This window comes from Halichoerus grypus, chromosome X (assembly GCF_964656455.1).
Source record: "Halichoerus grypus chromosome X, mHalGry1.hap1.1, whole genome shotgun sequence".
NCBI classification, from domain to species: Eukaryota; Metazoa; Chordata; class Mammalia; order Carnivora; family Phocidae; genus Halichoerus; species Halichoerus grypus.
In genome coordinates this window covers 112,975,215-113,047,303 of record NC_135727.1, presented here as the reverse complement: position 1 = coordinate 113,047,303, position 72,089 = coordinate 112,975,215, and the positions used below count along the sequence as shown (strand labels likewise).

The 72,089-nt window shown below is 44.4% G+C and overlaps 1 protein-coding gene across 1 annotated transcript; it reads left to right on the top strand.

Annotated features, from left to right (window-relative positions):
• The first annotated feature begins 14,273 nt into the window (after positions 1–14,273).
• PTCHD1 (patched domain containing 1) lies at positions 14,274–70,845 on the top strand. Its single transcript, XM_036084697.2, has 3 exons — positions 14,274–14,675; positions 51,565–52,225; positions 63,823–70,845. The coding sequence occupies exons 1-3, from the start codon at positions 14,325–14,327 to the stop codon at positions 65,475–65,477; spliced, it is 2,667 nt and encodes an 888-aa protein (XP_035940590.1). The 5' UTR covers positions 14,274–14,324; the 3' UTR covers positions 65,478–70,845.
• The last annotated feature ends 1,244 nt before the right edge of the window (positions 70,846–72,089 follow it).

Sequence of the window (72,089 nt, the reverse complement as noted above, 5' to 3'; positions counted from 1 at the left end):
CCAAGGCACTGCTGGAGATGTTCTCAGGAAAGAGAGAGCCTTGCAAACCACAACCCATCACTACGCCAAGGGCTGACCTCTCAGACATGATGGTTCTAACCAAGGTGTTTAGGATATTTAAGAGGATGCTCACCATCCCCCTTCTTCCAGATGGAAAACGCTAGCCAAGTAATTCTTCCAAATTCAAGGAGAAAGCCCCACAATGGTGAAGATGGGGTGGAGCCGGCCATGGTGTTGGCTGGCGGAGGGGATGCGGCAGGGAAACTGGGGCACCTGTTTTCAAATAAAGTAGAAGGAAGGACTCTGAGAGCCCCTGTTAGGTTAAGAATATTAAAATTCTTGGGGAGAATACCTCCTGTGGGAGAGAGTAATTTTATAAAAAGTAAAAAAAGAAAATACCTATGAATCTTCAAAATTTCAAGCTTGGCTGGAAAACATATGAAACATGCTAAGGAAGAATATTGGATTATGATCTTCAAGCCAAGGGGAGACCTGAAGCACCCTCAGAAAATGTGAGAGATTCGCCAAGTTCAAGCTTCTCTTGGACCTCAAATCTTAAAGCAACTTTTAGTCCCAGTCCTCTCAAATGTGGAGAGGAAGTATAGAAGGGCATTAAGTGGGAAAAAAAAAAGGATTAAATGATCCTAGTATCCAGATGACAGTAGATTTCTACTTTGCCCTTATCTTTATCCAAAAGCATCCAATCAGAGATGACCCTTGACGAGCTGACAGAGACCCCTGGGCCTCTGTGGAGGTGCTATTAATCGCGTACCAGATGTTATAGCCTGAATTGTATCCCCCCCTCCAAAATTCATATGTTGAAGTCCTAACCCCCAGGACCTTCTTTAGAAGTAGGGTCATTGCAGATGTTATTAGTTAACATGAGATCATACTGGAGAAGAATGGGCCACTAACTAACTCAATATAACTGATGTCCTCATAAAAGAGGAGAAATTTAAAGACAGACAGACACAGGAGAACACCATGTGAACATGATTAGTCTCCACTAAGGAAAGCCAAACGTTGCCAGCAAATGACCAGAAGCTAGAAGAGAGGCCTGGATCATATTCCCCCTCACAGCCCTCAAAAGGAATCAACCCCGCTGACATGTTGATCTCGGACTTCTAGCCTCCCAAACTATGAGACCATAAATTTCTGTTCTTTAAGCCCCCCAGTCTTGGGAATTTCGTTAAGGAAGCCCTTGGAAACTAATACACCAGATTAATCCTTGCAGCCTCCAATGTTCAAATTGCCAAGTGCCATCTCCTCCACAGATGATCTTACCACCACTAAAGAATTACCACCGCCTCAGTTTTCAGACTTATCTTTAGGTTGCCTTCTGCCTCTGGGCCCTTCTTACGTGTTTACTTCCTTTCTACAGTTAGAAAAATCTGTGTTTACTAATTTCTAAGATGGGATTGATGCAAAGCCATCTGCTTAATGAGAAAAATTCCTGTATATATGAGATAATCAACAAATATGGCTCCAATTAATCATTTTTCAAATTGCTATTTAAATATTGACTTGGACTGTGCCCATATGATGTCAAAATAACTGATTTGCATGTGAATATTTCAGTCAAACAACTAGCTGTTTTGTCTACATAGCTCCGAATAATGTGGTTGATTGTTGTTCTATTACCAAATTGGATTGACCGGTAATTTTTGGCATCATAAAACATAGCCTAGATTCCTTTATGAGTACCAGGAGATCAAGCCAGAGAAATAAAAAGGTATTTCTTTTCTTTAAACTTCCTAGGACTGTTAATAATGAAATATTACAGTGGAGGGAATTTTCACTAAGAAGTATCACCTAATAACATTAGTTAATAGTCCTTCCTGTGGGATTTTGTCACCACCTTATTTCACCTTTATTGTTCTATAGGGCAGTTCATTACCATGGCTTAGGTGATTCTACTGCTTTATAGAGATCAAAGTGTTATTGCTTCAGGTGAGGCAAATTAAACAGAACACCTACCAGACTGATAATAAATAGGGAGGTGAATAAGTGGGGGAAGTGTCATGAACACATATGTTCTCACTTTTGTTTTTCCCATTCCCCAGTTTTCCTCACCACCCACTGGCCAGAGTGATGGGGAATGGATGGATAAATGTAGGGTGGAACTGGAAGAAGTAGACTGCGGAGAGTGGTCTGAACTGGAGAAAGGGGAAGAAGTGAAATGAGCAAGCTTCCAAGGTCCAAAAAAGACCCACTATTGTACCTTGGGCACTGGCCCTCCGCTAAGGTCAAAGCTATAACAAGAGTCAGCACATTACATCTTCATGGCCTTACCCAACTCCCTCTCAGTCTTTCACCTCCTTTGGCCCTCCTTCCGTTCTTTCCTCTTTTCAGTGTAAAATAAGAGACCATCATAGTGGTCCCCATATTCCATCTTTGCTGTTCCACAGGTTAAATGAATCTCCCTTTGGGGTGGGGGGAGCGGGTGCCTGGGTGGCTCAGTTGGTTAAGCATCTGACTCTTGATCTCAGCTCAGGTCCCGATCTCAGGGTCATGACTTCAAGCCCCATGTTGGGCTCCACACTGGGTGTGGAGCCTACTTAAAAAAGAAAAAATCCCCCCAAGCTGGAGACTCTATGGAAGATTTGGGTTTCCACAGCAAGATGTGGACATCACAATCTGAAATTCAGAATCCCCAAACAATGAGCTAAGTAATACACTGGTCCAATCTAGTATAATTTCTAGATAATCTCATTATCCTAATTCTTACTAAGTTAATATGGGGATTTTCAAGTAACATTCTAAGATATTAAAAAACAGTATTTCACCAAAAAGAATTTAAAAGGAAGACAAATCAAGAAAGAGGGGCGGCTGGGTGGCTCAGTCGTTGAGCATCTGCCTTCAGCTCAGGTCATAATCCCAGGGTCCTGGGATCGAGCCCCGCATCAGGCTCCCTGCTCAGCGGGAAGCCTGCTTCTCCCTCTCCCACTCCTCCTGCTTGTGCTCTCTCTCTCGCTGTGTCTCTCTCTGTCAAATAAATAAATAAAATCTTTTAAAAAAATCAAGAAAGAGATTGCGAAGGCTTTGTGAAACTAACATCTAACAATAAGTAGAGAAAAAACGATTACATATAATGATTAAAACAAACAAGCAAACAAACAGAAAACATTGCTGGTAAGAATGTAAAATGGGTCAGGCCCTTTGTAAAACAGTTCAGCAGTTCTTCAAAACGTGAAGCATAGAGTTACCACGGGACCCAGCTCTTCCAGCAGTAGTTACATAGCCAAGAGAAACAAAAACATATATCCACACAAAAACTTGTGATAAATGTTAATAGCAGCATAATTTATAATAGGACTAAAAATATTTCATTAAAATGGTCTCCCATTTACAGTGCCCCACACAGGTGTCAGTTAAAGAATGAGTGTCTAATACTGTAAAATATCGGTGCCTATTTTCTTCAATGTGATTGCTAATTGTGTCAGTTAAATCACACACATGTGAAATGTGTGTGTGTGACCTAACAATGTATAAGCTGCCTCCAGAAATGGGGCCTTACGTATAGAGTATGCTCTTCGGTCACCTTCAGGGATGGGTCCTAGAGAGTCAGCAGAGGGGAAATCGCAGGTATGCATTATAAAGATGAAGCAAATTGAGATGAAACAAAGAGGGAGGTTTCTGGGGAATCTCACCCATGAAAGCCACACATTTCATTTTCCCAACCCCCGCTTCTCATTGATCTCCTTTCCTTCCCCTCTAGATGAAACTGCCTTATGTAAGCAAAAGCCCTAAGGTATAACTCAATTCCCTTTGAAGAATGACATTCATCAATCCATGTGAATCACCATATTATGGATTTGACCTGATCAGTTTTCACCTCCACCTTGTAAACTCCTCCAGGCCACTGACCTCTCTTGTCCAGCTCTCATGTCCAAACCTTTACATTCAACCCCCATTTGTTGTAGCTTGGAGCTTGACACAGTCTCCCCATTCCTTCTTCCTCACCCTGACAAGAGGCTCTGATCTCCAATGGAATTTGGTAAAAATGCACTAATATCTCTAGGGTTGCGTATGGTTTAGCGTAGCTCTTTGGAACAACACTGTGTCTTCAGAAATCTTGAGGCAGTATCTTAGCTCCATTCTTTTTTTTTTTTTTTAAAGATTTTATTTATTTATTTGAGAGAGCGAGAATGAGAGAGAGAGAGAGAGCATATGAGAGGGAGGAGTGTCAGAGGGAGAAGCAGACTCCCTGCTGAGCAGGAAGCCCGATGCGGGACTCGATCCTGGGACTCCAGGATCATGACCTGAGCCGAAGGCAGTCGCTTAACCAACTGAGCCACCCAGGCGCCCTTAGCTCCATTCTGCAATCATCTAAGTCCTGCTAGTTCTATCTTCTGAAAAACCTATCAACCCTTCCCTTTCTATCACACTGGCCTCTACCTTGCTTCAGGCCCTAATCTCTTCTCGTCCTAATTATTATCATGACCTCCTAATTGGTCTCTTTGTCTCTAGTCTTGCCCTTCCTTTATCCACCTTCCATGTGGCCACTAGAGTAACTTTATAGAACATAAGCCTGGCCATAAACCGCCTCCCCCCCCCCGCCCCCCGATTCAAAGCCCTGAAATGGCTTCCCGTCACCTTCAGAATGAACACCCAGCTCCTTATCTAGGCCTGTAAGTCCCTTTTTAACCCAGTTCCTGTCTTCTTTTCCCAACTATTGCCTATCCATCCTGAACTATTCATAGTTCCCAAAACAAGCTAAGCTCTCTATCTATCCCATCCTTAGAATTTCAAATGATATTTCCTTTGCCTTGAATACTCCAAGTAGCCTTGAATATTCTTTCCCTCCATGGGGGTTAGCTAATTCTCTTCTTTTTCAAACAGCTTTACTGATGCATAATTTACACACCATTAAATTCACTAGGCTAGACTAACTACTAACCTTTGAGACTCCATTTGGATGTCATCTCTTGTTTTTGATTGAGCTCCCTCAAAAACAGATCTTGAAACAAAGGTGTGGGTGCAAGTGGTTTATGTAGGAGGGGATTCCCAGAGAGCAAAGTGAGGGCATAGAGATGGGAGACGGAGAGGAGAGAAAAGCCAACAAAGGGTGTGTTCAAGAATGGGTTACTGCTGTGGGCAACTAGGGCAGTCAACTCTGCTGGGAAATCTTTGAGAGTCTGCGTGAAACACATCTCTGAGTTGTCCCACAGAGAGGCAAAGAAATTTGGGTACTTATTTTCCTGTTCCTCATTAATTGAGAGTCACTCCCAGGGCTGCTAGCCCACTGGCACTTCCAGCCTACCCCACGGCCAAAGAATATCTCAAACAGAGAAAGGCAGGAAGCCGTTAATGTATATAGGAACAACCTAGAGTGAACTTCTAAGCCAAGACAGTGAGGATGGACACCAGACAGCATCTCCATGCATTCTCTCCAAAGCTTTTCCAAACCCTACCTCTACATTTCAGGTTGGGTTAGGGAAACATTCTCACTGGTCCCATAGCACCAATGTCCTTTCCACACTCCGCAATTCTGTGGTTTCATCCGTTGGCCTCAGTCCACTACACTGTGGACTCCTCAAAGGCAAGGACTTTATATGCCTTCATGCGCCACATTTAACAAAGTGCCTTGGACCTTCTACCTAGCCCAATAATGTGTGAGGTTGTTTCAAAGCACTTTACATTCATTATTGTATTTCACATCTGAAAATCTCCTTACCAGGGAGATAGCATCATCATCTTTAATCATTCTGATTTTATGGACAGAAAGCTAAAATACAGTGATGAGACAGAGCTAGATGAAGGACCACATTTGCTGATGGCTAGGCCAGTGGCCAAACTAGTTTCTGCTCCTTGGCACACTACAGGAGGTAATAGCATTCACCTGAGGCTAAATCTTTCAACCCATAGCAGAACAGACTATTCCATATCTAGAATAATCCGCTTTACAATATTCAGAAGATGCCTGAAGGTGGAAGCAAAGCAGGCCTAGAAATGCCAAGTCCTATGCTATATCTGAAAAAGGAACCTTTGATTTTTTTTTCTCCTCTCACTTAACCTCTCCAAGGAACTGCCTCCCAATGTAATTTTTCTACAATTCTAATATCTGTGAATATGTAAATCAGATTTTACTATTAATTAATTCACCAACATAACGCCATTCACTGGAAGGAAGTGATCAGCCATGGGGAACACAATGCCTTGTAGCTCTGTCATTTTTAAAAGTCAAAGCAAGAAGTACACAGTTCTAATAACAGAAGGGATGAAGTGCTTTGTTCTTGGGTTATGCTCTGGAGTACAATTTTTAAAGGGATTAAATACATAAACATCAAAGAAAGACTGCCCTGAAGCTAAGAGTTGTATCAGGAAACCCCCTGCTTTTTTACGTCCCCTATGTTCAAACATAAGACAATGGATCTGGTGATTATAATAGTCTCTACTCACTTTACACAGGAAAGTAAAGGAAGAGAATTAAAGAATTTTTCCCTCTGCAGTATAATGACTGTTGGTGAACCACTAAAAAATGGAAGAATTTCAACAGGCATAAGGTCAGTCTATTTGGTTGCTTTTTTCATTATGTATTTTTTAACCACTCGACAGTTTTCCATTTTAACATTCTGAGGGATTTTTCTTGGTAGAAAAATCTAGACAAGGACTGCAGAAGTTTTACCATCTGCAAAAAGAGTGGGTTGTATTAGATCAGCAAACACTGTGGGCTCCATAACAATATTTTTGTTTGTCCACAGAACTCCTCTGAGGAATACCAACATCAGAAATGAATCCAAACACTGAAAAACTGATTAATGGACAGGAGGTCACAAAATTGCCGCTTTACAACACTATTATATGAACAGCAAATACAGAAATAGCATTAAATTGTTTATAATATTCATAGCATATTATGTTATCTGATTAAGATGTTTTTGACGTATTATGATACCCAGTCAAGGCATTTTAGAAAAGGAATTAAGTCAATTGTGCTGAGAAGAAGAATGAGTGAACAGAAAAACATAGATTTTGATATCAGATAGGCCTAGATTCTATTTATACTTCCATTGCAGTGTAACCCTGCATAAGATATTTAATCTCCTTAATCCTCAGTCTCCTCTCTCTTTAAAATGGGTATGACAATTCTTAATAGCCCATGGTAATTTTGCAAATTACAAAGGTAAGATATGGGAAAGTGCCTAGGGCTAAACTTAGCACATAAAATGCATTAAAATATTCTTTCCCCCATGTTCTATTATTTCTGTAAGTTGTCTGCACAATTACTCCTAAAATTCAAGAGATTATTTTTTAGAGTCAGTTCTAATGTATCCCTGTAAATGTCCCCCTCCCCATACAAACACATCACAAAGGCATAAAAGTATTGGGCACAATTTTAAATATGATTCTATTGGATTTAGTGTTCCACCAATTTAAATATATTTCCAGTTTAATTGGCCTGGCTTAGAAAAAAAATTGTCGACCCCCTGGATTATATTATTCTAAAGAATCTCTTTAGCTCTAATTTTTCTCTAAAAACGGTTTAGAAGTGATGGGGGCTAGAAGGGGGAGGAGTACCTAGGTTTAAGTGGATCTGTCCCTGGTGCTGAAAGTGAAAAATGTACCTAAACTCTCCTCATTTAGGTGTGGTGGACGGAAAGCTAGTTTAACTTAATGAAAAAACCCGAGCTGCACTTAGTTTGATATCAAGAAAGTGGCATTACTCAGAACGTCCCAAAACTTTAAGATGATCCCAAGGGAAGAGAGAAGGGGTCCTCTAGCAGCTCAGCCAAGTGATCAAAGGGCTATAAAAAAAACCTGACACATAATATCATTAACATGTAGATATCTATAACATTAGATAACAGAGACACTCAAATCAGCAAGATGCTAATTCTAGACTAAAGGCATTCTAAAACTAGAGACTAACCAGATATCATTTATGCCTTTTTTGAGACCCACACCATTGTTGTGAGCTCTCCTCTGACATTTCCCTTACTCAGGTTCATATTTTAGTCTTCGGTAGATGTATCAATAACTCTATTAAACTAAAAATTCATTGAGAGCAGGGAATCCCTTGCTCTATTTCTCCTAGTTGTTGAATACAGTAGAAACTTACTGCTAATTAGAATAAAATTACCCAATCGAGTTAAATTAATCAATGTTGGTGTGCCAGTCAAAGAAAGCTTATTAGATATGTGAGCTAGGATTTTAAGAGAACCTTGAAGTATGGAAAGGTTTTGGAATGTGAAGAGAAGGTAAGGCCATGCTTTATGTTAGGAGAAAAAAGTAAAGCACAGATTTGGACCTGGGTGAGCACAGACACCCAGCTAGTGTGTTCCAAAATGTCTCTTCCTGAGAGGGAACTAAGCCATAAGAGACTCTTAACGATAGAGAACAAACTGAGGGTTGCTGGAGGGGAGGTGGGTGGGGGATAGGCTAGATGGGTGATGGGTATTAAGGAGGGCACCTGTTGTGATGAGCACTGGGTGTTGTATGTAAGTCATGAGTCACTGAATTCTACTCCTGAAACCAATATTGCACTGTATTTTAACTACCTAAAATTTAAATAAATAAATAAAAAGAAAGAAAGAAGGAAAGAGAGAGAAAGAAAGAAATTTTTTAAATCCCATTTACAAAAAACAAAAACAAAACAAAAACCCAAAAATGTCTCTCCCTGAATCAGTGCATGAAATATCCCTCTCTCTTAGCCCTGAGTCCTATGTTTATTCAGGAAAATGATTCTGCATGACTTTTTTCCGTATGTCATGATAGATCACTTTTTTAAAAGACTCATGATGATACTGACTGAGTTGGCAAAATACCCTGAAAAACACAGATATCCAATTAGCACACTTTCCTTTAGGATGGCAGAAACACCCAACACTTAAAAAATATGAGTGTTACTGAGATTGGAATAGTATAAAGGAGTGATAAGCACACTATCCTAGGTACTACCCTAAATTGTAGCTGCCCAAATATCCTTTGCATGATCCTGCTATGCATAGTGACTTCATGGTTGACATCAAACTGTTTAGATTTAACATATATGCATGAAAATATTTTGTTGTCTCTCTGGCAGAAAATGGTGGTATGATTATTGAAAGCTAGTGAGTGACACACTTGTTACACAAGAGTAGACCCCTGTTTCTAACCTTATCAAACCAAATACGCTTTTCTTTTGAGTCCACACTCCCTCCACACCATGATTAATCCCTCTGGCATCCCTGAGAAGACTGAGCCAAGAGACTTACTCCAAATGTAACAGATGATAGGGATCCCCTCCCAAGTGAGAATACTTCATTAATTTTATCAACAAATTTAATTCCCATGAAGTAATGCCCTTGTCCCTTCCAATTTAACAATAATTAGAAAGTCATCTGTAAGGAGCAGTCTACTTAAAAAGTAGTGATGGATATTTGACCCTAATAGAGATGTAGTCACAGATTTATGTAAAGGATGTTCATCTCAGTGTTATTTATAACAGTAAAAATTTATTTATTTGTTTGTTTGTTTTTAGAGGGGCGGAGGGGCAGATAGAAAGAGAGAATCTTAGGCAGGTTCCTTGTCCAGCACACAGCCCAGATGTGGGGCTAGACCTCACAACCCTGAGATCATAACCTGAGCCAAAATCAGGAGTCAGATGCTTAACCAACTGAGCTACCCAGGCGCCCCAACAGTAAAAATTAAAAAAAAAAAACCTAAATGCCCAAAAATAGAATATAAGTTAAATAAATCCAGTTTTAGCCATTTGATGGAATCCTATGCAGCCATTAAAATGTTTTATAGCAATATTAATCAACATGAGAAAAAGCTTACGATCTATTTAACGGGAAAAAAAAATGTTTACCAAACAGAATCTTTACTATGGCTTTCAATTTCAGAAAAAGTGTATAAACATTTCATATACATTGCCTAAGCCCTCCTGCCAAAGACCACCAGGAACACACCAGTAGTTGAATGAGCTGGGTTTATTTTTTGTTGCAGTGAAGGAGAACATGCACCATGGGGAACTGAGGGGCATCTCAATAAGAAGGGTTTGTGTTTGTGTTAAGTAATTTAGGGGAAAGTTTAAGGCAGCGGGGCTTACTGTAGATTGGGTGCCGTCAGGAAGTAGGGGTAGTTTTATGATTGGGTGTTTTAACAAATCTTTATCTAAGAGAGAAGACTAGACTGAAGCTAAAGCTGGAATTTGTTTAAAAATAAAAAACACAATAATCACTCCTATTAGCCAGGATAGGGACTTGTTTGGTCATTTTTGGGATTTGGACAACGCTCATGCTTCTTCATCTGTGTTCAGACATGATTATGGAGTGGTCCTTATTTTGTCTGGATCCATCACAGTTACCGAATGACCTTATCTGACATTAGTGTTTTAGAGAATAGTTTTTATTCAAAAGGAGAACACGGAAGCTTAGTTGTGAGTACCAGGGCAGCTCCCAGCAATACCAAGTCCCAAATGATAATACCAGGCCAGCTCCTGGATGGCAGGGGCTGATGTTCTTTTCCACACACACATATTCAAGAAAGACTAGAGTTATGACAGATAATCGTTAACTAGATGTTTGTGATATTCCAGGCACTGTTTTAAGTGCCTTACATCTTTTAACCAATTTACTCCCCACAGCGACTCTATGAGATAGGTACTATTAATTATTCCCATTTTCCAGAACAGGAAAGTATGGCATAAGGAGGTGAAGTTACTCACCCAACTTATCACAGTAAGTAGTGGAGCATGGATTCAACTTAGTGGCTATGGAACCAGCAGCCCAAACCTCTGCATTATATTGTCTATGTGTGCAATAAATTATCACCGGTGGCTACCTTTGAAAGGCAGTGCGAGTAACAGGGCTACGGAGTCGTTCCGTTTCCTTCTTTTTCTAGTTATTTTCTAAATTTTCTACAATTAAAATGTATCAATTTTTAATCAGAAAAAGGAATAATTTACAAATGTACTGATGGAAGCTCTATTCCCAAGGTCATTGTCCCAAATGCAAACCCAGGTCTTTGGTGGTGGTAACGCTCCCCTGAACATCTGAATCAAGAGAAGAAAAATCACATCGGGAGGAGGCGACACCCCCCACGCTCTTGCTCCAACTCAATTTAGGTAATACTAACGGAATTTCCCGCAATACAAAGTGGCAGCAAGATCCACTCTGAGGCCATTCAGTGTCTCTGAATTAAAGGAGGCAGGGTGGAAGCTGCCCCACATATACATCGAGACGATTAGGAATAGAGTTGGAAGGACTAGAAGCAAAATGCCTGGGTCTCAAATGAAAGGCCTTTCCGTGTAGGAGGACAACAGTCCCACCCGGGCCAGCTGACCAACGCTGGGTTTCTCCAGCTCTCAGATTCAGCCCAGGCGCTGAGAAAGGGGATGCCTACTCTTCAGCCTGCGTGAGGGCTCACATTAAGAGGCCGGACATTCTCGGGTCGCGAGTGAACCAAGGTTAGGAGGGAACCATTTCGAGGGACAAAGACTTCAGAATGAAAAGAGCTTCGCCAAAATGTTAAAGGCTCCCAAGGAGACCTGTCGGTTGGTTTGCCTTCTCTTACTTTTGTCGCTGCGCTGGCGTCAGGGCATACGAAACATCTCTGTTCGCTCCGCGCGCAAAGACCGACTTTAGTTAGGCCTCCTGAGAAGTGCCCACCCACCAGCTGCCGCCAGCTCAGCGGCAAAGAACTGGGCTCACAGTATTTCCCACTGCCACCGCACACACACCCCCCGCCCTTTCCGCCTTTCCTTCTGCCCCGGCTGAGAGCCACGCAGGGCATCCACCCTGCCATTTAGCACCTCGGCTGCACAGTGGTGGGTGGTTTCCCAAAGCGTGTGCCCTCGCAGCCACTTGCGCTTGCCTCGCCAGTTGCAGGGGCACAAGTCAAAGAGGCTTTTCCCTCCGCGATCATCGTGAATCAGCAAAGCGCTGCAGAGCAGCGGCGTCTCCTCGAGCAGATATTACGATGCTGGGGGAAGGGCACAAGTGGAGTGTTGCAGGGGAATTTCTAGCCCCTCCCAACGTGGCCCTCCCGGGGACGACGATACTGGGGTGGGGGTGGGGGAGGTGTTGGCTGGAAGCTGCTGTTTGAACCTAGGCGCCCGGGGGGAGCCTTTGGAAACAGAGATCGGTGTGGGGGAATAGCAAGGGTGAGCCGGGAAAGTGGACTAGAGTGGATGGGTAGAAGGACCTAGGGAGCAGGCAGAGCAGAGCGGGTGCGCCCCCGGGGTGGGCAGCGCAGCAGTTGCAGGTGCTGCTGAAGGAATGTAGGAAGTAGGGTCTGGTGTGGGGGAAGGGAAGAGAGAAACCAAAAAAGGAGGATTTCCCAGCCCAGGACTTCCTGTTTCTAACGTGCAAGTTCCCAAGTTCAGTTTGAGAAGTGAAGGGCCGTTTGGCATTGGGGAGTCTGGAATGGGAACGTTAGGGGAATACCTCCCTGAATCGCGTTCTCCCACCCATTTCTCTCTCCCTCTCCTCTTGTCCTCTCCTCCTCCTCCCCTCAGTCCTCCTCCTCTTCCTCTCCCTATTCCGTCTCCCTTCAGCTTGAGTATGCTTGTCCATGCTCTGTAGTGCGGACTACACTCCAGGGACCGCGCCTCCAGTCGCCACCGCCTCTCCTTTGACCCTGGGCACTGGGAGGCCAAGCGGGAGCGACAGGAGACATGGAACGGAAAAACCGAGCGCTCGGAGCGCAAAACCTTGCGACCCCTCACCGCGCACCAGTCCCCACCCCCTTAGCCGGACCGAGCGCCTCAGTGGCCCAGACTCCGAGATCTGGCTCGGTTTGAGTTGCAATGGATGGACCCCGGGACTTAGAGCGCACAACGAAACGCGCTAAATTGTACCTGTGCGTGGCCGTTCCCGCCGCCGCCGCAGGTCTATCCCGGGCCGGAAGCCGGCGCCCGCCTTCTCGGGAAATTCTCTGGAGGGGGAGTGCGAGGGGAACCACAGTGGCTGCCTGGTAGCTCAAGGCTGGCGCGCACACGCACACGCCCAACTTTGCCGAGACGTCGGAGCCCCCCGGGCTCCCCCGCGCCCCCTGCGGCTCGGCAGGCTCGAAGACCAGTATCTCTCCAGGTCTGAGATAAGGTGTCCCCCACTCCCACACTTGCGTCTTTGAGAATGAGAAGGCGGGTGTTGGAGAGAAGGGGAGTAACGCTACGGATTCCCGGTTCACAAACACTCTACGCCCGCCCGCAGGGGCGCCGGCTCCAGCCCCGCCGCACCAGGTCCCCCAGACCCGCCTGTGACGACAGAGGGAGGAGGAGGAGGCAGGGCGGAGAGCCGGGAGTCCGGGAGCTCCACCGACTGACCACCAGTACCAGCACTTTTGCTACTGGGGGACGGGGTGGGCGCGCAGATTGAGGGGCGCGCAGAACTGCCCAACCCCAATACACTCTGGAGCGACCCTAAATAAGGGCGAGAAGAAATATTCTCCACAGACGCCTTTTGGGTGGACGTGCCCCAGACGCACACTTGGACCCTGTGGTCCCGCGGCAGCTGCAGTGTTGGGGATAATTTAAATGGCTCTTACTTGAGAGGAGGCGTGATTTCCACGTTCGAGCGTCTTCGCTCCCCACCCCCTCTCCGCACCAGCCAGTGCGCGCCACCACCTGAGCCTGGCGAGAGCCCGGGCGCACGCAGTCTTCAGCCTCCTCCTTTCCGCCTCTGGGGGTACTTGGCTCTGAGCGGGTCCACCCGACGCCCCCAGGGAGAACTCTTTACTTTTTGTTTGGAAAATAGGGGCCATTTCTTTATTCATCTCTGGGTCTCCCCGGAGGAGGACAGGGGAGGGGACGGCGTTCGAGGCGGGCCGGGCCGGGGGAGGGGAGCGCGGGGAGGGGAGGGGACTGGGTGTAGCCTGGAATTCTCCGTCCTCGTGTTCCTAGGCTGGCGCGCAGAGTCTCCCCGAGATAGCGCCGCCGCCGCTCCCCGCGCCACCCCGTCGTTGGCCTTGGGGGTCGGGTGAGTGGGGTCATGACGCGCCGCGGGGGCTGCTCCGGGCCCCTCCCGCGTTGAGCCGGGACGCGGCCCCGCCGCGCGGAGCCCCTCGGGCTGGGAGGCGGCGGGGGGTGGGGAGGGCGCACGGGGTAGGGCGGGGTGGGGGCGGCGCGGAGGCCGCCAGGCTGGGGGGCTCTCTGGGCCGGCGCGGCCGCGGGCAGGAGGGCGTGTCTCCGGCCCGAGGGGACCCTCCCGAGGCGCGGCGCGGGACTCCCCGATGGTGGTGCCGCGGCTCCGGGAGAGCTCCGGGTCTCGCCTCCGCCGCCGCCGCCGCCGCCGCCGTCGCCACCGCGGGCGCCACCACCGCCGCCGCCGCCGCCGCCGCCGCCCGAGCCCGCGCCGAGCGTGCGCCTCGCCCTCCTCCCGCGCCCGCTCTGCTCTAGGATGCTGCGGCAGGTTCTGCACAGGGGCTTGAGGACGTGTTTCTCCCGGCTCGGCCACTTCATTGCCAGTCACCCGGTCTTCTTCGCCTCGGCGCCCGTGCTCATCTCCATCCTGCTCGGCGCCAGCTTCAGCCGCTACCAGGTCGAGGAGAGCGTGGAGCACCTGCTGGCGCCCCAGCACAGCCTCGCCAAGATCGAGCGCAACCTCGTCAACAGCCTCTTCCCGGTCAACCGCTCCAAGCACCGACTCTACTCGGACCTGCAGACCCCCGGGCGCTACGGTCGGGTCATCGTCACCTCCTTCCAGAAAGCCAACATGCTGGACCAGCATCACACCGACCTGATCTTAAAGGTGAGAGGGGGGCGGGCGCGGGCAGCCTCCGCCGGCGCCGCTGCCGCGGCTGGGCTGGCTCTGCGCGGGGGTCCGGGCTGAGAGCGCCGCCTCTCCCATCCCAGGCGGCTGCCGCAGGGGCTCCCCTGCACCGCGCGCCCCTCGGAGGCCGCCCGGAGCCTCCTAGCCTCCTGGGCGGGGAGCGTCCGGGTCCGGGCCCGGCCCTGCCCTCGCCGCTGTCGCCGCCACCCCGGCAGCTGCTGCAACAGTTGGGGCGGCGGCAGCCACGGTGCTGTGGTCCGTGCGCTTGTTTTGGTCGCAGTGGTCTTGGGGGTGGGGAGGCTTGGGGGGTAACTGGGCCAAGAAGGAGCAGAACAAGAGGAGACATTGTAGAAAGTCCTGGTACTTGAAAACAAAATATTACGCTTGGGAGGGGGGAAGGATTCAGAGACCCCTCTTCCCTGTCCCCATTCTTTACCCCCTTCCTCTGACCTTTGGAGTGATTTCAGAAAGGCTGCTCGGAAGGGCTGGGGCCGTGAGGGGGCAAAGGAATGTGAGGCGGGATGGTGAGGAAAATGTCTCCTACCCACCCAGAAAGAAGTGTGGTCCCTGGCGAGGACGCGGGGCTGCCCTGATGCCCTCTTCCCAGAGCGAGGTGGCCATCTCTGTCTTTTGGGGTAGGAAATGGTGTCTGTCGTTCGCAGTTATTTTGTCTTGCACGAGTAGCTCCCCTCTTCCGAAATGCAAAAACTTCTTTGGGAAAACAGTGATTCGACTAATCCACTTTTGTTTGGGTGCATTTGGGCGTGAGGGTGAGGGGCAGAGCCAGAAGGGTGAGGACAGAAGCCCGGCTGTGTGGCCCTAAGAAGAGCACAGGAAACCAAGCAGCTGGTTAGAGGGGGACGCTCATGGAAACAGGTTGTGCCGTCAGCCTGAGGTGGAAATTTGATGTGAAAAGTGAGGTTAATGGTGATAACTTTCAGGAAGTTCCTAAGAAAAGCAGAGGAGTGAGGACTAGAGATGGAAAAGTGGAGACCTTCAGAGAGAAAAGCAAAAATAGGTGAAAATGTTCCATCCAAGTCCCTGGTGGGAATTGTGGGGCTTGTTTACTTAAGGGGCCCCTCTGCGGAGGGCAGGGGACAACCAGTCCCAGCTGGAGCCCTGGGGCAGAGGCATAAAAGGGGCTGGTTTTGTGAGGGTCTCCGGTCCAGATCTGGGATTAGAGGTCGGTTAGATTTCTAGTCCACTTATGCCACGGGGGGTCAGCCAGTGAACCTGGGGAACTCTCTCCTCTTTCCCTCTACAGGTAACCCTCTATATCCCTGGAGACCAGCGAATTTTCCTATGTTATTTCCCTCCCTCTCTCTGTTGATGTGTTACCTATGGGCAATTAGTAATGAGGGCAACCCGACTAGGGACTCAGTGGAATTAGGACCTTCCCACGTTGAGTGGCTTGTGATATTTTAAATGGCACACACATCATCACAGAACCTTAGTAACAGTGGTCTGGAAATACTGCTTTTCTCATGATTATGCTTCCAACATCGAAGTGAGGGGTTTTTTTGTTGTTTTTTTGTGTGTGTGTGTCAATACTCCAGTGAACATATTCTGACACACAGAAAAATACTGCCCCAAATTTCCCCAAGAAAACACATAGTAGTTTCATCACAGGCTTAAGGAAACTATAATTTAGCCAGTCCTGACAGCTGGAAAGCTGCCCCACGTTTTGATAGATGATCTACTAAATGATGTATCTCTTTGTATTTTTTTTTTCCAAGGTGATGTTTCTACTGGCTTTTTCTCCCCCTAACAAACCGTCACGCCACTGTGACGGGCACTCACCAGTTACATTCACTCTCAAGGTTAATGAGACATCAACAGGCACATCAGACCTCTTTTCAACAGGATTGTTTCTCTCCTATTTGATTTTGATCTGTTCAGGACACAAAACCATATTATCAGAGAAAGTTGGGACTGGAGAGAAAGGGAGGCTGTCTTTGCCTCCATGGCTAAAGGGCAACTTTAAAGGACAGCTGTCTTGTCAGTAAATTGTTTTCAGATTCAAGATGGTTTTTCATGTGCTAGGTATCTGGGGAAAATCAAAACCAAGTCAAATAGTGGTCAGAAGCCATTTCAAGCTGATGGCTCTCTGGTCAAATGAATTCATACAATTTATAAAAACTCAGACCTAGGAAACTGAGGGAATTGCCTCAATTTTATATATCCATTTTTTTCTTTCTACATCTAACTCTTATATCTGGACAGTTCCGAGCTGGGGGACAGAAAAATGGACCTCCAGTAGTCATGGTAATGTGAAGTAGGGAAACGAGCACTTATCATAATTTGTCTTTCTTCCCATGAGATGAAGATGTGTCCTTTACAAAACGTGTCAGGAGTCAAAGAGTCACTGTTTCTGCCCGTACTAGTGTTATTCTGATACTTTGCTGCTGGAATCAAGGATAGCCCTGACAGCTAACATTACACACAGCACCATCCAGCTCCTGCCTATTTGATGGCATCACATTTGAAACGAAGTGGACAAAACATAAGCAGGGTTTTATGAAGGCTTTCTCAGGCCCCGTTACGAAACCAGAGGAAGAACCTTGCAGGGCTGTGTCATTACTCCTCATGGTGCTCTGCGGTTGTACCCATTTTACGAAGGAGATCCTTCTTGGGATATTAGTCCAGTTATTTTTTGAGCAAAAATAGACTGGGAAGGGATGACAACAAAAAATACAAACCCAGGTTGATTTTTTTTAAATACAATTGAGAGTAACACCAAGAAAAAAAATCTACACTGGTCTCATTCGGAGAAGCTTTCTCAAATTTGTGCAGGTGACATGGTTGCCATACTCAGAGTGTACAGTGTAGATTTCCACCGCAAACTGTGAGAGGGGTGACTGTCCCTAGCAATGGTTTCCTCTGAGGTCTGCGGGGCAAAGAGGTAATTTGGGGTGAAGGGGGTGGGACCTGATGGTGCTGATAAAGGATCAACCATTAATTTCTGGACATCTTTAAAAGTCTTCGTTCCACTAGAAGATTAAATTTAGCTCATTATTATATTTTAACAGAAAATCCATGATGTTCATCTTGGAGCAAATTTCAGAGTAGCCCCTCATGAGCTTTTATAAATCTGTTTCTTCTTGATCACTGAAAATGAAGTGTAAGGAGGTCTTGTTGGTAATTGATCTGGGCTGTTACCAAGACACTACTTGATTTATCCCAGAATCATCCATGTAGAATGAAGAACCAGTTTAGCCCAGTCCTTACAAGAATGATATCACCTTTATACCACACACAGTACGTTTAAACACAGCAAACGCCTCAGGGTAAAAGTGCTGTGATCCCATTTTACAGAGGAGAAATCTGCTCCTTACAAATTCACTGACTTGTCCATGGCAAGAAGACGAGGACAGAAACAGGACAGGACCCGACAGGGTTTTGACCTCCAGTCCAGTACTCTTCACTCTAATTTACTGCCTCCCATACGATAAACTACTCGAATGACTTAAAATGTACATATTTTAAATCCAAATGAAGTATATTTGACTAAAGTCTCATTCTCGTCTCAGTGTTGTCTTGACAGTGGTAACTGGATGGTGAGGACATTTTCTTGACTGATTCTGTCTGGTGTCCGTGAAAATCCCCAGAGAGAAACTCTAAATGCCCAAAGTAAAGCATAAGATGTGTGGAATTAGCAATACACAAAGATAAAAAGATAAAATGTTTTACTGGAAAAATCTCTGGATGATTGGGTGAAGCTATTTCCTACTTGAGCAGTGTTCACTGTCCACGTGGAGTCAACCCCAGTGCCTCACACAGTCGCTGGCACATTCTAAACCCTCACTAAACCCTCACTAACTACTTGGCACATGGACCTGCCCTAGTTTATTCAGACATTTATGTGACGGGTAAAGAAAACTCCATAGAAACTACCTTGAAACGTATTTTCAAAATGACATGTTTTTATTTTTGCAGTTTCTAGGCTTCTCTTTTTCCATGATACCATTCTTCCTTCCTTGATAACCTCTGTAGTCCTATTAAAACATATTTCAGTTTTCAAATTGTGTAGGGGCATTTCCTTTGTACAACTTCTTCTTCTTCTTTGAAGGAACCCCCTAGGATATTTTATTCCAAACCAATGGGAAGACACATCCTCACTATGCAGACATTCTTCCACTTAGGGGGAATCTCATTTTGTTCAAATAAATACTGACTTTCAATTTTTAAAAAAAAAACTTTTTATGCTTAAATACGTTAAATAGAACTAAGTTGCAAAACAAGAGTAACAGCGTTTAACTTGGAGTTCATTAATTCAGGCTTTCCAAGAAGGGCAGCCGAACTGCTGGCTCAGGGTCATGAAGACCTCGTAGCTGGATCCAGATGCCAGTTGTTTCCAAATACTGTCCCAGCACTTGTAGCCACTGCAGGAAGAGTCATCGTTCCTCTCTCTGCAGTCTAAGGGTGGGCCAATTCCAGCCGACTTTTGAGCTCAGAAGGTGTTTTTGTATTTTTAAAATATTGTAACAAAACAAAAACAAAGAATATGAGGCAGAGATGGCATGTGGCTCTCAAAGCCTAAAACTATTTACTCTTTGGTCCTTTACATCAAGAAGTTCCTGTACTGTCTTCCAAACCCCTTTACTGGAGCAATTTCCGGAAGTGAGCACTGTTAAGTCACGTGGAAGGCAGCGGTTCTCGCCGAGGGGTGGTTTTGCCCCCAAGGGGACACTTGGCGACGGCTGGACACGTTTTTCACTGTCAGTACTCGGGGGTGGCTGCTGGCATCTGGTGGGTGGAGGTCATGGATGCTGTTAAACATCCTGCAGGCACAGGACAGCGCCCCATAGCAGAGAATTATCTGGCCCCAAACCCTGCTTCAAGGGGTTCCTTTGTGTTTCTCTGGCTTTGTTAGGGCATTTTTTTTTCAGCTGCACTGATTACATAAAATGAAAAAATGCCAAAGAGAAGTTCACATCTTACAGAACTTTGGCTGGAGACAAATACTATGACCTCTTGAGATGTTTTTGAGGGCAGCTGGGCAGAGATCAGATTCTCCAGCGTAATCTTCCCTCTCCCTCACACCTCTGTCCTTTATAGTCTACCCCACTGTAGAGGAACCCAAGAAACCCAATGCAGTGTAGCTGCCTGGATGGCAAAGCTGCTCCGTTGCCGCTGGCCTTGAGACCTGTTGGGATGGCCGTAGCCAGCAGGCCGGACCCACAGCTCTAACAGTCGTCTGCTGGGCCAGGCTCCTCCCGACAGCGTGTAAGGCCCCACTGGGAGCCGTGAGCTGCTGAGGAGGCGGGAAGCTGTGCTTTGTTGCCTGGTCCAACTGCTTGGCTTTTCAGAACACAAAACGAAAAAAGAGCTTGCATCCAAGGAACAGTGGGCCAAAGACCCCTGGGTTTGGAGGCCACCTTAAAGGTCATCTTTGCAGATGCTAACACTGGAATCTGCTCTTAGCATCTCAGGGTGCTTTTTCTGGTGACAGGTGCTGTGGCCACTGGAGCAGCCCAGTCCCTTCGGTGAGCTACATGAGTGGCAGGTACTCTTAGAAAAGATGGAGCCCGAGCCTGAAAGGGCAGCGTTTATGCATCTCCTGGGCCAGCCACAGGCCTTTTGCATTTCATCTGTGCACTAGGGGAAAATTAAGGAGAGACTGAGATCACTATTCATTCTCCTTACATTTCATAGACGGTGCATCCCAGTAATCCAAGCACGGTATCATGCTAGGGTTGTCTGCCTTCACTGCACATTTCAGTGGTGTGAGTGGTATCCTCGAATGGCCACCCTGCTTGTCTCCTTTAGATTTGGGGAGCAATCTCTTACTTCCCCATGCAGATGACCACTGGGGGCAAATTTGGGTAAGCTGTTCATTTAAACTGAAATGTAAAAATAAAGCCATAGCGGGATAGGAAGCTCACCTTTTTAATGATGCATAGTATCTTGATAGATGCTCTATTAGAGTAAGAGAAGCCTGATCTTAAAAAATTAACACAAAAACTGAACCTCTCAGGACTCACCAGACTTACAAACCTCGCAAAAAGAACAGATGAGCATTTAACGGGTGACTCCTTCCGCTAAGAGAAGGAGAAGGAAGCTAAAAGAAGTTCTTTGATTCCTGCCTGAGAGGGTGCAGCATCCCTTGGCACAGGAGCTAGGGAGGTGCAAGGTGCTGGGGAATCTGATCGACTTTGACTTTGTGAGATGTTCCATCTGGTACCTGACTTTGGGGCTCAGTGTGAGCCCCAAATGATACTTGAGATAGGCTTGACGCAGACCTTTGAAGTCACCTGCTTGGTAGCACATCACAGCAAGCAGGCCTGTCTGCGGGGCTGCCTGTGCCGCTGCCACATGCCCGGAAGGCCGCAGAACTTCCGAGGACTCCTGCCAGACTGATTTAATGACCAGCAGGGGAGGTGAGTAATCGCTAACCTTTAGAAGACAAAAAAAAAAAAAAAAAAAGGAAATCAACACCAGTTGTTACTTTATACGGAAAGCCCTAAATAATATGTCGTGCCTTCAACTTCAGAATTCATATTTTGAACAAAAGGAAGCAATGAGGGAAGAAGGAAGCTCTTTTTATCTTCTTGCTCTCTAAGAAATCCTCCTGAGAATATTGTTTCTGGTATTTTGAAAGATCCCCATTGTTAGGTCTTCCACTTTAAGTTTAACTTGTGGGTTCCAAGTAGAGTCGAGATGAGGATTTTCATGCAAGCAGATACCTTGGGAGGTGATATCCAAAAATCCCGGTAAGAATGTGGGGACATGAAACAGGGGGTGGCGGGCAGCCAGTCAGGGGATCCAGGTGTCCACTGCGGGCACCCGGGGCTCAGTGTGGCTGGGGAGCTCTGAGACATACTGGGGCACACACGTCCAAGTTTCCCACCTGTGGGTGAAGACGCCAGCTATTTATTCCCCAACTCTCCAGCCACTATCAGTCAATCGAGCTGCATCTGGGGCACTAAATAAGCCTCTGACAATTCCAGACGCTCTATGTGCCCCCTTGAATCAGAACTGTCCTTGTTGCATTATGAAAGCCTTAGGCGAAGAGCTGCAGGTGTTTCTAGTAAGAGGACTTGGCATGCGGAGGGGAGGGGGCCCTGAGAGCGTCCGCCCCACAGGTCTGACCCCCATCTAGGGTTACACGTCTCGGAGCTTAGGGCTCACATTCCTAGGCCATGTTCCTCCCTTCACTCAACAAAATGGCCATGACTGCATCTCCATGAAGCTACAGGCAAGAATGATCCAGCAGAGCTGTTTCGTTACTCTTGAATTCGAAAACCCGTTTTCATTTTCAGGTCCTCCACTGGATGGTGGTAAAGATGATTCCCAACAGGGCTTGGACACCACCAGGACTGGGGGTTTTCTGTGCCAAACCCCCAGGTCTGAGGGGCCCCGATCCAGCCCCTCTTCATGAATACAAGTCCGCAGGCTGCTTCTCATAGCTCCATCTGCACACAGGGACTCTTGTTGCTCTCTTCCCTAGAAATGCGTTCACTCCTTACTTCGGGTCCAACTCACATGCTTCCTACTTTGTAAGGCCTTCCCACATTCATGGCTCCTTCCGTCCCTTAAGTCTATCTGGCTTTCAGTCATGTCCACATTCCTTAATGCTTAACTATACATTATTATATAATCCACTGTATTGTCGCCTGATATTCTCTCTTAAATAAGACCATAAGCTCTTCAAGGGCAGGAACAATGTCTCATATTCCCAGATTTCTCCCAGAACCTAGCATAATGTGGAGTGTGCAGCAGGTAGTTAATAAATTATTGCCAGTTGATGGTTTATAGGATGGAAAATGTGCTCTCCCTTCCCTATTGATTTATTTTGGTCACACTAGAACTGCTAATTTCTCAGCATTGAAGGTGAGATTCCTTTGCCCATTTTTCCATGGGCACCACGACTTTGCCAAATACCACAGCTGCACCAAATCCTAATTGTCTCAAGGAAAAAAAATGCATCTCGGCTATAGGATGATCACTATAAGCACTCAAAAAAAAATCTTTGTGATACTCAATACACCTTACTTTTGTGAGGTTCGCCTTATAACCTCTTGTTTTTGTTCTTGTTTTGGTTTGGCATCTAGGCGAGTGGTCATACTGAGTAAAAGAGGAATTGCTCTTGGACTCTTTTTAAGAGTCCAGTCACCTGGACACCTTGTGAAAATACAGGTTCTGCTTCAGCCCGGGGTGGGGCCCGCAAGTCTGCATTTCTAACAAGCTCTCAGGCCACGCTACTGGGCAGTAGAGCGCATGCTGAGTAGCAAGGCTCAGACTTACCTGTTGTGAACAGAACGCTGGATTTGGAGTCAGGGAAACCAAGCTCAAGTCCCAATTTCCAGAACTCCGTGACTTTGAGTAAGTTGCCGACCCTCCCTGAGAAACAGGTTCTTCACCCACACTGAGTGTAATAGCGTCCTCTGCACCCACTTATGGTAAGGACGCACTGAGATAAGGTACGTGACGGCTCTGTGTAACCACAGCCTTCTGTAGGGTATGTGATTGATCATTATTGCTCTTGGCCTTGAAAATGACTGTCATTCCTTCCTAAGTGTCAACTCCCCCAGAGCCATTGTCGCCTGTTGAGTAAATAACACATCTAAGTTTTTTTTTTCCCCTTTGATCCAGCAGGCCATAGTGGGTACTCAATCTCCATTCTTAATACTCAGATTGGTAATTTGTTGGTTTTTAATGACTCCATTTGGGTCGTAACAGATGACTGGATTCATCCTACTGCTGAACATGCAGCTCCTAAGTTCTTAGGCAGGCAGAGCTGTCAATTGGGTGGACTGCATTTTGCCTCCTCGAGGTGGTTTCTTGGGGTTCAGAACCTCATCTTCATGCTTGACAGGGCTTCACACACAAAGGAAGCCTTCACTTCCTGCCCAGGGAAGTGTCTTTGGAATTAAAAGCTCTGGGAGGCTGTGGGCTCCTGCTTCAAGGTTCCCTTCACCACTCCTCACAGCATGCCAGACAGGGATTCTCCAGCTATTTAGGTGAGAGAGTTGATAACTCTCCTCTCTCACTTAATTTACATGACTACAGTGTTTCCCTGAGAAATCTTGCCGACATAAGTAGATCTGCAAGCACTTCAAAGGGAAAGTGCCCTCAGAATTGCCAGAGATCAGGAAAACCAGGCAAAGTGATAATTGTAAAGCCCTTTGAAACTGTGAAATGTAAAATTTTGCTGACTGGGGGTTTTAATCATTTAGGTCAGTGCATTTCCCCACCTTCCCCTTTCTAAAATTTCTTTTTATGGGGTTATAAAAGAAATCTATAATTATTTAGGATCAAAATCAAATCCACCAAAGAAAATCCCCCCTGCCTACCTGGTTCTCTTTGCCAGAACTCTTCAAATGGATCTAACCTCAGTATAAGTGAGGATTAGCACTTCTTCTCAAATTTGAATATGCTTTCGAATTCCCTGGGAATTTTATTAACATGCATATTCTGATTCAGAGTAGGTCTGAGACAGCAGGCCTAAGATCCTACACTTCTAACAAGCTCCCAGGGCTGCTGCTGCTGGTTTGAGAACCACGCTGACTACAGCAGTGGCTTAGTGGACCCGAGGAACCTTTGTGTATCCTAATTACTCAGTGCCATTGAATTGCTTCCATACTGTAAGGGAGTGGCTCTCCAGCTTGAGCGGGTATCCCCTGGAGGGCTTGTTCCAACACAGATTCTGGGTCTCACCCGAGTTTCTGATTCTGTAGGTCTGAGGTGGGGCCTGAGAATTTGCATTTCTAACAAGTTCCCAAGGTGATGCTGTTCCCATTGGCCCAGGGAACACATTCCGAGAGCCACTTCTATAAAGCATCTTGGTAATTAGCTGCCAGGTCTAATTCCAGAAATACAGTCTCCCTCTCTGTGGAACCCGGCCCACAGGTATAAGCAGGGTGCAAGATATATTTGCTCAGCAGTTAATTCTGAATGATGCTGCAACAGCTATTGTGCAAATGCTACTTCGTAAGTGTGAACCTTTTAAGTTTGCAATTTCAGGCAAGCGTATTGGACAGAGGGGCCTGCTCTGCTGCCTGTTTGGGGTTTTTGGAAAAGGGACTGAGAAGAAGAAAGGACAGTCTGAGATGGAGTGGGGGCAGGGGAGACATAAGCCCCCTACCCACACATACGCTGTAGATGTTGTTGCTACCATCACCGTGTGATTGCCGAAGTTTCCTTTTTCCAGAGACTTCCCACACAGGGTCACCTGCCATTTGCTTTTGCAGAAACTTTCTTTTACATCAAACCAGAAGGCACAGTGGGTACAAACAGGAGCTGCATGTTGTGTTTTTGAGGCAAGGACCCAGCTCTGTGGTTGCCAGAGGCGAGGTGTCCCCAGGAAGGGCCCGACAGCTACTGTTCAGTTTCAGCTACTGTCTGATGTCAGTGCTGTTAAAGAGACGGAAAATAGAGCTGGAGTGAACTTCAGTAAGTACTGGTTTGGGCATAGTGGAATAAGCACTGCAGAGCCCCCAGGTTCTGTGTTTGAGGCTATGAACCGTTAATGTGTCCTTGATCAAGTCGCTTAACCTCTCTGGGGTCTCAATTTTCTCACCCATGAAATGGGATCAGCAACATCATCATCACAGGGTTGGAAGATAAAAGGAGATATGTGTGTGAACAAAATTCATCAAGTGAAATATGCCTAAGGCCACACTAATCTCACAATTCCTGCACTGAATACACATGTTTGTCCAGGGCAAGAGAACAAGCCTCTGGGGATTCCTAAGGGAAAAGAGTAAGTGCCTTAGTTGGTTGACATGTTTCATACCACCATTTCCTTTTGTAAAAAGTTCCTGTAGAGTCAGTGGCTACCTTTTATGAAGCAGAAGCTTTGCTGACATGGCCTCATACTCTTAGATAGTGTAATACTGCACCGGTCTATATTTTTACTTTGAAAGACCCAAGGAGAATAAAAAATAGCCTATCTGTTCATCCACTGTTGACACTTCTAAAGCCTTAGACCTGCACTGTCCAATTCAGAAGCTACTGGCCACATGTGGCTACTTGACTTAAATTTAAGTTAATATAATTAGAAATTCATTCCCTCAGTTGCAGTAGCCACTTTCCAAATGCCCCATAGCCACATGTGCCTGTAGTGGACAGAACAGGTAAAGCACATTTTCACCATCAGAGAACGTTCTATCCAACACTGCTGCTTTTCACAGATAAAATAACTGATACATCCTATGGCTTAACTAACAAGCAGGGGAATCAGGATTCAAACACAGGACTGGCTTGTAAAACATCATTTAAAAACAACTATACCAGATTGCCTCCATGAAATACAGAAATAGATGAGTGAGGCATGACCTCGGTGTCTGATGGCCTCGAGGCAGTATTTCAAACAGTAACAGAGTAAGGGGGAGAACCTTCAGTTTCCGCTTCAACATGTTAAGAGTTTGGAAGTTGTCGCTCCCATCTATACACTGAGAAAAACATAGACAAACTGAAAATCAATGACTTCTCTTGGACACATCAGAGAACTGAGGTCACAGGGAAACTGTCATCCCAAAATCTGTAGAGGCAGGCACATCCATACAGACATAGACATAATCTGCTTACCTGAAGCAGAAGGCTCCGGTAGAAACACTTAAATGGTAATTTTGATAAATTGATGGAGCCTGAGTGTGGACTAGCATGAGAGTGAGAGACTCCTGGGAGCTGCAGTCACTGTCTTTATAGGGGAAGGAATCAGGAGACTCACATCTTCTTGGGCTTCATCTCCAGAAACCCCACCAGATTCCCAAGGTGAAGATCTGGCAGGGAGAGGTGGAAGAATAATCACTGTGAAATCCACCCAGTCTTCTCCATAACAAAGGCCTACTCTCTAAAGAAGAGGATTTTGCTAGAGTGCAATTCTTAAACTTTGTCCTAGGTTCCTCCCCACTGAAGCCCCCTTCAGCCTTCCTGTCTCACCTAAGTGGGGGGAAAAGAGTCCACAGATGTCAAGACTTCAAGGAAATAGACTAGAAGTGCTACGTCCAGGGACGGAAGTGGGGGCGGGGGCTATACCACTGGAGAAATATTTGTGGAAGTCATAGCCCCAAAACACAGGCCCACTTAAAGACTGAGATTTCATCAGGAGATTATTATATAGCATTTCCCCTCCCTAAATCTTACCACCATATCAATAAGGTTCCAGTATAATAATACTGGATTACAGCTGCAAGATATAAACTCTCTCTGAGAAGGAGTACTTAGGGAAGCCCAAAGTCAAGAGGATAAACAAAAACAATGACAATGGAGGAATTTGAAGCTTCTGGTACATATAGCCCCAACAAACATTAAATACACCCCAACTCCTAAAGTGACGTAAGTCCTCACTGTAAAGGCCCATTCACCTCAGTTACCATTAACTGATAAAACATGCCCAGCTTTGGAAAAGAAAATTACAAGGATGCCAAAAGAAAATAAATACAGTCTGAAGAGACAAAGGAGCACTGGTACCATACTCAGATATGACATAGATGTTAGAATTATCAGACAAGAAATTTAAAATAGCTATGATTAATGTGTTATGGGCTTTAATGGAAAAAGTAGACATTAAGAACAAATAGATGATATAAGTAGAGAGATAGAAACCCTCAGGATGAATCAAAAGGAAATGCTAGAAATTGAAACTGTAGCAGAAATGAAGAATGGTTTTGATGGAATTATCAGTAGATTCAACACAGTCCAGGAAGGAATCAGTGAGCTTGAGTATAAGGTAATAGAAACTTCACAAACTGAAGGACAGAGATACAAGAGTGAAAACACCCCAGAACATACAAGAATTGTAGGATAATATCAAAAGGTATAATATACACACAATTAGACTGTCAAAAGGAGAAGAGAGAATGCAGCAGAAAAAATATTTGAAGTAATAATGACCAAGAACTTCCCAAAATTAATGATGGACACTAAATTACAGATCCAAGTAGCTCAGAGAACACTAAGGAGGATAAGTACCCATAAAGCCACACTTAGGCATATCATATTCAAACTAGAAAAGAACAAAAACAAAGAGGAAATCTTGAAAGAAGCCTGGTGTGGGGGGCAGGGGAGGAGACACTGTACATATAGAGAAACAAAAATAAGAATTATATCAGACTTCTCATCAGAAACCACACAAGCAGGAAGACAGTGGGGTGAAATAAAGAGTTGAAAGAAAAAAATCTCACCAACCTAAAATTCTGTATCCAGCAAAACTATGCTTCAAAGTGCAGGAGATGCGAAAAATTTCTCAGATAAACAAAAACTGAAAGAATTCACTGCCTGCAGACCTGTCCTGCAAGAAATGTTCTTCAGGCAGAAGAAAAATTACATGGGTCCAAAACTCCTATCTACTAAAGAAGAGTGTTAGAGAAGGAATAAAAGGTGGAATAAAGTCTTTTTAGTTTTCTTTTTCTTAATCTAAAAGGTAACTATTTAAAGCAATAATAGTAATAACATTATGTGATTAGAACATATAGATTAAGTGGAATGAATGTCAGCCATGTCACCAGGGACAGGAGGGAGGAATTGGAAATACTCTATTATAACCCAACTGTACTACACATAAAGCATTACAGTATTATTTGAAGATGAACTTAGATTAGGTATAAATATATAGTGTTAAGGACTAGAGCAACCACTAAAATTTTTTTTGAAAGAAGTAAGGTTGATATACCAAGGGAAGAGATAATACGGAATAACTTAAAATTCTCAGTTAAAACCAGATAAGGCAGAAAAAGAAAGGGAAAAATAAAGAACAAATGCAACAAATAGAGAACAGCTACAACCACGGTAGATATTAATCCAATTGTATCAGTAGTTACTTTAAATGTGAATGGTGTTAAATATGCCAATTAAAAGACAGTGACCCAGAGGGGACCAAGAAAAAACAAGACCCAACTCTATCTTGCCTATAAGAAACCCACTTTAAATAGAAAGACTGAGACAGGTTAAGAATAAATGGATAGACGAAGCTATACCATGTTAACGCTAATCAAAACAAAGCTGGAATAGCTATATTAATTTCAGATGTGGCTGACTTTGGAGCAAGGAAAATTATCAGGAATAAAGAGGGCATTACATAATGATAAAAGGATCAATTCTCCAAGAAGATATTAAATCCTAAACATGTATGCACCTAACAACAGAGCATTAAAATACATGAAGCAAGAACCCATAGAACTGAAAGGAGAAAGAGACCCACTCTTATAGTTGGAGCCTTCAACGTTCCTCTGTCAGTAATTGACAGGGCAAACAGGCAGAAAGTCAGTAAGTATACAGATGACTTGGACAGAAGGAAGGGGCAGGATGTTTAATAATCTGGGGAGAGTCATGATTTAATTTTTATAAGGATAGCTCTTATAGAAGTGTAGGGGTTAAGTTGGAGAAGCAAGACATTGGAGACAGGTAGATCCCCTCCTCCACCCAGAGAACTTTCACTTCAAGTCTGTAAGCAAGAGGCTTTGAATAGGATAGCTATAGGAGCAAAAAGGAGATAGATTAGACCACCATTTTCCAAAATGTGTTTTAGGAAAGTTTCCTTTGATGTTGCAAAAAAAATTTGGGTTCTGTGACAAAATAACATTGGGAAACAATGTTTATGGTATCTACATATCAGAGCCCCCATAGTGAGTGCACATTAACATATCAAAGGCTTTCAAAGGAAATCTATTTAACTCTGTCCTGCTCAGCATTTCTCAAGTTTATTTGGTCATGGATACTTTTTACTTTTTTGGTGACCCCTATTAACATCCCAGGGAACTAATATGCTTCAAAACACATGGAAAATACTATCCCTAAAATAGGGAGGTGGAATTAATAGGACTTGAGGTTCATTGGATGTGTGAGTAAACAAAGGGGAAAATGTGACATTGGCCTAGAGGTTTCCCACCTGGGTGAGTAGAAAAAGGACGCTGTAAACCATAATAAGAAGCGGGTGGGAGAAAAATCTGGAAGAAAAGATTCTCCTGTTGGATATATACCAGTTGGAGAGGTGAGGCACTGATGTGAACCAGTGATTGGACAGCATAAATGTGACAAGCCAAACCATGGCAGTGGAATTCATTGCCTAAGAAGAGTGCATTTGAATGTGAAAAAAATCAGAAGTGCCAGAGACAGAATCTTGAGTAATATCAGATGTACAAGGTAGGCAAAGGTAGAGGAGTCAGACAGATGCTGGATAGCCGGGTTAAGAGGTAGGAGGAGAGGAGAAAGTCCTGTCATGGAATTCATCATGGCAGAGAGGTAGAGTTTAGGTCAAACCACACATATTTATTGAGCACCTTTGTTTGCCAGGCATATAGTACAGGATGCAGCAGTGAAGAAAGCACACCCATGCTTTAATGGAGCCGACTGGATTCCCCTTGAAAAGCTCAACATGCTTAACCATCTTAGATATTTTTAAAGTATTACTTTGACCCCACATTATTGCCTTAACTGTATCTGCTGGGAGTTTAGGTAAGTGAGGACTGAAAAGTAGCCATTGGATGTACATGCTTAGAAGTCATTGTTGAGTTTTGGTTGAGTGCTGGGCTAGAGTCTAGTCTGGAGTGGTTTGAGAAGTGAGTGGGAGGTGAGGAAATGAAGTTAGCAAGCATGAATCACTCTCTGAAGTGTAGTTGGAGACAAAAAATGTAAAGAACTCTTTACAAAAGGGGAGATGTGGCAGAAGCTGGAAGTGAAGTGGGGTCACCGAGGCCTTTTTTGTTTTTTTTTTTAACATGGGAAAGACATGAGTGTATTTCAAAGCTCATGTGAAGGAACTAGTAGAAACAGAGGGCATGTTAGAGGAGATTAACAAGACTGGGAAGAAGGAAAGGAAAGCCAGAACCCAATGGAAGAAATGGATCTTAGAGGGAGGGTCATGGCCTTGATTTCCACAGGGTGAGAGAATAGAAACAGATAGATGTGGATATTTGTATGTGGTGACAGCAAGTTGAAGGTAATTTCTAAATGATGGCTTGGGGTTTTCTCAGCAAGACAGAAAACAAGGTCGGTAGCCGAAAGTGCATCTTGTCAAATGCTAAAGAAAGTGAGCATTTGTCTAATATCCATGGGCTTGGAGGGCAATTGACAAGGCAATGAGGTAGTAACTGGTAGTAAATTGGAAGCCATCTCTTTAGCAGAATTTGGGTTTGAAAACAGAAGAGTCTCACCTTCCCTTTTGTCTCAAGATGGGCAAAGTATAGAGAAGAAATTGAAGTGAAAGGCAAGTTGAGACAGTTCACACTGGATACTTCTAAATTTCAGAAAAACAAAGTGGGTTATGTGGAAAGAAGGGTTTCTTTTTTAAGAAAAGATTTTTATTTATTTGAGAGAGAGAGAGAGATTGAGAGAATGAGTGGGAGGAGGGGCAGAGGGAGAAGCAGACACCCTGCAGAGCAGGGAGCCCAATGCAGGACTCAATCCCAGGACCCTGGGATCATGACCTGAGCCGAAGGCAGACGCCTAACTGACCGAGCCATCCAGGTGCCTGAAAGAAGGATTTCTTAACTCCAAGAGTTGGTTGGCATTTGGATGACTCATCAGAGGAGACTGACATGACCTAGAATGGTTCAAATATGGGTTGGGACTGTGAACTCCAAGGGTGACATAGTCTTCAAATTCTATCACATACCTAAGTGGTTGTCAAGCCTAACTCCATGGTAGAATCACTGTAGGGATTCACATATACCATGCCTCGGTCTCACTCCCATAGGCTCTCATTCTATGTGTCTCGTAACAGGGTGGCCTCCTCCACATGTGGTCCACAGACTGGCAGCAACAGCAGCTGCATCCCCTGGCAGAATCCCAGGCTCCACCGAGACCTACTAGATCAGGGTCTGCATTTTTATAAGATCCCCAATTGATTTGTGTACACATGAAAATCTGATAAATGCCAGACTAAAGCATGGTCTGAGTGGGGCCAGACATGGGCACTTTTTTAAAGGTCCCCCAGGAACTTCTGTGCAACCACAGTTGAGAACTGCTGCTACATAGAAAAAGAGATATTTTTAAACTGTATTTAGCCCATGTGATAAACGTCATAACATTCTGTGTGCGTGCCCACACATACAAACCTGGAGAAATCCAAATAAGACCTGTAGTTAATAGTATTGTGCCAAAGTCAGTTTCATGGTTTTGATCATATGCTATGGTTATTTAAGAAATTATCATTAGGGGAAGCTGGGTGATGGATACATGGGAACTCTGATCTATATTGGCATCTTCTTGTGAGTCTTAAATTATTTTAAAATATAAAGTTAAAAAGAAAGCATTTTAAGCTAAGAGAGAGCCTGCCTAGGATGAGGAACAGCTGTTCTCCATCATCATCTAAGAAATAAACAGGCTCCGTCATTCATTCGGAAGGGAGCCATTGGAGGATTTAAAGCAGAGGGATGACAGGTTTGAATTTGTGTTTTGGAAAAATAAATCTGGTGGCAGTTTGGAGGACTGACTAAAAGCAAAAAAAAAAAAAAAAAATGAGTTAGGAAGCCATGTCTGTTGTCCAGATAGATTATCAGGGCCAGAACCAAATCAGGAGCAATGGAAATGGAACACAAGAGGATGGATCTGCGAGCTTTGGGAGGTGAAATCAACAGGATTTGTTGAGCGACTCAAGGATTGTCAACGTTGGCTGCGTGTATAGGCCCCTGGGAAGCTCTTTACAATACAGATGCCTGAGCCCTGGCCAAGAGATTCTCGGATTCCAAGGGGTGAGGCTGGGCCCAGGCTTCTGAGTTCCTAGTGCTCCACAGGTGGTCCCCACTGAGCAGGGTTGAGAGCAGCCGGCTCCGGCTGAGGAGGCGGGAAGCGCAGGGGAAACCTCACAGGTTTTCCATCCAGTCCTGCCGCTCACCAGCAGAGAGGGGGAGGAGGCAGCCAAGAGACAGCAGGATAAATCAGGGAGGTAGCCCTTCCTCTTCCACTTGCTCTATGTTGAGTAAAATTGTAAAACTTGCGAATTAAAGTGTATAAATCCATAATCCTTGCAACCTAGCTATCTTCTCGTCTCGTGGCTTATCTAAACAAATCTGTTTTTAAATGAAAATAAAACCTTATTTCAGTTGTTTGTGTCATCTAAACATCACCTCAGCTTATTAAAAACAACTTTCTGTTAACGCGAAATTTTGAAACATTTATATTATATAAGCAAAGAAATCTTCAGGAGGCTGGGGCTAAATGCTTTGGGAACAAGGTGAAATTCCTTGTTTTTACTGCTCCTGGTCCCCCTGCAGATTCTGGAAAGCCCCTCCCAACCTCTCTCCTTCATCCACCCAGATACTCTTTCCATCTTCCTCCACCCAAGTCTTTCATGTTGGGTTGGTTGGTTTTTGCTCCTGGGACGCCGTGTTTTGGAATCCATCCTAACTCTGCAACAGATGCGGAGTGTGGTCCTTGGCCCCGCTCTCCTGGGGCAGCAGGCACACGGGGCCTCTGAAGTCAGCACACTCTGCTAATAAAGCCCCAGATGGCATGGAAGGTGTTCTGGGAGCCTGCACCACGCTTTCAGAGCCGCAAGTGGGAAGCAGCCGATGGCTAATGGATTGTCTTTTACAGGGTGACCTGCCAAAGCCACCAGTCTCCGCTCATAAAAACAATCTGGGGTTTCCCTACTGAGAGTTGCTTGCTGCCTATTGGGAGCTGTCTTTATAAAGTTGTGTGCAAAGCACCGTGAAAATGCTTCCATTTCAAAATGGTCTGCTCTTTAGCATTTCAATTTTCCCCTTTAAGGGCAGTTTTGCCTATTTTTTAACTTAAAAAGAGAAGTTACAAAACCTGATCGTAACCATTATAAAAACACATAAGCACATCACAGAGTTTAACGATTCTTTTAAATGGTTAATGTGAAAAAAAATGTTAAGGTGGGGGCGCCTGGGTGGCTCAGTCGTTAAGCGTCTGCCTTCGGCTCAGGTCATGATCCCAGGGTCCTGGGATCGAGCCCCGCATCGGGCTCCCTGCTCGGCGGGAAGCCTGCTTCTCCCTCTCCCACTCCCCCTGCTTGTGTTCCCTCTCTCGCTGTGTCTCTCTCTGTCAAATAAATAAATAAAATCTTTTTAAAAAATGTTAAGGTGGCATTTACAAGGATACTTCTCTGTTCCAGGTTCTTCTATTCCACCTCAGCTTCTACTAGCTATGTTATTTACAAGGTAACAGAGTAACACCTAAGCTCATCCACTTCTTAAATGAATCTAAACTTAGTTTGCAATCTGCAGGCTTGTTTATATTGATTCTGATAAAGCTACTAAAGCTTGGAAAAGGAGAGTGGAAATGATAGACTGAGAGTTTAAAAATCTCTTTATTCCTAATTCTAATGTCTTGTTCTTTCTGGAGCTGCATATATTAATATCTGCCTGTGTATTCCCCTGAGGGCTGGGCTGGAAAAGCATTGCTATGCTATTTGGTTTTGTGTGTAAATTGCCACAACATCTTTAACTTTCGACATAAAAGTACATATATACTCATCGTAATGGTCATCTTTTCCAACCTGTTCCGGTTCCCCTTGTTTGTCTGCCTTTTTGTTTGGGTTGCTTTTTTCCCCCGAGTCTTCGCAAACTAGCTAGTACTGCTGCTCAGTCCAGTCAGTGACAGTCTTTAAGCAGGTTTCAGGACACAGATGCATGCCGGTGATGGCAAGGTGACTGGACGAGAGTTTGTTGGCTTGTCCAGAACTCTGTCTTGAGTACTGTGTGCTACACGGTGCTGGGAGGAGGGAATGTAACAAAGAATAAGGCTCAAAGAGCTGAAAGAAGACGTCCTTATAACGTGGCAAGTGATGACAGACGTGTCCCCATACAGGGGACCAGGGAGGACCTCATCTGCTTTTCCAGGGCAGGCTTCCTGGAGGAGGTGATGTGTGAACCAGGCCCATCACTCCTTGCAAGTCCTAACTCCTGGAAAGGAGGGCTGGGGACCCGGACTGGACTGCTCACTTGGCAGCCCTTCCCAACACAGCCCGCTTCTTAGGGCTGCTGGCCTGCAGCCGCTTCTCCTCAAACAGAGGACGGGCCTCTAAAAAGTGCCCAGCAGATCCTCCCTGCCTCACATCAAATAAGGCACGGCAGAACGTCGTGATAGCAAACCTTGCTGTTGCGCCTCCCACAAAAAGACACATGCTGCTGCTCACAAAGAATGAAACCCTCACATCAAGAGACAGGCAGTTGCTCTATGACAAGAACACCACTAGTCAGCCAGGAAGAATATGGGCTTTCCAGGCATTAAATGAAAACCATCATTGTCTCATGAATAGCAACCCATGGGCGAAAGTGCCAGCTACACTTTCTGACTGAGGTGGGGAGAGGTTCCACCATTTACTAAGAACCTGTCATGTGCTCTTCTGTCAGGCGCGCTCTCTCCATTGTCTCATTCAGAACTCACCGACTCTTCTAAGTACTAATGCCATTTTGTTGAGGAGGAAACAGGCTCAAGAAGGGGAATCTGGGGGCGCCTGGGTGGCTCAGTCGTTAAGCGTCTGCCTTCGGCTCAGGTCATGATCCCAGGGTCCTGGGATCCAGCCCCGCATCGGGGTCCCTGCTCCTCAGGAAGCCTGCTTCTCCCTCTCCCACTCCCCCTGCTTGTGTTCTCTCTCTCGCTGTCTCACTCTCTGTCAAATAAATAAAATCTTTAAAAAAAAAAAAAAAGAAGGGGAATCTGCTCAACGTTACCAGGTGGTCACTAACTTAGTTCTCTATGAACACAAGTCTGTGTGACCCCAGTGTCAGGTTCTTTCTAGCATGCCAGGCTGCCTCTGGAGCGCTTCTTTCTGGAAGTCTTTCCAGTAGTCTCAATTGTCTTGATTTAGATCTTCTCCTACAAATCAACAAGGAAAAGACAAAACAAACCCACCATCCGAAGGGGCAAAAGGCTGGAAAAGAGGATAGCCACAGGGCTCATGTGCTTGTGCAAAGGGGCTTCACTTCAGGCATCGTGGAAACGCAAATCAAAACCAAAATGAGATACCGGTACACACTGGCCAAAATGGTGAAAATTTCAAAGACTGATAATACAAAGTGTTGCTGAGGATATGGGGCAACTAGGACTTTCACCCATTGCCGGTGGGAATGTAAAATGGTACAATCACTTTGGAAAACTTTAAATATATTCTTACTCTCTGATCCCCAAATTCCATTCCTGGGTCTGTCTACCCACCCAGTGGTATCCTGAGGCTGGCGCCCCCTACTGGCTCCTGGCATATCTCTTCCTAACTCACGTCCCCCAGGGAGCTTGAAATTGGCCATCAGAGCTGTTTTTGTTAGAGAATTTACTGTTAAACATGTAGCAACGCGACTATATACCTGAAAGAAACGACCGTGTATGTCCACCAAAGGATTTGCACAAGAATGTTCACAGCAGTTTTATTTATAAAAACCCCAAACTGGAAACCACCCAAAAGGTCCTCCAACAGGAAAGAACAATAAATTCTGGTATCCTTCATGTAATGAAATACTATATGGCAAAAAGAAATAACAAACTACTGATAAACATGACATGGATGAATCTCACGAGCTGTGGTTTGAGTAAAAGGCAGAAGACACAAAACAGTACCTACGGCATGGTTGCATTGATCAGAAGCTCAGGAATAAGCAAAGCTAATCAGCGTTGCTAGAAATCAGAATAATTTTGCCCTGGGGGTGGTGGGGGTATTGACTGTGAAAGGAAATGAGGGAGCCTTCAGGGGGCTGAGCAATACTTATCCAGGTATGTACATATAAAATTCATTGAGCTGTACGCTTAAGATTTGTATACTTTACTGTATAAATGTTATACCTCAATAATGAAGAGTATACACACACACATTCTATTCAGTGATCCTGCGAATAAGGTGGAAGAGTTAGACTCCCATCCCAGCAGTGCAGAGCATCCAGCGATGGTAAGGAACAACAAGAAAGACAGCCTGGATCTTGGCAGACAAGTCAGCTCAGTTTTCCTGACATTGGACACACTACCATCATGGAGCCTCTCCACACCTGTACCGGCAGCAGGGCCGACGCAGGAAGAATCTGCCTCCATCAGCACATACTCCCCAGGCACATCACTGCCTGGGAAGGAAGCCAGTGAACACATCAGCTGTCTCTCCCACACACCGACCGCCATAACAGCAGAAACCCAGAAATGTAAAGATAGGGACTCTCATCCAACTTGGGCAATGTTCCAGGATTTGCTGTCAACAGAGAACACCGAAGCCTGAGACCTTACCTGCTGACATACTCCAGAAGGATGCAAAGAGGCTGCTGTGTCTCTGAGTGGTTTTTTTTTTTTTTTTTTTCAAATAAAGTAAAAGCCAAAGAAATGCCTGCTTCCTTTATCATCAGCAAGAAGAAAGATGAGAGCTCATGGCATCTCACCGTGCCCTGGTCCCGGCAGCATGCAGGCCTAAGCCCTTCTTCTCATTAGTGTACCCTGGACCCAACATGTGATTAGCTTTAAACTTGAATGAAAAGACTGCACTATGTCCCAAATGAGGGAGATAGCTCCTCCTGTGCTCCTGATAGCATCAGCCATCTGTATTCATGAACTTTTCAGAGCCGCTTGGGAAATATTTGCTACGTACCTACTGTATGCAAGTGGGCACCGTCCCCAAACATGTGTCCACCATCAAAAGATTGAGTATAAAGAGGAGCTCCAAAGATCCTAACTTTGCTCCCTATGGGTTGTTTTATTTTGACATAACCATATTTGGGTTTTAAGGGTTGTTTTGGGTGGGGGGCTCTAAATACTTACTTTTTAATTTAAATTCCAGTTACTTAACATACAGTGTAATATGCATTTCAGGTGTACAATATAGTGATTCAACACTGCCATACATCAACCGGTGCTCATCACAACACGTGCCCTCCTTAATCCCCTTCACCTGTTTCACCCAACCCGCCCACCCACCTCCCCTCCAGCAACCATCAGTTTGTTCTCTAGAGTTAAGAGTCTGTTTCTTTTGACATAAACATATTTGAATACACAGGAAATTAGCAGTTGGATTTAGAATGCTTTAGTGTTTTGAGAACAGTAGGAAACTCCCAATTCCAGAGGCTTTGACCATGGCTAGACATTTTCTTAGTTTGGGTTCCCACAGAAGCTGACCCTGAAACAAGAAACCAAGTAAAGGTAGTTTGTTTGGGAGGTGAAGGGCAACCAGAAGTGGGGTGGGAACAAGGTAGCAAGACAGAAAGGGGAAGGAGCCTAAAAGGGTGTGTGATCAGGCAGGCCATGGCTGGAAACAAATGGAGCACACCCCCACTGGGGAAGCTCTGGGAACCAATTTAAAACACACTCACCCATGAATAGTCCCACCCATGGGGAGGGAAACTGGGTATTTCCATGCCAACTCCCATCTGTCATTGGTTGAAGTCTGTTCCCAGGGGGTGTTAATGCCCCAGAACTTCTGGTCTGCCAAGCAGATGGCAAAGTGGGCTCTCTGACAAAGAAGCATGGGTGCTGGCATTTGCAGTCGGGCAGGTGTGCTCTCAAGAGGTAAGCACTAGAGGATACGAGCAGGATGCCAAGTGCATCTGCTACAGAGGAACTTGAAGCAATTGGCCAAGAACTTCTGTACTTGTGTGATCTATGACTGCACTTTAGAAGCAGACATACAGAAAAGTACAAGGCCACACATCAGTTAGATCTTCACATTAATAAATCCACAATTGATAGGTGACACATTAAGACCCAAACCTAGGAAATGCAGCTCAAATGTTTAATCGGTACCATGGATCTAAACATTGTCATCAAATTTGAGTACGTGGCTTACTCCTTGGGCTAAGCCATCTGGATCTCTAAAAAGGTAGAGACATCAGTGTTCTGCCTCCTTCTTGCCAATATGTACACTGTGGTTCAGACCTTCTTTTCCATCTCCCTGCCTCTGCTCTCCAGCCTTCCCAGGCTGTCTACCACACGGTAGAGAGAGTAATCTGCCCACAGTTCTGATCATCTCATCCCCTGCTTGAAACTCTTCATTGGCTCCCAGTTGCCTGCAGGACAAAGTCTGTCTCTCAAGTTTAGGAGACAAGGCCCTGTGTGATTTGGGCTTTGTTTGCCTCTGGCTCCCCCGTGTTCTCCCACCAGCCCGAACCACTTCTCTTTCCCCTGACATCCGTTTTGTGCCTCTCAGACTTTGCCCAAATTGTCACCACCGGTTCCATACCCCCATGCCAAGCCTCTGCCTGTGGTTAATTTCTCTTCATTCTTCAGGTGCTAATTTATAAGTCACTTCCTCCAAGAAGTCTTCCCTGGTGCCAGCAAGGTTGCCAGAGATGCCCTTTCCCACTTCTCCCATCTTAGAACTCCATGCAAATCTTGTAATTGCCTTGTTGGTGTATCTCTCAGAGTCTGAATGCTCTGTGAAGGCAGAGCCCTATCTGTCTTGTTCACACAGCTTGATGTAAGATTTACTAATAGCTACTAAGAAATATTCCTTGAATGGGTGAATGGGAAGATCTTCCCTCATCTGGCCCCATTTCGGCTCCAACTTTGCATTTCACCGTGCCCCTCCCACTGCTTATACGCACACAAGTGCCAACATACTAGTCTCCCTGTCGCCCCACTGCACCCTTTAGCTACTTCTATCATGGAACTGTAACACTTTACTTCATTTTGTGGTTTGCATGTGCTAACCAGTTCTGAGACTCTGCCTGAAGTCCTTCTGCTAGATTCTTAAGTTTCTTGAGGGTAAAACTCTCTTGATGCTCTTTATCTTTCCAGGGCTTATATTAATAACCAACCTAGTATAGACACCTAATACATGTTGAGTAAATGGTTCATTGCTGTAACTGGTGATGAAATGGAGAAGACTTCCTCGCAACAAAGCAAAAATGCTCTGGCCTTCCACCTGCTGCCTCTCTGAGACGCATCACAGACTTTACATGTGCGAGCCTTGAAAAACTTAATCAGCCAAATCTGTGAGCCATTGCCAGCCCTAAAGCAAGACAGAATCACCCAGAGTGACATCTTTGGACATGAAAGCAATCTTTGCTCCTGGCTGGGTGAAGCCACGTCACTGAGACAACCGAGTGGAAGCCATCTGTCAATTCCAGCAGGGCTGGTGTGCTTAGGGCATGTAGATGGAATGTTCTGAGGACGCTATAGATGCACTCCACCTCTGCATTAGAGAGCAGAACTGGGCTACATGAGAGCTGAATTCTGCAAAACATCAGAGCCTTACCATGGAAGGAAGTTGCGATGGCGGGAGGGTAGGAAGTAATTAGAGACAGAAGTAGTTTTCCCGGATTCCTTTCCCAGAGGACTGTCTGATGACAGCTTAGTGTCACCTGTAGTAAAAGTCTAGGTTCCATCAGCAGGGATGGGTCTGCAAACCAAAGGACTGCCATCTCGTGCCCACTGTGAGGCATAAATGGATGAAGTCACATCAGTGCTCACATCCTCTGAGACATTCATAGATAAGGAGAGTATCGTGCTTTGCTTGTGATGGTCCCACATTATGCCTGGTGTTTCTGTGAAATTAACAGCGCCCTCCTGGGGACGCCTGGGTGGCTCAGTCATTAAGCGGCTGCCTTCGGCTCAGGTCATGATCTCAGGGTTCTGGGATCGAGCCCCGCGTCGGGCTCCCTGCTCAGCGGGAAGCCTGCTTCTCCCTCTCCTGCTTCCCCTGCTTGTGTTCCCTCTCTCACTGTGTCTCTCTCTGTCAAATAAATAAATTCTTTAAAAAAAAAAAAAAAACAGTGCCCTCCTGCACTCTCAAAAGTGTTCCAGTCTGGATAATAAATTATATGATCACCCTACCCACCAACAGCATTAACATGGGGGGGGGCAGAATCTTCAAATAGAATGACACTAGATGTAGGTACATGAGCGTTTTTATATTAGTCTCTAAACTTTTCTGTATTTAAAAAGAATTCCCCTCCAAAAATAGAAATCCAACAAATACACAATAAAAATTCAAACTACTCTGTAATGAAGTATAATACATAATTATTTCAGTACCCAATCTCCTACCTAAAGTGCTTCTCTGCTCTTATATTTTTTAGATTATAGTCTAACCATATCCATTTATCTAATGAGATCAGCCATTTGTCTGCAGTGTGTAAGCGACAGGACTAAATTCAATGTCATCTGTTTATTTAAGATGGAAATGATATGCATGTAGCACAGTAGCCTTTGGGTACAAATGAAGTATCATTCAATGTCACCAGAGAAAATATAAATCAGCAAGAAGGAACAAACACAGAAAGTTCAGTCAGTACATCTTTGCTGGGCTTCCCGTCTGTGCCAGGGATACGGGATGGAGTGAAAGAGAGTCTCTGCCCTCATGGAACGTATATATTCTGGTGTTAAACAGCCTTGGGGGAGGGGTGATACCCGCATCCTATAGCATCCCCAACTTCAGCCTAGTGTTTTGCAATAAATTCCGAAATTGCTAGCCCTTTCCACTAGTATGTTCTGTAAAGTACTTTTTTCTCTTTTTCCTTCGGTGTGTGCATGGGGTGGGAGGCGGGCAGTCACACAGGAAACATGCAAGACAGAAAGGATGTTATTTGGACTGATGAAAGTCTCATCTCTTTACACACCTGTCTTCTTCATCTCCAGCCGGCCGTACATGCCTGTCATCGGTACCAGGGTTGTGGCTTCTCCCTGAGGTTTCTGGTGTAAATATCTGGCATTGGTTGGGCCTCAGTGTTCAGTACTTGAGTCCTGCTGCTTCTGCTAGGCTGCTTTGTCATGTTTGGCCCCTTGACTTTGCTACATCACCACCCCTTTCAATTCATAACTGCTGATAAACATCTCTCACTGTGGCTGGACTGTGCTGAAGCCTAGTACCCAAATACAGGTTCATCACTATCCCAATGGCCAAGGCACAGAGATCAGAGTGTGAAGTCTTTACTCTGCCAAAGGAACTCCCATGAGGGAACAATGTTCCAAGCCCAAGATTTAAATGTGGACTGATCTACATCCTCAATCTGTGACCAGGGGCAAGTTATTTAAGCTCCCTGTGGCTCAGTTTCCCCACCTGCCAATGTAAATGTACCATATACCTCCCTGAGTTGTCACAAGGATAAATGAGGTAACAGATGCAGCATTCTCTGCACAAAACCCAGCATGCAGTAGGCACTTCAAACCTTTTAGTTTCCTCCTTTTGCCCCCCACCCCACAGTTCCCTGCCTGGTCTAATGTGCACGGTAATCAAAGTAGGCAGCTCACCTGGAAAAGGTGGGATGGTGTCAGGCTGTAGCTGATCCTGGAATTAGGGAGTGCCAGTTTTTACACACATACAACCCAGCTGTTCTCTTCAAATCTGTGTATTGATGCATGCATCTACCCCTTAGTCTCTCAGTGAAGATGTGAGCAAAAATAGGTCACCTTTACATCCCACTGAATATGCTTTTCAAGAACAACTGAGAAACAGTTGTTCAGTTAAAGAAAAAAGACATCATGGGGGACAAGGCGAAAGAGAGGATAGAAATGGGGCATTTTGTTTTTGCTAACAAACCTATGCTGGGTACCACTCGTGTATCAGAGATGATATCGAGCAGTTCACATTCAGTTTCTCATTTATCCTCCAGCAGTCCTACTAGATAGGTACTCCTCGTAGTCCCTCTAGGCCCCACTTTACAGATGAGGAAAGTGAGGCACAGAGAGCTGCTACAGCTTCGTGTCCAGGATCACACAGTTCCCAAGTGCCCCAGCCAGCATTCAAGCCCAGGCAGACAGCGTCCACCCAGCCAAATCAGGCCACCAATGGTAGCACTTCCAGAAGGGTCAAGGCCCGGGCACGCTGAATCACAGACCCCATCACACCCTTGGCTATCTGCTCCATAAGCCTCTGCAGGTCTGGAAAAGGAGGGCACTGGCGGGATCACTCCTGTGATTCTTAAGGGCAGTAGTTTTGTTAGAGAAGCTTGATAACAAAACCAAAACCAATATTATTTCCAGTGGAAAAAATGCAACATCAGGTAACACACTCGTTTATGAACTACATCATGCGCTCAGCCTCAGAAAGCTCATGGTCCATCATTCAGGAGGGCCATTACCATATCATCAGGTGGAACTTTTTTTCTTGTTTCTTCTTTTACAGCCATATAATTTACACTGTTCTCAAACTCAGTGCTCATGAGAAACTTAGTAAATCGTTGGAAGGAAAAAAAATGGCCAAAGAATTCATCCAATAGTGACACTTTTTCATAATTTTGTAGATTTAACATTATTATTAATTATTTGCAGTTTCAAATATTTCAGGGATGTGGGTTATATGATGCTTTACATTTTTTTTCTTAAGCCGAAACTGCTACACGTGTGAATTCCAGCTGCATGCAGGGGCTCATTGTGCAGTCTTGTTTGTGGATGTGTGAGACCTTTCCCAGCCCAGAACTCTTGTCTTTTTCCTAAAAGCCAGTCCTGGTACACCAAACTGTACCTTGGAAACCAAATAAGATTGTCTGGTGCTCCAACGAGGGGAGCCCCGATTCTGTCAGGACTCTTGGAAAGAAAGAGGGGCCAAGAGGGGGGGAAAGAACAGACCCTCACTGAAGGTCAGTTAGGTGAACTACATAAAATTGCCAACACCGAACCACTTTGTTCCCTACGCAAATGGCAATTCCATATGGCTTAATCCATAATAAATGCCAGAGCAGACACCTTTTCTGTTTTCCCACACTCGATCCTCCTCATGACCCTACGACCCCACTTTACAGATAATGAAATGGAATTAAATGCCTAAAGTCATTGTTTTAGTTTGGGTTCCTCCAAAGGTTGACCCAGAGTCAAGAACTCCATATGAGTAGTCTATCTGAAAGACAATCCCAGGAAACACTGGTCAGAGAGTGGCAACATACAACAGGGAAGGCAAGCGGTCAGTTATAAAGTCCCTGTCAAGCTAGTTTACGCCCCCCCCCCCGCCCCAGGCAACGGCAGCCTAATCCTGCTGGGGAACTCTGGGAAACGGTGAGGAACACATGCCCCGGAGTCATCCACCTTGGGGACCGGGAGCTGGGGTATTTATACACGAACTGTTTTTAGTCATAGCTCCAGGCTGCTGGGGACTAAGAGAGTATGTTAATGCCCCTGTATTCCCGCATCAGGCTGGAAGGAGGACCAGTGTGCACCGAAGTCGTGAGAAGACAAGGGCAGGGCCCAGCCGTGTCTGCTGTGGTCCCATAGGCAGCACCAACAGAGGCAGGATTTGAACTTGTGGCATCTGACCTCATAACCCATGTCCTTCCCACTAAAGCACAAGATATTGTCAAAACCCAGGAAAGATCAGGGCCTGCAGGACGATCGGGAATCAACTCTAGGTCATATGTAGACAGCTGTAAGACACTTCTCCCACAAGAAATACCACCCCATGCTTCCCCGCTGTAGAATAACTGCAGTCACCTTTGCATAGCCCTCTAAAGTTTACAAAATGCACACACTCTATCATTTCATTTGGCCCGCCTCTTGCCCATGACACAGACTAAAATCCAGTCATGCACAAGATTATTATATTCATATGTCTACTCCACAACTACTGAGCATATGTGGTAGGAACTGTTCTAGGTAGCAAAGCTCTACATAGAAGTAGACCCAATAGACAGACACACCGGCGTGGCTTAACTCGTGTTCTAGCGGGGGCAGCAGAATAAAGAAACAAAAAGAGCTGCATAATGTAACATCATATCACAGCTAGTGCCATGAAAAACTTTAAGTGAGAAAAAATGATGGTGATGACGAGGGATAGTTTTTTTAAATGGGGGCTGGGGTCAGGGAAGCCGATTACATCTGAGCAGGGAAGTGAAGGAAGCGAGGCTGTGTGGAGGCAGGACATTCCTGGCAGAACTAAGAGAGAGACGGGCCATGTGACTAGCACATGGTGAGACGTGAGTCCCCAGATGTCAGCAAGGGCAGTGTACCATCTTGTTGGTTACAGTCAGGACTTAGGTGTTGGCTCTCAGTGCTGGGAGGAACCACTGGAGGATTTAGAACAAGGAAGTGGCATGATATATGTTTTTAAAGGCCCATTTTTAAAAAATTTCTCTCTAACCCATGTGATCAACAAGACATAAAACCAGGATTTAAATTCCAGTCTTCTGACCCCTGATCCAGTGCTTTTCCCACTCAGGTTCACGGTCATTTTCAGACTTGGATGTCCTTGGTACTCTGTTTTTCTGGTCCCTTGAAGAGTTATTTGTGTTCTCCTGACCAAATCTTAAAAGTGCTGTTGCATATTCCCCAGGCATGTGGCTCTTTGCGACTTTTCTTTGCCTCTTGGCCAATCAGCTTTAACATTCTCCCATTTCTGAGGGCATCCTGTCCTCTTAGAGATATTCAGCAAAACTCATGACCCACAAACTTGCTCTACCAGAGCTTAATCCTGACCGTGAAAGTCAAGTGAGGACAATGGGATTAAAAGATAACCACTCTAATCAGAAAGTTTAACATAACACATTTCCAGGGGTCTTCATGATATCAAGGAATTTTTTTAATTAAGACCACATGAAAATTTCCCCCAGACTATGCAAATAGAGGTTACGGGACCTCTGCCTCACCACGTTGTCTTTCTCCTCCAGACCAATGTGGAATTGGGCCAAAGTTGCAAGGAGATATTATACTTGCCTTTTCCTCCATCATTACTGTTTTTTGTTTCTAAAATCTCAGATTTATTCGCTTCAGATCGAAAGCTGCATTGCTTTTTCAGCCAAGGCTGCAAAGACAAACAGCCTGTTTGGGGAATTACAATGTGGGGCTCTCTTGGCTGCTTTTTAGTGTCAACATCAGCAGCAAGAGTGTTTACCCCCTGGTGGGAAAGCAAGGAGAACAAGAGACACATCCCACTCTCCCAGAGCTCCACTACACAACAGTATTGACAGAGGCACCCATTTGTCTTGTGACACTAGAACAGGTCAGGCCAACACCAGGCACACATGTACAGAAGAAGCGTGTAGACAGATAGTCACTTGTTTGGCTACATCCACAGCTTAAATTTGGTGTCCTCCAAACATGTAATGTTTCAAAGGCAGAATGATATTTCTGTTCACTTATTAAGAGATGACTAACTTGCTTTTGGCTGCACTACAAATGAATCACGGTAACAATCCCCAACTTGCGACTTCTGGTGTTCTGATGTAATGCATTTCTATTAAAAGAAGAGGAAAGAGAGTGGGTGAGAGTGAGATCATGCGAAGACAGAACATAACACCGAGGGAGCTAGTGTAATTGATGAACTGCCGAGACCAGGTCCATCCACTTCAAGGTGTTTTCTCGTGTCCTGGGTGAGGATCCCTTGCCAGTCGGTTCCTACCCATTTACAGCTGCAGAATATAGACCCAGATTAAGACGTGGAATTTGGAGGGATTCAACGAAGAAAAGATTTCATTTGGGGGTGAAAACCAGATATTCCTTGAAAGCATTTTTAAAGCAATTTTGATTTAGTGTCACTTTGAAGGTAATTACTTGGGGGCAAATGATGTAAGTTAGAAAAGCTAAGTAACGACCTCCCTTTTTAAAGTGTTTAAATGGGGGTGCCCGGCTGGCTGGCTCAGCGGGCAGAGCAAGCGACTCTTGATCTCAGGTTTGTAAGTTCAAGCTCCAGGTTAGGTGTAGAGATTACTTAAAAATATAATCTTTAAAAAATGTTTTAATGAGTGAAGCTTATTTGTGACAGTCAGAAGGAGGGGGTAGGAAGGCGAGGCAAGGAAAGGAAGGCAGCTGATAAAGACTGACTCCCCCTAGGGAGCTGGGGACCCTCACCTCCTGCCGCTCTCTCCTCACAGGCGAGGTTGCTGGGGAAAGCTTGACGCTGCTCCCAGAGCCCGTTAATTGCCCTGCCTGGCAGAGTGGCCGTCTGGCCTTGACCCTACCCCTTGTCAATAAAAAACAAATACAAAGAGGAGCTGAAAGGTTTTGTAGAAGATCCTGTGAACCCACAGGTATTTTTCCTATGTTAATCATCACTCAGGAGCAGACACTTCCTTCCTCCCAGATCCCTTCTGTACTCTCTACAAGGTGCCCCTGCTGTCTTCTGAGGAAGATGTGAGTGTGCCAAGGAGAGGCAGAGAGGAAATTAGACTCTGGCCTGTCGTGACCGGCAGCCCACACTGGCTTTGTCCCAGGCTCTGGCAGAAGGGGATTAGAAGAGCCAGTGCCTCCCCAGTAACGGGAAATCACTCAGAGAAGGGAGTCTTTTCTTTTTTTTTTCCAGTAAACCTATTTTCCCTACCCTGTGGTTTTCTTTCTGGGTTTCATCTACTATCAGATCTGTCATTGACCTAAAAAGAACTTCAGTGTGTTGGAAAAGCATACTTCAAGCAGCTATAATAAATCTCAAATTGATATTTATGAAGTTAACTTTCTCTCACCTTGCATCTGATCGTATAGTATGTGGATGTCACTCATCTTAGAATTATGTCCTGTTAGAACCAAAACGGTCTGTCCATAAAGATTAGCTAAACCAACCTTCTGTTTTTTACTGATAAATCCGAGACCTGAAGGAATGACATTCCTAGGGTCTCTGACATTCCCACGGAAACAGTGGAAGCAGCGGAAGCCAGACTTGAAGCCAAAACTTCTTATTACTGGATTGCATTGTGTCCCACAGCCGTTCTTCTTGGTAAGCCTGTCTGTGAAAAGTTTTATTTGGCAACTACAGAGGCTGGACGGAGAATAAGAAAAGTCAGGAAGCTCCAAGCCCATCCCCTTTGCTACCTGTTAGTATTGCCACGTAATGCTGCCATCTACAGATGAGGTTTGGCTGTTTGGATTATGTGTGGTCTCTCTTAATGGACCCCAGATCCCCAAGTATGGCCATCCCACAGCTCAATCACAGCCATGGCCAGTCATGTGAACCTGGTGAGCTGACGGCGCTTCACCCCTCCCCAAATCCTCTTAGTCCTCATTCAAAGTTGTGCTGGGCTAGGGCCACACATCCCGCTACCCCCAAGATCCTACCTCTGCCCTTTACTCACTGGGTCAGTCAAATGTCCTTGAGGCCTCAACTGCTCCAGCTATAAAATGAGGATAATCCTTTAATCATTTCCATTGAGTCTTATATTGAATAAATTTTTAAAACTGTAAAGAGTACTTAGCAGACTAGTACTTAGCAGTACTAGTACTGCTAGCACTTAGCAGAGTAGTACTATTACTATTATCATTCTTTTTTTTTTTTTAATGTTTTATTTATTTATTCATGAGAGTCAGAGAGACAGAGAGGCAGAGGCAGAGAGAGAAGCAGGCTCCCCGCTTAGCAGGGAGCCCGATGCAGGACTCGATCCCAGGACCCTGGGATCATGACCTGAGCCGAAGGCAGACGCTTAACCATCTGAGCCACCCAGGCGCCCTACTATTATCATTCTTAACCTGAGGGGTGATGAGAGCAAAGAAGCTAACAACTGAAATGGTATGTTCAGAGCCTGGGAATGAATCTCAATTTAACATTCAGTTCTGGCCTCTTTGGCAGCAAATACAGAATAGAAAATATTGTGATCAGGATTGACATTGGATTGGGCTTTACTAGTACAAAGTGTTTGGCATTGTCCACTGTTAGAATATTCCCTTTGTTTTGAATGTTGTATCTCTTCTGTGATTTTCCATGTGTGAGCATGAGCACACTAAATTCAGGGAAATTATCCTATTATTGACAACGCGGTAGATTTGATGAGTATTTATTGAATGTGTTGAGTGAATAATCTAGAATCTATAAATAGTTATGGAAACATGGATTATGTGTTGATTCACATGACAGATTCAGACTGTATTAAGGGTCAGGACTATTACTTTGTGTCACTTTCCCTTGTTTTTTCTGAGGGTCTCTTACCAAGCTCAATAATAACCTTGTGTGGGGCGCCTGGGTGGCTCAGTCGGTTAAGTGGCTGCCTTCGGCTCAGGTCATGATCCCAGGGTCCTGGGATCGAGCCCCACATCGGGTTCCCTGCTCGGTGGGGAGCCTGCTTCTCCCTCTCCCTCTGCCTGCCTCTCTGCCTACTTGTGCTCTCTCTCCAACTCTCTGTCAAATAAATAAATAAAATCTTTAAAAAAAAATAAGCTTGTGTGGCTGGAGGTTGTCCATTTCGTGGACAGAGGTGTCTTAGTCACCATTTCACTATCATGCTTTCATGTTTTCCTGGCTTGCTTTCCCCTTTCTGGCCCCAAGAGAAAACATTAATTTAAAGGCAAAGATGAAGTCACCATAAATTAACCTGTCATCATTTTCACCTTCCTTTCCCAGTGCAGAAATTTAAAGTAAGTATACAGGGAAAAAAAAGAGCATAGCTTCAATCTCTGGCTTCCCTTTTTCCCTGGGAATATATCTAAGAACGCCTACTAATGTGTCTGCTGTCCTAAGCGGGGCTCCCTTAGGAAAGTAAATCAGGGCATTCTAAAACCCTAACAGCGTGATATCCAGGTAGCGTGTGCAGTGTACCTGCCGAAGGCTATGCAGACGGCCAAGAATACATTGTGTACGAACTTGATACGCAGTAATAAGAACCAGAGATCAGAACTGAGGAGTTTCGGTTCTTCGGCATGCCTCTTATTATCCTCTCATCTCTTATCCCACAGTAGAATCCCACAGACGCCTCCTGCCAGGTGGGTGGCCACAGCCAACACCCCCTCTATGGATGCTTCTGCCACTCAGAAGCAAGAGTGACACACGCTCTACCCACCTCTCCATTGGCAATTCAAAGCAGCTGCGTCTCACGGCAGCTGTGGTGCTGAGAATTAAGAAACGTTCCTTCTCAAACTTTACTAAGATCCCTTTCCCAAGTCTCCCTCCTATGATCTGGTGGTACAGGAGTTAACAGAGTGTCTGCTTTCTTCGGTCTGTGGTCCCAGGGATTGGAGCAGATCTGCAGAGTTGGCAGATCACTAAATAGTTTATAACTCCCCACCCAGCAGGGCATGGTCGCCTTAGAGAATGGATGGAAAATATCCCCTTGCTATAACTAGGTTCGGCCCTGTGGCTTAACACCATCTTATTTGGCAATCTTTTTCTCTTGACATATTTAGTAATCACTCTAAGGGAGATTTATTAGACTGTTCATAGGAACAAACAATGCACTAAATATTACACATATGCATGCTTTCCATACCACTCCTTTTCTAGCCTATTCTGAATCTTTCCCCAAAGTCTTTCTTTCAACACTTAATCAAAACTCTCTCTTGTCTTTAAATTCCTCTCGTTTCTTCTCTCCCCTAAAATAACTTTATATTTGGGATTTTTTTTTTTTTTGTAGTTAGAAGTTCTTTTAATCAAAATTCACTGGGCCATACTTAGAGAAGAATGGATAAAAAGACACACTCAGAGTTTAAAATCATTGAAGACATTTGCTCATCATTAATCCCAAAGCACCAAAGCAAAAATTAAGCAGATGGTAAGAGTTTTGTGAAAATAATCTCTTAGGTATCTCTGGGAGATCAAGAGTGTGTGTGTGTGTGTGTGTGTGAAGGAAAGAACTCAAAATTATTTCATAATATGGTGAAGTGTTTCCTGAACCTGACGGTTGGTGCCCATGAGGAGATGTGGGGGAGGGTGCACTGAGAATTAGGATTAACAACTCATGCTCTATGCTAACGAAAGGACTTTGCCAGCTGGTACCCCTCCGACATTTTCAAAAAGCATAATAAATATCCCACTCACCCTGGCACATGCACAGCAAAATGTCTTCACAAATAATCCATCCAGAGCAGATTTAAGAGAAAATGTATCAGGGTCATGGAGATGCTCAGAAGGTTATGAGTTATAATGGCACAGTCACAGTGTAGCAACTGGATGTTAAACTTTCTTCCCTTTGCATATGAAATGTTTTTCTTCATTCATTAGATACACAGTGGCTATCTCTGCTCACAGGCACACTCATTTACTTAACACTCAATTACATGTCTACCGCTGGCCTCCTGTTGCAGACTGGGCTCATTTTACGGAGAAAAGGGCTTATTTTCTCACCTTAGACTGTAGAGTACATATACTCCTACATATCTGACTTTGAGCACTTGTGATTTTTTAGGCCACCTTAGCACTTGGGCCGGGCAAGCCCCAATTTAACCATTAGTTGCTAGCAAGAACTTTGACTCAACTCCCAGCATTGTTAACCTAGAGGTCTGTGGTCAGGGGTTAGGAGCACAAGTTCCAGAGCCAGGCTGCCTGGGATAGCCTAGCTCTCTCTTTCTCTTACTATGTGTGCGACCTTGGGCAAGCAACCGTCTGTTTCCTCATCTGTAAAATGAGCCTAGTACTTGTACCCACATCATAGTTTCTTGTAAGGGTGAAATGGGTTAATCTGCATAAAAGGCCTCGAACTGTGCCTGGCACATGGCAGGAGTTGTTAAATGAGCGCTTGTATTCCCAGTGTCCACTTTGATCACAGGTGTATGGAGCTTGGACATGACGAATCTGACTTGGGGTGAGGTGTGTAGAATAAATCCCACTGTGCTCCTTTAGCATGACTGCCATATAGCCCGGCCAGACTCTTACAGTCACATCTCCCCTCCCATATAAGCAGACAAGGAAAGCCAGAGAATATGAGGTCCCTCAAGGTGAGCCTCTTGTCTTTTATGGCACCAAGTGACTGAATTGGATGGGGAAGTCATTTAGGGGCCCTAGAAATTGGTAGCAGAGGATGGGCTTCCACGAGAAGTTGTACCTTAGTTCACCTGGTACATTACATCTTCAAGACAGTGGTCGTATGTGAGATTTTCAGACATTTATAGACCAACTGAGTCACAAATAAAGAAGAGAACATGTGAAAACCCAGATTCCCGGGCCCTACCCCAGAGATTTCTGATTTACCCGGTCTGAGGTGGTCTGACAATTTTCATCTCTGACAAGTTCCCAGGTTGTGCTGATGCTGGTTTTGCATCCTTACTACCTGTTTCTATCATAGGGTTATAACATTTCATTTGAACCCTTCAGCTTGGAGATGACCTAAGTGACTCCGCCACCCCAAATAGAGATATTTGAATCCACAAAGCTAATGTCATGCATTGATGTCTTATTTTTGGTAATAAACTGACTTTCATTCTTTTTCTCCCATAGTTGCATGCTGCTGTGACCAGGATCCAGGTTCCAAGGCCTGGTTTTAATTACACGTTCGCCCACATATGTATCCTGAATAATGATAAGACTTGCATCGTGGATGACATAGTGCATGTTCTGGAGGAGCTAAAGAATGCTCGGGCCACCAACCGGACCAATTTTGCTATCACATACCCGATCACTCACTTAAAGGACGGGAGGGCAGTGTACAATGGACACCAGCTTGGAGGCGTCACTGTGCACAGCAAGGACCGGGTAAAATCCGCAGAGGCCGTCCAGCTCACCTACTACCTGCAGTCAATCAACAGTCTCAATGACATGGTGGCTGAGAGGTGGGAGTCCAGCTTCTGCGACACTGTCCGACTGTTCCAGAAATCCAATAGCAAAGTCAAAATGTACCCTTACACGTCCTCCTCACTGAGGGAAGATTTCCAGAAGACCAGCCGTGTATCGGAACGTTACCTGGTCACCAGCCTGATCCTGGTGGTCACCATGGCCATCCTGTGCTGCTCAATGCAGGACTGCGTCCGCAGCAAACCCTGGCTGGGCCTGCTCGGGTTGGTGACCATAACCCTGGCCACTCTCACCGCGGCCGGAATCATCAATCTTACTGGTGGGAAATACAATTCCACCTTCCTGGGAGTCCCTTTCGTCATGCTAGGTAATTACTGCCCTTCATTTTTTTTTATTTCCTCCTGCTGCTGGTGGTGACTGGGTTCCTAAAAGGCAAGGAGTAGCCATCTAACAACTTTCTTTTGTCTATCATGTCTTCTTTTTGCCCAAAAGTCCTGGGACCAATTCTATAATGTGCTGGCCATTGGCAAAGGGCAACCTTATTTGGTAAATATGCCAGAAGTCCCAAGCCCTGGGTCCCAGCCCTGGTTCTCCAGTAAGTAGCGGTGTGGCATTTAGCACATATTAATCTTCTCTGGTGCCCCAGTGTCTTAGGTGGGGCTTCCCCTGAAGCAGAACCTGAGACGAGGATTTAGATATAAGTCGTTAATTTAGGAGGTGAGCCCAGGAAGCCCCAGCGTGGGAGTGAGAACATGAGTCAGGGAAGGAAGACAATTCAGGCTATGTTAATGGGCAGGTTACTGCTTTAGGCTCCAGTGGCTCAATCCCACTGGGGACCTTTGGGAGACTTAACAGAACACACCTCAGAGAGGTCCTCCTTGAGGGGTGAGGAAGCTGCAAGCTGGGCCATGTACCCAGAAACCCTGTGTATGAGTCATTGATGGCTCTCCCCGGGGAAGACTGAACACATTCCTGCAGCCGCAAAAATCCCCCAGGTGGATGGTGTTTGTCGTGAGAAGCCTTCCCTGAGCTCCAGAATAGTGACTAGGAGGGCACATGGGTTGGGCACTGACGGGGTCTGCTACCCTCCATTTCCCCACCCTATGGATGGAATGGATGTGAATATCACAAAAAGGGACATGATAAATGTACAAAAACTTTGAAAGCAACAAGTGAGAAATAAATAAGAAGGTATCTTTTTTCCTGTCCTTGCTATAATAACTCAGGGGAATATTTTTAAATGACGATGTGAGAATCCCAGTATATTCTCTCTTAGGGGCGGCAAGAATTTCCTGATAGAGATAACGGTGAAAACAAAGCCAGAGTGGTTATAATACACTGTCAGTTGCTCTGTTCATCTGGTATTGAAGATGGCATACCCAGCAAGCCTGATGGCAGGCTTCCTGTGGGCCAAGGGTTCCAGGGGCTCGTTTCTCCCTTTTCTGTGGCCACTTCTCATCAATTCCTTTAGCAAAATTAAAATGTCATTTGGAATCAGATACTGACATGACAAATGAAGTTGTATTTTTCATTGAATGAGAAAGAACTATGGTTGAGTTCATTAGAATGCCTAATGCCCTGTTTAGGGATAGCAGAAGGAAAGAAAAGAATGTACTCAGATCTCAGCTGCTTTTCAGTTAAATGATAAGCAGAGTGGCAGGGCTGCAAGGTCACAGAATGACATGCTGCCCTCCAGGCTCTGAGGCCTGTGGGAGTGCAGACCTGGGCAATAAAAACATATATGGTAGCTCCTGGGAAAGGGGGCGCTGTGGAGATGGAGCAAGTCCTACATTCACCAGGTCACTTTGCTCATCGCCGCCAAACACAGCAGAGAAGGGGGCTGCCATACTTCCTCCTGAAGTCAGTCCCTTAAGAAGGCAGCATAACTAGCCTCCTGAACCCCAAGACGATGTGCGCTGATGGTGGGCTCCACGGCAGTTCCTTGAAGACTCAGTGCAACCGGGTAGTAGCTTCCATGGAGGCTTGAGTCAAGGTTTCTTTAAATGAAGATGTTTTGCCCATGATTAGTCCCATGATTAGTCCCATGCTTGGGTTTTATTTTTTAGCTTTTCATTTTAAAAATGCAGTATTTTTTGTTGTGACTGCTTTTGCGGGAGGAAGAAAAAACAGGAAAAAGGAAGGAGTGGGGAATTGAAGGGAGGCAGTGGGTTTTTAAGATCAAGAAGAAAGAATGTCAAAGCTAGAAAAAGGACTATTGGCCCAGGTTTGATGACACTCCCAAGTTGTGACCAGTGAGCCCCAAGTATGATATAGTATTTAAAACTTCCTAAAAACTAACTGCGTTAAGTAAAATAAAACTTCAATATTTAGAGCTTCTTAAAATTATTTTTAAGTAAAACAACATAGCAATAGTCAAAACTTCTTAACATTAACCTCACAAAAAAATCAATTTCACCAAGTAAAATGAAATGGAATATTCGAAACTTCTCTAATTTTATTAAGTAAACTAAGTTATGATATTTAAGATTTCTTAAAACTTCTTTTTGTACTTCCTAAAGTTTTAAACATCGTAAATCAAAGTCAGCACAAAAAGGAATATACCAGCTAGGACTGGTGCAAGGAAGGATGTAAGAGATTGGACGATGTTAGCCGAGAATTGGCTTTAGAAAACAAATCCAGAAATAGTAGCGCCGCAACTCCCCAGAGACCGAGGATCACTGAACTTGACGTCAGAGTTCAATTCAGAAAAATCTGGCATTCGTGGTGAAAGAGACCAAGCGCCGCAGGTACCCAATACTCCCTTGTTTGCAATTTGTGAGGAAAGTTACATGCATTGATTTGATGGCAGTTTTCCCTGCTGACAATCAGTATGCAAACTTTCTGTACATTTTAGCCCAAAGAGATCTATTACTTAGTCACAACATGAAAGGAAGCTATGCATTTTAGTAGCTAGGGCCCATCTGCAATAAATACTTTGCACCATGTAATGGGTGCTTACTATGCTCATAAAGCCAACAGTGCCTGGATTTAGGATGGTCATCCTTCTGTGTTTCACAGATAAACTCTTCGTTCTCAGAATTTGATTATAAAATGAAATACAGGCAAGAGCATGTTCATAAATGTTGCATTTAGGGCCCATGTTTAATTCTGGAATTTTGATGACCAGTCCCAAAACACTAATAAATATTTCAAACGACAAAGAAGAAATGCAGTGCTAAGGGTTTTGCACTATGAGTCAATAAACTGTTTGTCCAGTTTTAAAATTTGTCTGTCTATGACATAAAATGGCTATGTCTAAGATTTAAGCAAAATGTCTTGATTTTCCATGTTATATAAATACAATATCAAATAAAAATTTAAAACTATATGGTCTCATTTAAAAGGAAAAGTATCTCAGAAAAAAGGCTCTAATACAGAGATTTCCTTGGCCAACAACAGGTCCATAATATGATAAACATTATATTTAAAATTCAGCAAACTAAACATTCTCAGTGTGATGCCGGTCACATAAGGCCAGATCCAGCCAAATGCCAAAATGGCAGTAGATTTAGAATGGAAAATTTTAAGACCACGTGTGTCAAGCAGTATTAACCTGACAAAATTCCAGAATAGGAAAGAATTTGGATAAACTCTGAGAGTATGCCATAATGGGATGTGACTGTGTGTTTCTAGCCAAGACAATACGTGACATCTCTGGCAATAAGAATATATCCTACACAGATGAATCATTTTGGCAATGATGTAAGCATAGATACATCATGATTTAGAATGTTTTTAATCAGTGTCATGCATATTAGACAATCTCACTTCTGCCAAAACCCCTGTCCATATGAGTCAGATCAGTTTATTTAGAGCTGAAATCCTTAAAGGTCTACCGCATTATAAATGCCCATTGACATTTTTTAGTTACTATAAACTTGGAGAAGAGTTTCTATCATCCCATTATGCATAAAGTACTATCCTTTTTTTCCAAACTATATTAATATCAGGTACTGAAATACTTGAACTGCCATTTGTAAACATAGGACACTCATCATTTTAATCCATTATGGAACTTCCTTTAAAGGATGAGGATTTACACCATTGTCCTCCAGTTGGCTATGATTTAAGAAATTGGCAAAGATTTTGTGCATGCAAGCTCTCCTTAGAGGCTTACTATTTCCACAGCATTCCTGGTCAGACACAAATGAGGAAGGGAATGGAATGTTGGAGAATATAGAAGGGAACAGAAGGAAGGGTTCTTCCTTCTTCATCTGGAAGGTTTGTGGCTTCATGTACATTCTGACCAGCTGAAAGGGGAGAACCGAAGTTGTGGTGAAAGAGTTTCGATACTAGTTTGTAAGTGGTAATCTAATTTATAAGGGCTGCTTTGCATTTATCAAGATATAAGAGCCATGGAGATCGGATGAGACAAAAAAGTATTCTTCAAGAAAAATATTCTTCAAGCCCTTTCACAACACAGAGTGCTAACCACTATACGCTCACAGTGAGCTACTGGGGATTTACAGCCCTTTCAAATGTTTGGGAGTTTTGAGAAGGTCAAATACCACTTCCAGGGTACCCTCTTCCTTCTGAATTATCAAGCCAGGCTGCTCAAATTCAAGGATGGGAAAGGAAGAAAGGATGTAATTAAGCGCTAGGAGGAGAATAATAGCAGGGGCATTTGGTACCTTTCAGGTATATTCTAAGATTATCTGTATTTAGCAGAAACCAGAAGATCAGGTTCAGTTTTCCAAGAATTTGTTCTCATTTGATGCCACCTGGAATATGATGCAGTATATGGAGCTCAGGCTTTGAAGAGGTGAAAGTTCTTATGCAGGAAATTTAGTTCTGAGAAATCAGAACTCTTATTTTTGTTCTAAACTCAAGCAAACCTGAAAGGTTTTGTTTTCAGGTTGAGCTGGTATATTTCTTTTTTTTTAAAGTAATCCCTATGCCCATTGTGGAGCTCGAAACTCAGGACCCCCAAATTCAAGAGTCACATGCTCTACTGGCTGAGCCAGCCAGGCACCCCATTCTGGTATATTTCTAAAATCGTGAGACACATAGGGCAGGGAAATCAGCCAGATAATAATAAAGTTCAAACCATAAGAAATTGCCAATATTCAACTATTTTTGACCTACAAAATTGGTACCAATATCCAGCCATTTTTGAACTACAAAGCAGTAATTTCTTATGGTTCAACCTAATACATTATTGTACAAGTCCGTTATTTGCAACAATATGACAGTCTACATAATGGAGCAGAATGCTGTGGAAATACTCTGCTTGGATATAAATCACTAATTGGTTCGGTAATTTCTGGAGAAAAAAACCCTGGTTGATAAGGGTTTTATTGTTCTCAGTTTTGTTTACATCTGATTCAAAATAAGACAGGAATTACTGTCTTATTTTAAAATTACAGTATTTTCAAAGTTTTTTCCCTGGATATTTTTTTTGCAATGTCTGACGGTCATTTGGGGACTAATTTACAAGGAGATTGTGCAATCTAGTTTTCACCCTTTTATTATGCTCCACCAATCATATTCCAGTAAGGGGTGGGTGGGGAGAAATAGGTCTGGGGAGATGGAGCAAAACGTGTTTTATTGTTCTATTCTTAACCGTAAAGGAGGACAAGAATAGGACTGAGGGGGCAGGTCCATGCAGAGCTCAGTAAGGCAGAGGAATGCAGTGACACTTCCTCCTTGACCCTGGTCTCCGGGTATACTCTGGGTGGTCTAGCCCCACCTCGTCTAGGGACTGGGGGAATGGCAGATGTTACAAAGGTCAGGCAGCAGGAGGCAACGTCAGGACGCTGACCTGGTAAAAATAGACCATGAAGAAAAATACCTAGTTTGGTGTTGCATTTGGACCAGCATCTGAGAAAGTCACTGCCGAGACCAGGCAGTAGTGACCAGATGGGTCTATAAGAGCTCACAATGCAAGCAGATACACAGTCATCGTCAAGGAAATCCTGCATTTCACCTAAGCTACTTCAGCAGCCAAGAACCAAATGCAGATGGAACCTAAGAGAGGGATTCTAGCCTCTTCTCTGCACTGATGGTGTAGTAGCACTCGCATTTCTCTTCCTTACCAGCAAAATAACTTTCAAATCAGCCTACTATTCATCATATGTGTGTGTGTGTGTGTGTGTGTGCATAGTGTATATGTAATATATATTATGCAATAAGTTCATGTACATATATATGTATTTCATGTGTTTATAACATTATGTAGCATATATTGTTTGAATATTTGGGTATAAATACTATATATTTCCCTATTATATAGTATATATTCACACATTTTATATGTAAATATATAAAATATGTTTGAATAGGATATGACATATATGCATATATTTATATATTACATATGTCTCCTATATGTAAAGATATTGCACAGTGACCATAGCATATGCTGTGGGCCCCATTTACAGACACTGATTTTATATAGTGCACACACACACAGTATCTAAATACCTTTCTTTCAACAAGGAAGAGCTATTAGCATATTCATTTCTTGGACTCTTATTTGCAGCTCTCTAATGAGGGAAAAGCATTTCTCAGATTAAAATCCAATGCTGTGATTAGAATTGCCAAACTGTGACAAGTCTCTGGTAGAAAGCATAAGATGTGTGTATTTGCCCTGATGTGTGCATCCTTCTTAACTTAAGCAGAGTACACCTTCCTTTACTCTCTCTCTTAAGTGACACAAAACAGGCTGTGATAAACCAAACAATTCAGCATAGAAAGTAAATGTTTATAACTGGCAAAGTGTAAATGTAACCCAATTAATGAACTTCTCCCTGAAAATAGATGTTACTCAACCCAGACATTCATACACTTTAAATTTCTTCTCAAAAAAAAACAAAAATCATGAATTTATGGGGATGTCACTGAAAGTAAAGCATTTTAAGAACATGAGCTACTTAGTGAAGCTCATCTAAGAGTAAAATATGTTTTAGCAGATTTTGCTCATGCATTCATTATACTCTGGATCTTTTAGAAGAATGTAGTAATTTTATTTCCACATAAGAAATTTGGCACTGCCCAGGCATTCTATAAATGGCTTCATTGTCTCCTGATATTAAATGTTTTTGTATTGAAACTAAAAGATCATCCATTAGCAAGCCATCCCTTTTCACTTCCTCATCTTCTCAGCTACTCCTTGTGTTCTGGAACTCCAGATGAGGAAATCCTGCTAGTATGGAAAGGATGAAAATGTGAGTAGTGCCCAAAGGCATCAGCCTCTGTGCTATGTCTCTGTGTGTTGGGGAAGGCACGAGAATCTGGGCCTGGGGAAAAATCTGCCTTACAGAATCCAGATGCACAAAATAGATCAATTTGCTTGTGATTATTCATTGACAAAAAAATAAACAAATCACCCAGACTGCCTCTGATAGCAAAACCATTAAATACATTGAAAATATGATTCGTTTCATGAACAGCTTTCCAGAAGCACATCTACTGGGTAAAGTTGGGTTAACTCTCAACTATTCGTTGGTGGATTCTTGCATTAGTGGATTATAAACAACCCTGAAGGCTTTGGTCAGGCCCCAGAAAAGCGTCTGGGTAAGGGTGAGATTTAATCTGTGAGTGTTCTTGAGCCTCACCTTAAGTGACTGGAGGATAGCCAGTTGAGGTTTTTCTACCATTAGTGTTATTTATCACTTGTGTTGCTTTTTCTCTTCATGGCTCCAAAGCCTGAAAGTCATGTGCACATACAGATATAAAATCACTTGGAAAAGAAGGAAAACTATTAGCCTAAATCCTCTAGTATTTGATTTTACTAAATGACAGTCCCAAAGTCTACTGCTAATAAAACGTAAATTGCACTCCTGGTACAAACTGTATCTGAACATTGGCGAAGAGCTCTACGGTCCTTATCCCAGGACCTGGCTAAAAGCCCCCACCGCTTCAAAGTGTTCACTCATGAATAATTAGACCTTGGGCCTGTACGTGTGTCCTGACACATACTGACACCCATGGAACTATACAGACACGCAGTGTGCCAAAATAGAAACAAACATCTTGCATGTGCTTTTAAAAGATAAGTGAATGCTTTAAAAGCTTCTTTAGCTTAAGAATTTGATAGAATCAATATGTGGTGTTTAACAGTTCCCTTTGGCAACTCTTCAGCCTTAAACACTGTGACTGTAAGACAGGGAAGCTGTGGGATATTGATCAGTTCCTGGCGTGCTCACCAGGATAGTCTTTACTTCCGGGTCTTGAGCTATGGACCTGCCATTGGGATGTGGAGCCCTGGCTCCTATAACCACCACAGGGCCTCTGGTCACCAAAGGCTAAGTCTGTCTGGAACTTCAGGTTTGGGTACCTCCCTATGTGAGTGCTGCTACGAGGGAGTGCTCGTGAACAGGCTTGCAACATTGGAGATGGATAATGGTCCCTTGCTGAAATGATGCTTTGCACCAATGACGTACACCCCTTGGTCAGATTTAATAGAGAGGCTTACAGAGTTCCGACTTCATAGAGAAAAATTTAAAAACTGAAGTACAAAGAAGACAGCAATATTTTTGCTTTTAAAGCACCTTTTAAAAATACGGGAAATGACAGCCAAACCTCTGAAAAGTATCTTCAATCCACATGCAGTATCTGTTTGCCTACATCTGTGAGATTTGGCCTCAGAGTCCAGCTTACTGGACCCCAGCCCCAAAGCTAAGAGGTGATGGATGATGGTGACACTAAAGAAGGGAGGCACCTGCTGAGAGAGGAAAGTGGAGAGGAACGGAACCTACCAAAACCTTTCTTCCCTGCCTTTCCTTGATATCACTGGCCCATTTCTGAAGTGGCTACAAAAGATAAGGCCAGGGCTGGCTGAAGGAAAAACTGCAAAGGATTTAGTCTCTGTGAAATCCACCTACCTATAATTTCCTCTTCACTGCCTCCCCATCTCCAGCCTCTGTCCCACCACCCCGCCCCCCTGAATGAAGGGAAGCTGCTTCAGTACACCACTGTCCCAGAGGGGTCTGCATTTATAAGAACACCTTTGAAGGCTAAAACCAAAGGGAATTTGGCTATAATTATGGGCAGAGTAGGCATTCTGGGCAGTTGTGGGAGCAGGCAGGGTATTCGTCATGTCCTAGGACTCCCAGAATATGACTCCCCTTGAGTCCAGGCCAGGAAACAGAGACCCCATCGTTCAGCTTTCCTTTAGGGTAACAGACTGACCTCTTCAACATAATTACCCAGCTGTGAATCAGGTCTAGCAGCAGTGAGGCGCCCCCGGCTGTTAATCCCCGGGAGGCACCTCCAGCTCTGTTGGCACTCATCCTTCTCTTGACTGACTGAACTTCAGGAAGGAGGCCCAGTTATGGTGTCCGCAGTTGTCCCTGAAATCCAAAGAGCTCTTCAAAGACACTGCACACCTCCAGTTTGGAATTTAGGGTGTAGGCATCTGCCAGAAAGGTGTGGCTTGAGAAACAAGAATTTGGCCTTATCAGGAAGGATAGTGGGGGCCTTTGGAGGCAAGACCAACAATGACTAGCAACAAATTCTGAATGACTTGGTAGAATATTCTTTCTTGGGGCCTCCTCTTCTTGCCTCTACGAATGTCTACATGTACACCCCTGTAGAGAGAGGAGAGAAGGAAAGGCGTAGTTTCCAACAGCCCCCAAGAACAAAATGAAAATTCTCTCTGGAGCTGCCCCCAGAACCAAGAGCATATGCAAAGAGAGTCAGGACTCAATAAAAATGATCACACTGTAGAAGGACAAGGCATTTAAATGCAGCAACAGAACTCAGGAGACAAGCTCAAAGCCTATTTCCATCTTTCCTCGAGTTTGATTATTTTCATTCTGGACCCTCGAGCCTCACTCACTCTCTTCACCAAATAGCTCTGTTAATTCCAATTCTTTTCCTCACTTAGCCTCTAAGACTACTCAACAGCATGGTAAGAAATGGATTCTTAGGGTATTTTCCAACAAGAGTCAGGGTCAGATAATGTCGTAAAACATCCCCCCAACCCCCAACACCTTTGCTGGTGCCCCTCTAATGCACTGCACGACTAATTCTAATCCTGCTATATGCATTCTTATGTTCTTACCATATTTAATGACTCAGTACTAAAGCCCTGTTTTAAGACATTTTTCTTGTTTCTAGCATGTAAATACTATTAAAAAAATCTTCATTTGCCATTTTCAGTGAAACTTTAGTGTGTTTTACCCAAGAGAACTTAGTCTACTTGGCCCCAGATGAAGTGGTCAGTATTGTTTGCCCAGGGTGCAGACGCCTTGGAGGTACTAATCCTCCTTTTATGCTCATTATCCCGGAATTGGTTACTTTTAATAAAAGGTCGGTCAGTCCTTCCTGAGAACAATGTGGAAACGGACAACAAATAGTCTTCCTTTCTGAGACTAGATGTTAACTTTCTAAAACATAATTAACAGGATGCCAGTCAATGAGTGCACTTTTGACTTCATGCCTGGGGAGTTTAGGTGCCTCCAGTTTAGTAGGGGCCACAGTGCCAGTTACCTAATTGACAGTCTCCACCTGCCCTCTCAAGTGGCTGCAGAACGATGCCTAGTAAATTAAGATAAATGCCAAATCCTTCTGAGGAAACAGGCCTATATCACAACTATGGAATGGGCATTCAGGTTTGAGACTGAGCAAGACTTCACAATAAGGATATAAATACCAGCCTGGGCACAAGGGAAGATGTTCACCCAGTTATTGTACACACAAAATAACAGTGACTCACTTCACTCAGCATTACGCTTGGCCAGAGATTTTTAATTCCTTTTTAAAAACAAGACTATTGTACCACCGGGTAGAGATTTTATTATCCTCAATAATGGGATTGAATATGCCAAGGCATAGAAGGAGAAAATTAGATCTGTTGATCCCAGTGCCAAGATAGGGGTTACTGAAAGCCACAACAGGTCACTTCCGGTGGGCTTTTCAATGTCACAGTGGCCTGGAAACCCAGGAGAGCCATCAGGCAAGTGTCTGCCTCCAAGCAGGAGAGGTGGGGGAAGTCTAGCTGGATCCAGCCTCAAGCACTAGAATGGAGTGAAAACAGGGGCACTTAGCATACCTCTGCTATTCCAGTGCTTCTGGAATGCTAACCAAGGAGGCCAAGGCACTAAGTAGTTAAGGAAAAAGGTTATTGATCTGGCTCTCTTCCTCAGATGCCATGGCCAAATAGTGCAGAGAAGCCAGCAGAGTCAGCCCCTGCTTGATATATCATCTACGAACAAGCAAAATTGGTCAAACAGGTCCCTGAAGACAAAATGCAAGCTATACACCTACAAGCGGAATTTTGATTTTTATCAGTTGCGGGGAGAGTTCGTGTGAATCGTGTTCCATCTTCCACCTTTCCTATTCACTCAAACTCAGTGCTACTTATTGTGCTTCCCTCTGTGTCTCAGATTTATTGCTTTCTGGACTGATACTTGGCGGGGGCGGGGGGCATGGGGAAGAGGCTGTGTTTTAGGTTCCCATCAAGACTCAAATTGAATACAGTGCCTCTTTCTCCCTAAAGCCTTCCACTTGGCCAAACTTAGAGGAGATGATGAGACATTAACTCAGAACCCTCTGCCCAATACCTTCCTCTGTGCTGACCTCCAGCCAGACTTGTGGGGATGACAAGCCAAGTGATGAGTGGCCAGGAACCTTCTCTGGAGTGTTCCACCAACCAAGGGAAACACAAACTCTGCAAGCTGCACCCACAGCCCTAACCTCTCGCTGTATATAATCCCCAAGGGACAGGTGCCAGTCTACTCGGCTTTCCATAGGCAAAAGTCCACCCCGCATTCTTAAGCCAGAAGGGGGCACGAAGATCTTAGCCCCTCGATCTTCTCTTTCACTTGCCATTACCATTTAGGATTAACTAAAATACAGGGCTCTCTTCCACAGGAGAAATTCTCGGCATTTACAAACTGTCACCACCAAGGCTGGTTGTATTTCCCTTGACCCGGTAGTTGCCCGTGACCAAGTTGGTTCCTCTCTTTCAAGAGGTTACTCCTTTCAAATTTTTGATCTGGTCTTTTTCTGCCCCCTCAGGTCATGGATTATATGGGACTTTTGAAATGTTATCCTCCTGGAGGAAAACTAGAGAAGACCAACATGTTAAAGAGAGAACTGCAGCAGTCTATGCAGACTCCATGCTCTCCTTTTCTCTCACCACTGCCATGTACCTGGTCACCTTTGGCATAGGGGCCAGCCCTTTCACGAACATTGAGGCAGCCAGGATTTTCTGCTGCAATTCCTGTATTGCAATCTTCTTCAACTACCTCTATGTACTCTCGTTTTATGGTTCCAGCCTGGTATTCACTGGCTACATAGAAAACAATTACCAGCATAGTATCTTCTGTAGAAAAGTCCCAAAGCCCGAGGCATTGCAGGAGAAGCCGGCATGGTACAGGTTTCTCCTGACAGCCAGATTCAGCGAGGACACAACGGACGGCGAGGAAGCGAACACTTACGAGAGTCACCTATTGGTATGTTTCCTCAAACGCTATTACTGTGACTGGATAACCAACACCTATGTCAAGCCTTTTGTAGTTCTCTTTTACCTTATTTATATTTCCTTTGCCTTAATGGGCTATCTGCAGGTCAGTGAAGGGTCAGACCTTAGTAACATCGTAGCAACTGCAACGCAAACCATTGAGTACACTACTGCCCAGCAAAAGTACTTTAGTAACTACAGTCCGGTGATTGGGTTTTATATATACGAGTCCATAGAATACTGGAACACTAGTGTCCAAGAAGACGTGCTAGAATACACCAAGGGGTTCGTGCGGATATCCTGGTTTGAGAGCTATTTAAATTACCTTCGGAAACTCAATGTGTCTACTGGCTTGCCTAAGAAAAACTTCACAGACATGTTGAGGAATTCCTTCCTGAAAGCTCCCCAATTTTCACATTTTCAAGAGGACATCATCTTCTCTAAAAAGTACAATGATGAGGTTGATGTAGTGGCCTCCAGAATGTTTCTGGTGGCCAAGACCATGGAAACTAACAGAGAAGAACTCTATGATCTCCTGGAGACCCTCAGGAGACTTTCTGTCACCTCCAAGGTGAAGTTCATTGTCTTCAACCCATCCTTCGTGTATATGGATCGATACGCCTCCTCTCTGGGAGCCCCCCTGCACAACTCCTGCATCAGTGCTTTGTTCCTGCTCTTCTTCTCGGCATTTCTGGTGGCAGATTCTCTGATTAATGTCTGGCTCACTCTAACGGTTGTGTCCGTGGAGTTTGGAGTTATAGGTTTCATGACATTATGGAAAGTAGAACTGGACTGCATCTCTGTGCTATGCTTAATTTATGGAATTAACTACACAATTGACAATTGTGCTCCACTGTTATCCACATTCGTTCTGGGCAAGGATTTCACAAGAACTAAATGGGTAAAGAACGCCCTGGAAGTGCACGGGGTAGCTATTTTACAGAGCTACCTCTGCTATATCGTTGGTCTGATTCCTCTCGCAGCTGTGCCTTCAAATCTGACCTGTACACTGTTCAGGTGCTTGTTTTTAATAGCATTTGTCACCTTCTTTCACTGCTTTGCCATTTTACCTGTGATACTGACTTTCCTGCCACCCTCTAAGAAAAAAAGGAAAGAGAAGAAAAATCCTGAAAACCGGGAGGAAATTGAATGTGTGGAAATGGTGGATATTGACAGTACCCGAGTGGTTGACCAAATTACAACAGTGTGATAGAGTCTGCTTGTATATTTTCACCCTAGGTCTTATTGAGAGCAAAGAGATTATGTTAATGAAACAAATTCAAAGTTGTTCTTTCTTTTTTAAGAAACAGACATTGCCAAAGCAAAGGACAAGGGGGGAAATGGGCATTGCATATTTTCAGTCTTTAAAACAAAAGGATTGCTACCAGAAATAATTTACGCGCACACACACACACACACACACATCTCTTAAACTAAGATCAAATAGAAGAAAGCTTATTAGCAAGCAGAATCCTATTTTATTCACACTGCAGATGTTGCTGGTATTGTGACAAAAACCTACTGATTGAAAGGTCAGCTGCCAAGGCAGAAATAGCTTTAAGCATTGTTCAAACAATAAAGCTTCCAGAACTTCTGCAGAGCAGTAGCTCCAGGCAGAGTCTGTGGTTTGAGGTCTTAGCTGTCTCATCTAGCTCCCCAGCACCCCAAGGAGATGCTTTCAAAAATTCTGGCCAGGAAAAGCAAGCTACAGCCTTGGAAGTGACCCATGGTAGAGTGGCCATCACCCGTGGAATGAAATTGAGTGATCTGTAAATTCACCCAGGTGAGGGAGTTTTGTTGTCTAGAATGAATCCATCATAGCCCCCCATCAGTATACTTTGAGCATTTGTATGATTGGGTGAATACACCTTTAAACCAATGACAGCCCCAGCACTGCAGAGTTGGAGCAATTCTATTTTGGAACATCTTGTTGCTTGTCACCAAATGGATCTGCTTTATTAGTTACAGCTCTTGGCAGGAGGCTCTGAGTACCCCAAACTGCAGAGCCAAACCCAAATACCTGGCAGGATTGAGGAAAAGCAGGTGTCAACTTGAACCCAGAGGCAGTGTCTCCATTTTAACAAAAAATATGGCCAGCTGGTACAGCTGTTTGTGGTTTGACCCTACATGCAGTTTTTGCGTGGATGCCCAGAAACAACATCTGCCTGTGCATGGCTGAGGAAGGAGAAGTGAACACTGAAATGGTTATCTGCCAGTTTTCAACTCGTAGAGCCTGTCTGCCTTCGCTATGAGACATGGCTGCTCAGAGACACAGAGGAGAAAAGGAAGTTCTTTGGTGAGTGTTAAGTCCCAAAACTGAGAAACTTCGTAAAAGTGCAGGCAGGGAGATGAAGGACGGAAGGAGAGATAGATGGAAATGACTGGAAGATGTAATCACAAATACACAATTATCAATGATGGTGGTCAAACGTTCCTGCTAAGCTGGCTGCACTTTCATCTTCCTGGTACCCCCCCCCACCCCCCAATACCTTTGCTGGTGCCCGTCTAATGCACTGCACGGCCCTTCTGTACATTAACGAGCCTAGATGTTTACACTGTTGATTGCAGTATTTACAGGCTCTAAATGGAAACACTTTGATTGGAAGAGGCTGTGTATGTTGCCCCAGACGCCTGCATTTCTTTATGTCTATAAAAATGAAGCTAATACCTGGTCACATTTGAGGCAAATGTCTACAATATTTTTCCCTTTTAGAGATGTAGCTTATTCAGACATCTATAGTGGTAAGCATTTCCCCAAAGCACCTTTGCTCTCTGGACCTTAGCGGATGTACTGTGCAACTCCCCCAACCTCCGCACAGGAGGAAACTGAGACCTAGGAGAATAAAGCGACTCAGCCAGGGTCACACCACTAGAGTGTTTCCATCATTTTAGCATGCCTAAGACAGGGCAGGCCACTTTAAGATTTTCCCTTAAGAGGGCTATTTCTCCCTTCAAAGTACATTTCCAAGGAAAGAACACAGGACTTTATTGGCCACAAGGCAGACTTCTTTTTTTTTTAATGTCTGGGTAATGTTTGGGATTTAGGTTTGCCATTGTCTTTCCAAACAGCAAAAATGCCCAAATGATTCAGATGTAACTGCACCAAGTGCAAACCTGTGCTTTCTATTTCCTGTACTGTTGTTCACACAGTTCTCAATACATAGCTAGTGCATTACACACTTGTTCAGTCTCTCCTGCAGACACACTAAGCGATCATACCAATGTGTTATGCACTCAACTAGAAGATAATGAGCTTTAATCTGAGGACAAGTACAGTCCTCGAAAAAGGGCAAGTTCGCATAATAGATCTGCGATCAATTCTCTCTCCAAGGGGCCTGCAACTAGGCTATTATTTATAAAACACAGCCGAAGAGGGAATTGGTTTTATTCTTAAATCACATGTTGCTAAATCATTTTCTGAACAGTGTGTTCTAAATCAGCCATTGATTTAGTGTCGGCCACGTGGAGCACCTCGGGTTAAAGTGACTCCACAACACTGATACAACACACACACCAATTAAATGGATTTTGTTGAGAATTTAATCATTCAATTTGGTCAACCAGAATGACTTGCTGTGGAACTTTGTTTTATGACAGATAATAGTTTTCCAACTTGATTGAGTCTCTGTACACCTTGGAATATTGTATTTTTAAATGAAGGGCATTTTCAACCTTGTCAACTTCCCTTTTCAGCACTTGAAATCAAGGCTTATGGAATTCTGACTGTGGAATGATTTTTTTTTTAACTAGGGGACTCTGCATGCCAAGATTTATTATTTACTGTTAGATCATTATTATTTATTCGTCAATGATTATTGCTCTGACAGCATCGGTTTAGCCCCACCATGGAGAAGACACTTCAGAAGCAACTCCAAATCACAGTCCCATAAAATTTAAGTCTTTACGTCATGAAGTTTTACTTTTTCAATTGCTATAAAGAGGGAAGGAACAAGCCTAGCAAACACTTGCAAAAGTTTTATCTTTCAATTAATTCCAACCAAGACATTAATGTTCACTTTACCAAAGAAACTTATTTGGTTGGTTTTGAGTTGGTGTTAGTTTACCAAAGAAAACATTCCATTCATCAAAAATCTTTCCCTGGTCAACTAAAAAACTGTGATACTTGGGCATTCTTGGCCAGTCATAGTGAAAAAAAGAAAAGTCAGGGTCAGGGTGATATTCTTTCACTGAACAGAACTCTGCAGAAAATGTAAATTCACAAGAAACTTGGGGTTTGCAAGAAAGAAAATGATACCGGAACAGGGCATTATTGTTTAGCCCTATACCAATGGTACGACAAGTACCATGAGGGCTCCTCGGGCTAAAAGGAGGACAGAAAAAAATAAGACTAACCCTCATGAAGCTCCCTCTTCATTGTTCCAGCTCCTAAGTTTTGTTTTGCTTTGATTTTGTGTTTGGGGGTTTTGTTCTGCTTTGGTTTGGTTTGTAGTGTTTGTTTGTGTTTGCTTGTTCTGCTCCCGTCTTTCCTACCATTTTTACCCCCTCAATTTTCACTCAGAAAGGAGGTAATCAGATGCCATCCTCCATGGCTATGGCGATTTATGCAATATGCTGCTCTAAATGAGGCCCTTAATAACCCTGTTATTTTAACTAACCACCACCCAATTGTTCTAAGTGGCACTCCAGGACCACGGCACCACTTTCCTCCAGCCCCCCGCAGTGGAGCGTGGCTGGGTCTATCTCAAGAACAGGTGGGTGGGGCAGCCACACTAGGGGTGTGGCAGAGGCAGAGCCTCTTGAACACAAATGGTATCCTCCTCATAATGGCTTTATTCCTTTGGATCCTATTAAAGTAGCCCTGCGGCTTGTAGTAGTGTTTGAACTCTGTGAATCTCTGTTTTCTCATCTGCACAATGGGAATGATAACAGTAACTATCTCTAACTTCAGCAAATACATACTGAGTGCCTAATATCACCCAGATACTGTTCTAGAGACTGGGGACAGAGCAGTGAACAGATCAGATAAAATATACCAGCCCTGGGAGAGTCTACATTTGAGTGATGTTGCAGATTTACTGTGAGGGGCAAGGGAGATGATGTCCAGAAAGCGCTCATGGCAAGGGCTGGTGTAGAGAAGAAATTCAAGACATTATTTGTAATTTCTCTATCCCACACAGTAGCACTAGGGCCCATGATGTAAAGCTACAGAGAAGTACATTTTTTGCAGATTTGGGCACAGAATTAGGACTATATGAAGATGCAATGAGTTCTCCTGTTCATTTCAGGACATTCAAAATTCAGCTGGATCACCATTCGGTAGGGCAACTGTCAAGAGGGCACAAACTCTGGATGTTGGGGTTGGATTGTAATCCTTAAAAAAAAATGGGATATAGGCCCTTGGGGATGAGAGTCGGGAGGGAGGGGCACTTGCTATTTAATTACTATGCCTGACTTGATTGAAGATATTCGAACACTCCTGCTGGGTAATTTGGTTTTAAGTTTGTGCTACACAAAAAGCACCAGGTATTTGAAAACAAAGTTCCCACTTTTTAAAAGCATGGTAAAGCTGTGACATGGAGGAAAATATTAAATTAGTACTAGTGGATTCTCTGGCAAAGACCTGAGGATGGCTGCAGCCAGCACATGGCAGAGTTCCTCCCTGTGGTGGTTACAACTGTTTATTTCTGTTTCATGCCAGTCCAGGAGAAAGCAAAGAGGAAAGTGAATGAGCTAGAAACCGTTCCCCCAAATAGGCAGTGTCATGATGTCTTCCCCAGCCTTGCCTCTCCCCTGCCCCCCTCCTGCCCAGGTGATCTGTTTGAAGTCCTCTTTGATATCTCCCAGGGTACCATGCAAGAAGAAGAAGTGAGGCAACCAGAGAGCTACGGCCTCTGTGCAGATTTTCAAGTTAGATTAAAATTAGCACCACAAGCGTTCAGAGGAGCCTACCTGGAAGGGAAAGGCTTTTTTCAAAGTACAAAGAGAGCAATGTATACCAAGGAGGCAGCCCACAGAGGAACCTTGGTGGAAGGAACGCTGTTCCTGTGGAATGTGCCAGCCTCTTCTCCCTCCAGAATGTTCACATCAGTTGACTCTTTGGATAGAATTAAGCTTACGCCCTCATTTTTCACGTGAGAAAACTGAAACCCGGAGAAGTGAAATTACGTGCACAGAGCTAGTTAGAAGCAGATACAGGACTATAATTCAAGTCTCCTAGCCTCAGTCCTTTCTTCATTCTGCCACTTTACTGCCAAATTCTATGTATCTAAATTATAGGGTCTTAACCTGGGGGCCATGAATAAGTTGGTGGGAGGGCAGGACTCTGAACTCCCCAAAATTAAATTATATGCAAAAATGTGTGTATATGTTTAATATGTGCATTTTCCTAAAAAGAGAGTTCATAGTTGTCATCAGATTCCAAAAGAGGTCTGAGACCCAAAAAGGGTGAAGAACCACTGTCCTAAATTAATAAAGACCTCACTGGGAGTGTGATTCTGGTGTCCTCATTTTGGCTAATGGGCAATCAAGAGTTCCTCAACCACCTTTTCTCCAAGAAGCCCAAACTGCTTCTAAATATCGGTCCCTTCATGCCCAGCCAAGTGCCTACTTCCATTCATTTATTCCTCATTCATTCATCTGTTTGTTTATTTTGTACATTTATGTTCTAGCGCCAGCTGAACATACTCTCCAGGGCAAAATTGGGGAAAGGACCCCTCTGCACTGTGCTCTTCTTGGCAGAAAGAATATCAGGTTGCTACCACATTCTCACTGTTGCAGCAAAGTACATGTAGCCTCAAAATTACAGTAAGCACACCCCACACACACACATACACAGAGGGGGCATCCAACAAAGCCAACATATGAAAGTGGGTCCTGTTAAAGAACCAGGATCAGAACAGCCTACTTCCAAGTTATATAGGTACAAGCTGTGGGGCAGCAATATACCACGTGCTTGGAAGGGCTGTTCCCAGGCTATTCTGAGATGTCTACATGAGGCACGCATGCACACACCTGCAGCAGCTGACTCACCAACAAACGGGGAGAGGATGTGTCCCATTCATCATGATAATATTTGTAGTAGGCAGATAGGAAATCATGGCCGTGGACATATGGTTACATTTAAGGACAGGTGTGTCTTGGACACAGATATGCAAATAGAAGCCCAGTTTTCTTGACTCCTAGCCATAAGCTAGATATAGTGTACACTGATGGAGGAAGTTGGAAAAGAAATGACTCTATTTGTACCTGTTGGTTGTGCTTTTTCTAGTATAACTTTAGGCACAAAGGAACGTACCTGGGTTGTCTTAATGGCATGGCTCAGGGAATCACCGCCGGTCTTCCCTGAAGCACAAAGAAGGCAGTGACAGCCGAACAGTGCCATTTATATGACACTCTGCCCAGGCATGACAAGGGAAGCCTTCTAGTGAGATGGAAGAATATTCATTCCACTTTGTAGCATCTGATGTGAAGTGAGAAGACTTTGTTCATTGAGATCTATAAAGTGCTTTGTTTACTTTCTACAAAATGGTGAAGACTTGGCCCATTTCCATTACCCATTCCAGGCTCACCATTGGGAAAACCCAGGATTCTCTTTGGCAAAACAATGTACTTAATTTCCAGGGTGAACCCTGAGCATGTTTAACTCAGACTTTCAGATCTTTATTTTTTAAATTAACATCCTGCCAAAACTGACTTTGCCCCTTGTTCAGAATCACCAAGTCAGATCCCATGATGCCTCCCAGGACCATAGATGACTAGTCAAAACTGGTAATGACCCGTTGGCTCTGCTTTATACACACACACACATACACAGTATATGTACACTCAACACACCCATAACACATGTACAACACATAAACAC

Coding starts and splice junctions, on each gene's coding strand:
- PTCHD1 (XM_036084697.2), top strand. CDS start 14,325: ATGCTGCGGCAGGTTCTGCACAGGGGCTTGAGGACGTGTTTCTCCCGG. Junction 14,676..51,564: donor ACACCGACCTGATCTTAAAG/GTGAGAGGGGGG, acceptor TTTCTCCCATAG/TTGCATGCTGCTGTGACCAG. Junction 52,226..63,822: donor AGTCCCTTTCGTCATGCTAG/GTAATTACTGCC, acceptor CTGCCCCCTCAG/GTCATGGATTATATGGGACT.